Source organism: Gadus macrocephalus, chromosome 17 (genome assembly GCF_031168955.1).
Source record: "Gadus macrocephalus chromosome 17, ASM3116895v1".
Taxonomy (NCBI): Eukaryota; Metazoa; Chordata; class Actinopteri; order Gadiformes; family Gadidae; genus Gadus; species Gadus macrocephalus.
Window position 1 is genome coordinate 5,223,942 of NC_082398.1, and position 69,604 is coordinate 5,293,545.

At 45.6% G+C, this 69,604-nt stretch overlaps 6 protein-coding genes, 2 long non-coding RNA genes and 1 pseudogene across 16 annotated transcripts in view; 6 read left to right on the forward strand and 3 right to left on the reverse strand.

The window, feature by feature from the left end:
* LOC132475863 (uncharacterized) overlaps positions 1–1,833 on the forward strand; it is a 3,202-nt gene extending 1,369 nt beyond the window's left edge. The window contains exons 4-8 of one of the 7 annotated variants that reach the window (XR_009529998.1): positions 358–406; positions 639–711; positions 960–1,005; positions 1,234–1,301; positions 1,752–1,833. This is a non-coding gene — a long non-coding RNA (uncharacterized LOC132475863). Of the gene's footprint in view, positions 1–357; positions 407–638; positions 744–959; positions 1,006–1,233 lie in introns of all 7 variants that reach the window. The other 6 variants (XR_009530003.1, XR_009530004.1, XR_009530000.1 and 3 more) reach the window with 6 other exon arrangements.
* A 513-nt stretch (positions 1,834–2,346) lies between these two features.
* rnf175 (ring finger protein 175) lies at positions 2,347–7,367 on the forward strand. Its single transcript, XM_060077195.1, has 8 exons — positions 2,347–2,712; positions 2,813–2,954; positions 3,384–3,538; positions 4,721–4,828; positions 5,391–5,511; positions 5,603–5,736; positions 6,089–6,190; positions 6,546–7,367. The coding sequence occupies exons 1-8, from the start codon at positions 2,648–2,650 to the stop codon at positions 6,664–6,666; spliced, it is 948 nt and encodes a 315-aa protein (XP_059933178.1). The 5' UTR covers positions 2,347–2,647; the 3' UTR covers positions 6,667–7,367.
* Positions 7,368–12,491: 5,124 nt separating this feature from the next.
* Positions 12,492–18,708, forward strand: fgb (fibrinogen beta chain). Its single transcript, XM_060077169.1, has 13 exons — positions 12,492–12,723; positions 13,012–13,041; positions 13,657–13,757; positions 14,334–14,436; positions 15,330–15,398; positions 15,566–15,680; positions 16,244–16,350; positions 16,654–16,768; positions 17,065–17,184; positions 17,276–17,398; positions 17,488–17,582; positions 17,670–17,860; positions 18,064–18,708. Exons 1-13 carry the CDS (start codon positions 12,640–12,642, stop codon positions 18,293–18,295), a joined length of 1,485 nt encoding a protein of 494 aa, XP_059933152.1. The 5' UTR covers positions 12,492–12,639; the 3' UTR covers positions 18,296–18,708.
* On the reverse strand, positions 18,496–23,343 carry LOC132475853 (fibrinogen alpha chain). The gene is made up of 4 exons (XM_060077229.1): positions 22,978–23,343; positions 22,462–22,645; positions 21,823–21,968; positions 18,496–20,962 (listed from the first exon to the last, which is right to left on the reverse strand). Exons 1-4 carry the CDS (start codon positions 22,996–22,998, stop codon positions 20,699–20,701), a joined length of 615 nt encoding a protein of 204 aa, XP_059933212.1. The 5' UTR covers positions 22,999–23,343; the 3' UTR covers positions 18,496–20,698.
* A 146-nt stretch (positions 23,344–23,489) lies between these two features.
* Positions 23,490–28,689, reverse strand: fga (fibrinogen alpha chain). The gene is made up of 8 exons (XM_060077142.1): positions 28,533–28,689; positions 27,901–27,999; positions 27,148–27,331; positions 26,916–27,061; positions 26,588–26,686; positions 26,213–26,368; positions 25,206–25,872; positions 23,490–24,485 (listed from the first exon to the last, which is right to left on the reverse strand). Exons 1-8 carry the CDS (start codon positions 28,587–28,589, stop codon positions 23,782–23,784), a joined length of 2,112 nt encoding a protein of 703 aa, XP_059933125.1. The 5' UTR covers positions 28,590–28,689; the 3' UTR covers positions 23,490–23,781.
* Positions 28,690–47,500: 18,811 nt separating this feature from the next.
* On the forward strand, positions 47,501–48,956 carry LOC132475864 (uncharacterized). The gene is made up of 2 exons (XR_009530005.1): positions 47,501–48,166; positions 48,358–48,956. It is a non-coding gene; the product is annotated as an uncharacterized LOC132475864 (long non-coding RNA).
* A 2,726-nt stretch (positions 48,957–51,682) lies between these two features.
* Positions 51,683–52,904, reverse strand: LOC132475847 (keratin, type I cytoskeletal 9-like; annotated as a pseudogene).
* A 7,363-nt stretch (positions 52,905–60,267) lies between these two features.
* Positions 60,268–65,527, forward strand: LOC132475826 (hemicentin-1-like). 3 transcript variants are annotated; one of them, XM_060077176.1, is made up of 10 exons: positions 60,268–60,499; positions 60,844–60,891; positions 61,567–61,711; positions 61,794–61,954; positions 62,124–62,369; positions 62,588–62,866; positions 63,535–63,777; positions 64,329–64,367; positions 64,676–64,766; positions 65,079–65,527. In XM_060077176.1, exons 1-10 carry the CDS (start codon positions 60,484–60,486, stop codon positions 65,089–65,091), a joined length of 1,281 nt encoding a protein of 426 aa, XP_059933159.1. In that variant the 5' UTR covers positions 60,268–60,483; the 3' UTR covers positions 65,092–65,527. The 3 variants fall into 3 exon arrangements, with proteins under 3 accessions (XP_059933159.1, XP_059933158.1, XP_059933160.1); XM_060077175.1 differs by having other exon boundaries at positions 64,676–64,789; positions 65,079–65,523; XM_060077177.1 differs by lacking the exons at positions 60,268–60,499; positions 60,844–60,891; positions 61,567–61,711 and having other exon boundaries at positions 61,735–61,954; positions 64,676–64,789.
* A 538-nt stretch (positions 65,528–66,065) lies between these two features.
* Positions 66,066–69,604, forward strand: part of plod3 (procollagen-lysine, 2-oxoglutarate 5-dioxygenase 3) — an 11,140-nt gene continuing 7,601 nt past the window's right edge. Inside the window, exons 1-4 of the mRNA XM_060077140.1 lie at positions 66,066–66,281; positions 68,538–68,629; positions 68,736–68,872; positions 69,579–69,604. The exon at positions 69,579–69,604 is cut by the window's right edge and continues 138 nt beyond it. Of these exons, the coding sequence (XP_059933123.1) occupies positions 66,188–66,281; positions 68,538–68,629; positions 68,736–68,872; positions 69,579–69,604 (349 nt within the window). The 5' untranslated portion in view covers positions 66,066–66,187. The remainder of the gene's footprint in view (positions 66,282–68,537; positions 68,630–68,735; positions 68,873–69,578) is intronic.

Below are 69,604 nucleotides of genomic sequence, written 5' to 3' on the forward strand. Positions count from 1 at the left end.
GAACTCGCCCTTAAATTTAAATTTTCTCCTGCAGGTGAACCCTGACAGGGCTTCCTGATTGGGTGATGCTCTTGCAGGGAGAAGTGAACCAGGCCCCTCCAGAGAAGGTAAAGACCCGAAGTAGTAGCTGGGATGGGTGGTGTTTAGGTCTTTATTGCGCCAGGTGGGGGGGGGGGTGGTGACACGAGTGTTTCGCTGTGATGATGTCTTTCCTACATTCGCAGTTTGCACCTGAGGTCTTCGGACCAGAGAAGGCCCAATACTTCCTTGGATGTCTGAGCGAAACCACATAATGTACTCCATTTTGGCGCCTAGTTTGAAAGGCGGGTCAGTTGACATTGGGTTCTTGTGTTTCAGGTCCGAGCCGTAAGATGGTGGGGGTGGTGACCAGACCATGTCAGTGTTGGTACGTTTTTGTTCAACCATTTTTGCCTGAGTGGACCTCTAGTCTCACCCGTCAGTCCCGGTTTCGCTGTGATGATGTCATTCCTACATTCGCAGTTTGCACCTGAGGTCTTCGGACCAGAGAAGGCCCAATACTTCCTTGGATGTCTGAGCGAAACCAGGCCTAGCTGCCGCCATTTTGTATCACTGATTCCCTGAACTCGACCTAACATGATCTTTATTTTCTGCTGCAGGTGAACAGTGACGGGGCTTCCTGATTGGGTGTTGCCCTGGCAGGAAGAAGTGAACCAGGCCCCTCCAGAGAAGGTAAAGACCCAAAGATGCAGCTGGGATGGGTGGTGTGTAGGTCTTTAATGCGCCAGTTAGGGTGGGGGTTGACGACGAGTGTTTCGCTGTGATGATGTCTTTCCTACATTCGCAGTTTGCACCTGAGGTCTTCGGACCGGAGAAGGCCCAATACTTCCTTGGATGTCTGAGCGAAACCACAATAATGTCCGCCATTTTGGGCTCTGTTTGAAAGGCAGGTCGGTTGACGTTGGATTCTTGTGTTTCAGGACCAAGCCGTAGGGCGTCGGCAGTGACAACAACATGTCAGTGTTGGTACGTATTTGTTCAACCATTTTGGCTGTAGCGGCCTTCATGTCGGCCCCGTTTCGCTGTGATGATGTCATTCCTACATTCGCAGTTTGCACCTGAGGTCTTTGGACCGGAGAAGGCCCAATACTTCCTTGGATGTCTGAGCGAAACGGCAGTCGATTGACTTAAGTTGTGGGATCAAATGACTTGGTTCAGTGCCCTGAGTAACGATGGCTCTGAACTGTGTTCCAGCAGGTCCTGTTGAGCCACCTGTTCCCAGGACCCACCCTGTAGGTCCTCCTGGTACGGGCCGTTTGGAGGTGAGGGCTGACTCTGCTTTAGGTCTTCTGGAACCCCCGGTTCTACTGCATTACAAACTAAAACTTATTTCAGATGACTTATTCTACCACTAAAAACTTCTTCAGGACAATTTTTCCTCTTTAAATCTATTTTCAAATATGGAAAAGTGGTGGTAAGAATTAAAAAGCACAAATTATTGCATTTAAACTTTACGTGTCTGCTTAATAGTCTATAGCTCTACGAGAGACTCTACCCTCTATACTTGACTAGCTGCAAGCCACCTATTGGAGGCATCCTGTGCGCTGTGATGATGTCATTCCTACATTCGCAGTTTGCACCTGAGGTCTTCGGACCAGTGACGGCCCAATACTTCCTTGGATGTCTGAGCGCTCTATTAAATGGTCGTCTGGGTTTAGAGCTTCTGTCTGATGGTCTGCTGCCCAATCCTCAACCGCCTTCTCTTGTTACAGCTCCATGATGTCTAAGCCGGCCCGTGGCGACCTCGGCATCTGAATTGTGAAACTTTTCAATAAAACATGACAAAAAAAACTACTTTTGTTTCCTCATGATGTGGTAATGGTTGAACTACAATTATGGTTCATTTTAATTAAACATCCTGGCTGAATTAAAACGAATGTTAAACTGAACATGGTCTACAGTTCCTTGTCAACTCTAGGTACTAGGGCAGAGCTCTTCAACAGGGGGTCCGGAGGTACTGCAGGGGGCGTGAAGTTTTTGTTAGACTTTTTTTTATTCCGCCCCCGCAATTGTTTCCACAAATCGAAATGTCTTTAAATAAGCATTAACATGAATCCAACACATTAGCCGTGTTTACATGGACACTTGATCCGATGGAGAGATCTTTTCTCTGCCTGCTCCTTCAATTAAGAAGGATAGTATAATATGAAGCACAATTTTATACAATATATAAGTTTGGGGGTCCTTGGCCGGGAAAACATTGAAGACCCCTGTACTAGGGTATTGTAATGGCCTCAAAGGTGAAACTGGATATAAAACCCGTGGTTGATTTAGATGGGGCACTAGTTCGCTTTTCTGGGCCTCTCGGCTTGCCGTATGAGACCCTTTCCAAGCAGGCTGGTCCGGAATTACGTCAGTTCCCGTTAGCCGGTTGTCTTAATATATGTCAGATAAAACGATGCATTCGTGGATTTAATACCCGGTGTACGAATTAACGCAGTCGGCCGGCTATGCGTTGGACTCTGGTCAAAATAAACAATCTGTATCATGAATGTTTTACCCGGACATCTGATGGGGCGACTGGGCAAGACGGCTGAACAGACACACCAGTGTTTTAAGTAGGCTTTTCCATTTACACACCCGATTGACAAGCATCCTCCAAACCCGCATGCTTTATAAACAGACGGGACCTCCGGACGACCTGTTAAAGATGACTCAAAGGGAGAACTGGAAGTGAGTTGGGTCTGTTTACTAATGAATTAAAACCAATCACTTTTTAATAATGTTATGAACACAGTGAATGACACTTGCAGGGTGTCATTTACCTGTGCAGGTTGCAGCATGAGCGGCTCCACGTCAAGCACCGCGGGCATGAGGCCATGCACGCAGAGATGGTGCTTATCCTCATCGCGACCCTGCTAGTGGCGCAGGTGGTGCTCGTGCAGTGGAAACAGCGGCATACGCGCTCCTACAATGTACGTTGACGGTAGTCTGACTCCCGATGAGCAAGGCACTACACTGCCGGGGCTGGAGGTTAATTGATCTGGTAGAGCAAGGCATCACACTGTCAAGTCCAATAGCGTGTGTGTTTCAGATCTGTGGACCTATGAGTGTGTTTTTTTTTTACATGTGACCTGGTTTGTCTAGTTTTTTCTAGGTGAGTTGACCTTTTTGTGTGTGCGTTTGATTACGTTATGTATTCTCCGTGTGTTGACCTAGTGTGTGTAGTTCTACTTGATGTGTAGAGCTTTTGTGTGTGTCCTAGGTTATTCCAGATGTGTTGACGTGTGTGTGGTTATCCAGATGTGTTGAGGTGGTGTGTTGGTGTGGTTCTACCAGATGTGTTGAGCTGGTGTGTGTGTGGTTATTCCAGATGTGTTGAGCTTGTGTGTGTGTGTTCCCAGCTGGTGACTCTGCTCCAGATGTGGGCGGTGCCTCTCTACTTCACCATCAAGCTGTACTGGTGGAGGTTCCTCTCCATGTGGGGGCTCTTCTCCCTAGTCACCAGCTACGTTCTCTTCAGAGCCACGCGGAAACCCCTGTCCTGCCACACCCCCAGGTACATGTAGCCACACCCCCAGGTACATGTAGCCACACCCCCAGGTATACATAGCCACACCCCCAGGTATACATATAGCCACACCCCCAGGTACACATAAAGCCACTCCCCCAGGTACATATAGCCACACCCCCAGGTACATATAGCAACACCCCCAGGTATACATATAGCAACACCCCCAGGTATACATATAGCCACACCCCCAGGTATACATATAGCCACACCCCCAGGTACATATAGCCACACCCCCAGGTACATATAGCAACACCCCCAGGTATACATATAGCCACACCCCCAGGTACATATAGCAACACCCCCAGGTATACATATAGCCACACCCCCAGGTACATATAGCCACACCCCCAGGTATACATATAGCCCAACCCCCAGGTACGCATATAGCCACTCCCCCAGGTATACATATAGCCACACCCCCAGATACATTTCTAGCCACACCACCAGGTACACATATAGCCACAACCCCAGGTTAAAATCTAACAAATGTGTTTGTGTTTGTGTGTGTGTGTGTGTGTCACACCACCAGGTACATGTAGCCACACCCCCAGGTACATGTAGCCACACCCCCAGGTATACATAGCCACACCCCCAGGTATACATATAGCCACACCCCCAGGTACACATAAAGCCACTCCCCCAGGTACATATAGCCACACCCCCAGGTACATATAGCAACACCTCCAGGTATACATATAGCAACACCCCCAGGTATACATATAGCAACACCCCCAGGTATACATATAGCCACACCCCCAGGTATACATATAGCCACACCCCCAGGTACATATAGCCACACCCCCAGGTACATATAGCAACACCCCCAGGTATACATATAGCCACACCCCCAGGTACATATAGCAACACCCCCAGGTATACATATAGCCACACCCCCAGGTACATATAGCCACACCCCCAGGTATACATATAGCCCAACCCCCAGGTACGCATATAGCCACTCCCCCAGGTATACATATAGCCACACCCCCAGATACATTTCTAGCCACACCACCAGGTACACATATAGCCACAACCCCAGGTTAAAATCTAACAAATGTGTTTGTGTTTGTGTGTGTGTGTGTGTGTCACACCACCAGGTACACATATAGCCACAACCCCAGGTTAAAATCTAACAAATGTGTTTGTGTTTGTGTGTGTGTGTCACAGGATGGTGTATAAGTGGTTCCTGCTTATCTACAAGCTGAGCTACGCTGTGGGGGTTCTGGGCTACGTGGCTATCATGCTCACCATGTTCGGCTTCAACGTCTTCCTCAGGTCTTATACACACACAAACAGGCACAAGTACACACACACACACACATGCACACACAAAGCCCTCTGTTGTTTGAGGCAATTTTCTAAAGGAGAACACTCTGATTGACACTTTTCTGATGGTCTCTCTGTTTGTCGGTCTGTGTTGCACTCTCTCTCTGTTGCTTTGTCTCTTTCTCTCTCTCCATCTCTCTGTGTCTGTGTCCATCTCTCTCTCCCTTCATCTCTCTCTCTCCCTTCATCTCTCTCTCTCTCATCATCTCTCTGTGTCTCTATGTCTCTTTCTCTCTCTCTCTTCATCTCTCTGTGTCTCTATGTCTCTCTCTCCCTTCATCTCTCTCTCTCTTCATCTCTCTGTGTCTCTATGTCTCTCTCTCCCTTCATCTCTCTCTCTCTTCATCTCTCTGTGTCTCTATGTCTCTCTCTCTCTCTCTCTTCATCTCTCTGTGTCTCTATGTCTCTCTCTCTCCCTTCATCTCTCTCTCTCTCATCATCATCTCTCTGTGTCTCTATGACTCTCTCTCCCTCCACACCTCTCTGTGTCTCCACACCTCCATCTCCACAGGGTGAAGGCTGAGGACTCCATGGATGTGGGAGTGATCATGTTGTTCTATGGTCTGTACTACGGCGTTATGGGCCGGGACTTTGCAGAGATCTGTTCTGACTACATGGCCTCTACCATTGGGGTACTCCTGTGTACTAAACCTGGTTATTTTAAAACTGAACCTGGTCTGTGTCGCAAGATAGATGGAGTAACCTGTATGCGTGTGTCCCCAGTACTATAACAGGGACGGTATGCCCAGCAGAAGTCTGACGGCCGACATCTGTGCAGTGTGTGGGCAACCCATTCTGGTTGACCTGGATCAGGAGGGAATTATAGAAGATACCTACCAACTGTCCTGCAACCACATGTATCCTTTTACCCGAGGATACCTCTTTAAACCTCTTTCACCTCTGTAAACCTCTTTCCACCTTGTTTAACCTTTTTAACCTTTTATACCTGTTGAATTGATCTCTTACCTCTTTAACCTCTTTTAACCTGTTTAAACCTCTAACCTCTTTAACCTCTAACATCTATAACCTCTTTTTATGTAACCTCTTTTTATTTAACCAGAATCTGTTATAAAGTCTTAAACACAATCACAACTTTTATTGAACCTGTTTTACCATAACACCATACCGTGCTTTCTGTCAATCAACTCATCAACCGACCAATCTTATACAGTGACAGCTGTCATACCTTAATCAAGCCCCGCCCCCTAGATTCCACGAGTTCTGTATCCGCGGCTGGTGCATTGTGGGTAAGAAGCAGACGTGTCCGTACTGCAACGAGAAGGTGGACATGAAGAGGATGATGAACAACCCGTATCCTTTGAGTACTGCTCTCTGAATGGCTGGCACATGATAACACAAGATCACATACATACGAACACTTTGTGAACAAGGCCTTTCTTTGTGAACCTTTCTTTGTGAATTAACACGATATAGTACATTATTTAAGGAACCAGTGTAGGGAGATTTATATAGGTACTTCAGTTGTACACTTATTTAACATTGTACTATGGGTATTAAGTAGTTCCCTATGTAGTGAACCAGATTTGTATCCGTACATTTCAGACAGCACTACTGAATGGTGACCACCTAAATAGTGCACTATATCGGGGATGAGGGGACCAAATGGAACACGGCATCAATCTTTAACTCATCTCCTTCACCACAGCTGGGAGAAGACCCACTTGCTCTATGGCCAGCTGCTTGACTGGCTCAGGTACCTGGTGGCCTGGCAACCCATCATCATTGGAATCGTGCACGGAATCAACTTCTCCCTGGGCCTAGAATAGAGCCTTGGGGAACTCCGTGTTCAACAGCCTTCTGGTATACAGGAGGGTTTCCCCCTTGTATCTGACCACTCGCTGGACTTTGATGAAAAAGCCTTTTGTACGAAGTTTTTCATAGTTTTACTGCTGCGGTGCTTCCATCCATGTTGCTATGGACTCCTTGGCCTGTGCTTTTAGGTTTTCATTTCATCTAAAGCCACGGTTGTTGAAATATGTTGAAGGATATGTAACTGGGATATTTGTGTTATTATCAACAAGCAAAGAGAATGTTTTTCATACCATGCAAACTGTCATGGGAGTCCAGATAAACCCACACAGTGTTAGCCTGCTGTTAGCTTAAATGCCAGCTGTAGACCGAGAGATTAAAAAAACGCCATATTATTTATTAAGTTATCCACCTTTTTCGACCTTTTTTCTTTACAGACTTGCCAAATTGTTTGTTAATGAGTTTTAATGGAGGTTTAAGGCTAGCGGAACAGAGAGTTGTTTTAACTTTCATGATCAATCTTCTAAGAAAGTTAACAAATGCCTTCAAATAAGACCGTAAATGACCAAATAGCATTGGTGTTTTCTCATAATCTTGGTCTGTGATTGGTCAGCGCTTGAAGGTGAAAGCCTTTATTAGCTCAGGAAATAGTTTCTTTCAACATTGCCACGAATGCCAAATTAAAAGCCTTTCAAACTGAATAAAAGCCTTTCAAACATGTATTCATAACCGTTTCTATCCGTTCTAACCAAACCTCTACTATGACATTACAAGTTGAACTCAATGCAGGCTGCTCTATTGCCAAACATTTGAAATAATGAAAATGGATAATAACTTACACAAACAAATCGGATAATCAGAAATCCTTCCAGTGAATATCAACAAGTTACAAAAACCCACGTAATAGTTTTATTTTTAACCACTTTTTTTCATTCTTATTTGATATCCTTGTATTTCAAGATAACTCTTAATAATCCTTATTTGGTGATAATTTATTGGTTGGATCATGAATCTGTTTGGACAACGCCAAAGTAACAACCAAACCATATATATAGCTCCATATATATTTATATCTATAGACTTTAGGGACCCCTGGTGGTGGGTCACAGCAAGGGGACTTGTTTGTAAAGGATGAAAGAACATTTTGTACAATTAATTTGCTAGAAAATAAGACAACACAGGCTGTGAATGGGTTCAGTGCTGCCCCTTACAAATAATGTTCAGACTCCTCCCCTCCTTTCCTACTCTCCTGCTCCTCCTCTCCTCCACATCCCTTGTGTCACCTCTCCTAGTCCTGTTCTCCTCTCCCACAGCATTGCTTGGCTTCCTCTACCAGACTCCTTCTCCCTCTTTATTTCTCCTCTCCTCCCCCACCTCCACCCTCCTCCACCACCTAGTCCTCCATCTCTCCCCCCCTCTCGCTATACGAGACGATGGCGTCGTAGCATTAAAGGGGCTCCAACACCCCTCCCTCGTGGCGACGGCCAGCCCTACCCCGGTCGCCCGCACCGCCACGCAGGTCACCCTACATGGACACACCCTTAAGGAGAGCAGAAGCACCCAGGAGGAGAGATGAGAAAGGAGAAGGAGAGAGAAGGGAATGAGGAGATGGAGAGAGAGGAGAAGGAGGAGGAGAGATGAGATGGAGAGAGAGGAGAAGGAGGAGGAGAGATATGAGAAGGAGAGGGAGAGAGAAGGGAATGAGGAGAGAGAGGAAAAGGAGGAGAAGAGATGAGAAGGAGAGAGAAGGGAATGAGGAGATGGAGAGAGAGGAGAAGAAGAAGGAGAGATGAGAAGGAGATGGAGAGAGAAAGGAATGGCGAGATGGAAAGAGAGAGAAGAAGGAGGAGGATGAAAGAGGAGAAGGAGAAGGATGAAAGAGGAGGAGTAGAAATGGTCAACAGAAGTCCAGTCGGTTTGCCCGAGTGTTTAACATAGGTAGGGGTTAGTTAATACAGGTTGATCAGTATGGCTTGGTAAGGAGTTACCTGTATGGGTTGTTCAGTAGGTTGAGGGTGTGCAGGGAGCCTAGCTTGGTAAACCAGGTGGAGTTCAGCGTGGAGAGGCGGTTCTGGGACAGATCCAACGCCTCTAACATCGCCAGTGTAGCGAAGGCCTGTCAGGAGATGACTTCTATCCTGTTCCCTAAAGAGGAGACATGATAGTATCCTATTGTCTAGAAAGGGGTCACGATAGCGCCTCTATCCTGTTCCCTGGTGAGGAGACATGATGGACCTCTATCCTCCTCCCTAAAGAGAAGATATGATCCCTAAAGAGGGATCATGTCACCATCTTTAACCAGAAAAATCTGGTTAGAGATGGTGCTTCACATACACCCAAGCTCCTTATTAAACTGTATTAAACACCTGACCTCCTTATTAAACTGTATTAAACACCTGACCTCCTTATTAATCTGTATTAAACACCTGACCTCTTCATTAATCTATATTAAACACCTGTCCATGCTATAATAGTTGTATTATTAAACATAAATAAATACACTAGTGTTAATCATTAACAAGAGTTGTTTCATGATTTTATCCCAGCCCCTAGCATGTTACCATGGAGACTGAGGACCCTCAAACGGGCGTGGCCACATAGGTCGTCCTCGGTTACCGCAATGATGACATTCAATGACAGGTCGAGGGTGACGGCCTGCTGGGTTACCATGGTAACGGTGGAGAACCCCCTCAGGGAACATGTCGCAGGACACGCAGAGGTCCCAGAGGTCACAGGATGACCTTTGACCCCTGGAGACGGAGAGCAGGAGAAGGAGAGGATGGAGGCCGGACTCATCCTCACAACGTGGAAAAGGAGAGAGAGGAAGAGAGAGCAAGGGGGAGAGAGAGAGAAAGAGAGAGAGAGAGAGAGAGAGAGAGGGGGGGGGGAAAGAGAGAAAGACGGAGAGTAGGGGAGAGAGAAACAGATACAGTGGATGATCAAATATGTTACTATACTGTTAGAAATGTTACTGTGATAAATTAAACAGTTAAAAATGTTTTCAAATGTTCAAAGGGTTCTACCGACTGATCTGGTCTCACTGGCTGTTTTATAAAAGCCGTAGCTCATGGTCTATCCACTTATTAACCATGTAACCGAATGTATTATAAATGTTACAGTGTAAACAATTTAACCAAATGCTGTTTAATAAAAGCCGTGGCTGATGGCCTATGCACTTGTTAAAAATGTAACTGTGTTATAAATGTGACCAAATATGTTTAGAAATGTAACTCAATGTGTTTGGTACTGCTCATATGCTTCCACCTCGTAGCGATAGAGGAAGTCACACTGAACAAGTAAATATTCTCTAATCTGTGTGTGTGTGTGTGTGTGTGTGTGTGTGTGTGTGTGTGTGTGTGGGGGGGGGGGGGGGGGGGGGGGGGGGGGGGGGTGTGCCTGTGTGCGTGTATGTGTATAACATTACACCTGATGTCATAACATCACACCTGACGTCAAAACATCACACCTGATGTCAAAACATCAGAACTGACCATCCAAACATTAAAAACATGACGTTACATCACGTGTGTGTTGTTATCAGTAGTTATTAACATTAATTATCTACGGTGCCAACATTAGTAGTCAGTAGTATTTCTGGCCAGTTGTTCAGAGGCATGTGTACATCCTCCAGCCTCCAGAGGGCGCTCCTTCTCCGTCTCTGGTAGTCTCTGGTACTCTAATGCCGCTTTTCCACTGCATGGTACCGACTCGACTCGACTCGACTCGACTCGACTCGACTCAGCTCGCATTTTTTGCGTTTCCACCGCGAAAACATGGTATCTGGTACCTGAAGTGGCTCCTTTTTTCAGTACCGCCTCGCTCTAGGTTCCAAGCGGCTGAGCCGATGCTAAAAGGTGACGTCGGCAGACGGCCGGCCACTGATTGGCCAGAGAGTGTGACGAAGTCACGAGAGCGACACGGCAACCATGCTGGTAACAGGCTCAGCCATAGCAGCGCCGCAGCCAACATATTCCACTTCTTCAACTTCTTCAACATGCCAGCTAATAATACTAATGTTATCGATGTCCTCCATTGTTGTTATGTGGGTTCTGTCCGTAGCTGTGTTCGAAATCGTTCCCTATCATGGATGTAGTGCACTAAATAGGGTGCACGCCATTTTGTAGGGTGTTCGAATTCTCAGTGGTCCACCATATAGGGCACTATATAGTGGACTTAAAATAGGGTACATACCTTTATTATGTCCATGGTACATACGATGTACCCTACATGTTACTCCCGTATACCACAATGCAATGCGGTCGTGTTTTCCCGGAGAAGCTGAATAACCGCGAAAACGAATACATTTAATGATGGAGTCTCCGGCTTTTCATGTCAACAATTTATTTGGGATTTAACATAGAATATTTAACATTCAAAATGAATTAAACAAGGAAATGCAACATTCAACATCAATACAACCTCCAGCTTTCGTCGTGAGTGACCGGTTTGTTTACATGATGTTGGCGCATCTGTCTGCGTCACACAAATACCCGGCGCATTTACTGACGCAAATGACGTTTAGAAATCTTAAGCGTAGTGTCCGAATTCTCGTTTGTTCGTTCCCTAAATAGTGCACTATATCATGGACACTATATAGGGAATAGTGAGTGAGTGGATAGGGAACGATTTCGAACACAGCTCATGTGTGGGTTGCGTAGGTGTTGTTTGCGTCGCGTACAAAAATACGTCACGGCCCTTTCGCGCAGCCGACCCCGCCCACGTCCAGGAGGTACTATTTGCGGTGGAAAACGACCCGCGCTGCTACCGTGTCGAGGCGTGTCGAGTCGCGCTACATGTGCGGTGGAAAAGCGGCATAAATCTGCCAAACCCACCTCATGTTGCAATCAGAGTTTATGTTTATTATGAACTTGAGTCATGCCTTGTTATAAGTTCTATACAATGTTTCATAGCATCTGAAATATAGTCATTTCATGCTGTCATTTAGATGTTCATAAGGATGCAGACTTTTAAAGGAGCAAGGGAGACTTCCACTGTCTCTCCAGTGGAAGTCATCGCTACGGACTGTGCTGACGTGTGTGAGTTGGATTCCTCCATACCAGTGTGTTGAAACAGTGGACTGAAACAGGAGTTTAGTATGCAGGACACCCTCATTTATTGATCGGTTATCAGAAAGCAAACAGAAAACAAGGAAGGAACAACAGTACACAGGCCATTGGCCTCAGAGTTGACCCAAAAGAAAGCTCTGGTCAGTCCTTTCTTGAGGTAGTCCTAAGTCACTTAGCACCCTGGGGAGAAAGGAGGGACCAGGAGACAATGAGTAAAGAGAGGAGGAGAGGAGAGGGGAGAGGAGGGGATGGTGAGAGAAGAGAGGAGACTAAAAATGAGAAATGAGTAGAGGGAAGAGGAGAGAGGACGGGATAGGAGGAGAGAGAAGGAGACATTGAGAGAAGTGAGGAAGAGAGAGGAGAAGGGACAAGAGGAGAGAGGAGGGGAGAGAGGGGATAGTGAGAGAAGGAGTAAGAGGAGGAGACAAGGAGTAAGAGGAGGAGACAAGGAAAAGAGGAGAGAAGAGGACAGGAAATCGTTTGCACAAGTGGCCTGGGCCTGTGTGTGTGTGTGTGTGTGTGTGTGTGTGTGTGTGTGTGTGTGTGTGTGTGTGTGTGTGTGTGTGTGTGTGTGTGTGTGTGTGTGTGTGTGTGTGTGTGTGTGTGTGTGTGTGTGTGTGTGTGTGTGGGTGGTGAGGGTGAGTGTCTGTTTGTGTGTTGTTCCTATCAGAAAAGACTTTGAGACCGTGAGTCATTGACCAAACCGTGCTGTTGACTATTGCATCATGGGAGGGGTAAACGGGGCCGAGCATAGCGACTATAAAACCCTGTGATGCCCCGTCGGTTAGAACAGAGACCGACTCCCCACACTTCTAGAGTCAGAAGAACGTCTCCTTTCTGCTGTCGGAACCCCCCGCTCTCCATAGAGGGATAGAGAGATAGAGTGGTTTAAGGAATAAAGTGATAGACAGAGTGATAGCGACCATGAGGATTCTGCCGTTACTCTCTCTGTGTGCCGTCTTGGCCTGGGCTAGCGCAGTGAGCGATTACGATGACGAGGACGACGGGGTAAAACAAATACTACTCAACAACAAAAGACGTTTATTTAGTGTCTTCTTCAATGATGAGGCAATGTAGGCAGGAAAGAAAATAGGACATAGTGGGAGTGCATAACATCCTTCACTTGTTTGGTTGCATTTCGATGCATCAAATGACAGACCTCCTTGTCTTTATTAATATTTCAATTATTTCACAATACAATGTAATCCATGTTTATATAATGTAACATTCAAACATTATATATACCTGGTGGTCTTTAATAACCTTTAACTGATTTGATTTCTGTTTGGTTTTCAGACTCCACTGGTATTCGGTAACAGTACAGAGGTGAGTCTATTTAATGCTCTATCAATACAATGCTTTATCAATACTCTACTCTATCACTATATTCTAAACTTCTCTATCCCTCTGCTCTAGTCTATCAATCTACTCCCTCATTTTATTCTACTCTACTCTACCACTATACTATATCTATCACTCTTCTTGATCACTCTATTATCTCACTATATTCTACTCAACTATATGACTATATCCCACACTAATCTATCCGTATACTATATCATTCTACTCTATCGCTCGTCTCGAACACTCTATTATATCACGCTATTTTATGTCGCTCTATTCTGTTCAGTAGAGTAAATATGAAAGATATGAGATATTGTCCATCATATAACAATGATTTTGTGTTTGTGGGTGTGTGTGCGTGCGTGCGTGTGTGTGTGTGTGTGTGTGTGTGTGTGTGTGTGTGTGTGTGTGCATGCTTGCGTGTGTGTGTGTGTGTGTGTGTGTGCATGCTTGCGTGTGTGTGTGCTTGCGTGCGTGCGTGCGTGCATGCGTGTGGTTGGGTGCGTGCGTGCGTGCGTGTGTGTGTGCTTTCGTGTGTGTTTGGGTGCTTGCGTGCGTGCCTGCGTGCGTGTGCGTGTGTGTGTTTCTCGTGGTCAGGGATCCTCAGTGGACGCCCGGGGTAACCGGCCGGTGTCCAGGGGGAGGGACACTTACTCCCCCAACCGCTACGTCCCGCCTCCCATCAGCACTGGCAGAAGGTCACTGTCAATACCAAATATACTATTTCATATATAAATATACATAATAAGTAAAATATACACATTGTATGGATGTGTATCATAAAATATCCTATTATAAGACTCTTGATATTGGTGAATAGGTGTTTTTCTATGCTCCTGCCCACGTTTTAAAGCTTGAGCTTAAGCCCTTGAGTTTTGAAAGGCTCTATATAATTTGAATGCATTATTATTATTACTATTATTATTATTATTATTATGACTATTACTATTATTATTATTATCATTATTGTTATTATTATTATCATTATCATTGTTATTATTATTATCATTATCATTATTATTATCATTATTATTATTATCATAATTATTATCATTATTATTACTATTAATATTATTATTATTATCATTATTATCATTATGAGTATTATTATCATTATCATTATTATTATCATTATTATTATTATTATTATTAATATTATAATTATCATTATTATTATTATCATTATTATCATTATTATTATTATCATTATCATTATTATCATTATTATTGTTATCATTATCATTGTTATTATTATTATTATTACTATGTCTCAGGTACCGGGGCAGGCCCACCGCTGCCCCAGTGGGAGGGAAGCCGGAGGCGTTGAGGGAGCGCTCCGTGGAGGCCGGGGGGTGTACACACGCCTCTGATCAACTGGTCAGCGTAACGACTCACTACTAATGTTGGCACCGGAGAGATTACTATTATTAACTACTGTTAACAATGCACACGCGAATTGTGTGCACTCATAACATTGTGTGTGTGATTTTATGAGATCACGGTTGATGTTATGAGGTCTTGCGTGATGTCATGACGTCCTGTGTGATGTTATGATGTCCTGTGTGATGTTATGACGTCATGTGTGATGTTATGACGTCATGTGTGATGTCATGACGTCATGTGTGATGTTATGACGTCATATGTGATGTCATGACGTCCTGTGTGATGTTATGACGTCATGTGTGATGTTATGAGGTCTTGCGTGATGTCATGACGTCCTGTGTGATGTTATGACGTCCTGTGTGATGTTATGACGTCATGTGTGATGTCATGACGTCATGTGTGATGTTATGACGTCATATGTGATGTCATGACGTCCTGTGTGATGTTATGACGTCATGTGTGATGTCATGACGTCCTGTGTGATGTTTAGAGGTCCCGTGCAATGTTACGAAGTCATGTATGATGTTCTGACATCATGTGGGATGTGATGAGGTCATGTGTGATGTTATGACGTCATGTGTGATGTTATGACGTCATGTGTGATGTTATGAGCTCATGTGTGATGTTTTGAGGTCATATGTGATGTTATGAGGTCATGTGTGATGTTTTGAGGTCATGTGTGATGTATTGACATCATTAGGGATACTATGAGTTAATGTGTGATGTGATGGGGTCATGTGTCATGGGATGAGGTCATGTGTCATGTGATGAGGTCCCGTGATGTGGTCATGTGTCATGTAATAAGGTCATGTGTGACGTTTTGACATCCTGTGTAATGTGATGAGGTCATTTGTAACGCTATGAGGTATTCTCCTGTGTTCCCTTAGGGCGTTCTCTGTCCCACTGGCTGTGAGCTGAAGACCACCATTTTGAAGCAAGAGACCAACATCAAGCAGGTATTCAGAGGTTCAGCTAACCATTCAGCTTACCATTTAACTAGCTTAACATTTCGTTAACTTAGGCTTCCACGAGGCAGAGAGTGGAGCCAGTTCAGCAGATGAATGTCTCGGCAGGTAAGCTAATGCTAACTTTGTGCTAACTGTACTTTTTTTTTCCCTCCAAGGCCGTGGCTCCCCTAAGCCGGCAGGTTGACGAGCTGTCCCGCTCCTCCAATAACATCTACTCCTACGTGGAACGGATGTCTAATGCCCTCAGGGAGCGGCAGAAGGTCGTTGATGGTGAGAACAGCGGTTATACTTTAGCATGAAGCTAGCCTTTAACATGCAGAAAGGGAGCGTATCTATGTTCCCCGGGTCCTATGTTCTCCGGGTCCTTTGTCCCCCGCCTTGTATTCGACCGGGGAACATAGGACCCTGTGAGCTAATCTTTTTTTCGTAGGATGGTAGGGGCAAGTACCGCCTTTTTCGCCTCTGATTCGCCTGTGATTGGTTAGAATGTCTCTCCTCCGATTGGTTATGGTTAGGGTTAGGTTTAGGGTTAACCCTTACCCTAAACCTGACTCCAACCCTTTGCACCCGGGGAACATAGGACCTGGGGAACTTCAGCATGCAGTTCATGATATTAGGCTACCTGTCTGCACACAGTTAGCGTATAAGCATGTTAGCCTCTAGCATGTCGTTAGCTTTAGCATGCAGTTATTCTTTGGCATAATGTTCGTCTTTAGCATTAACTTAGCCTGTTAGGCCTGTTGACATACCAGATTAGCTTGTGAGCTCAAGGTATTGCCTTCTGTTCTATTTCTTATCCGGGCTACTAACTGATATTTGATGTTGCCCTGCAGACAATGGTCAGGTAGTGAGTCAGTACACGAACACCCTGGAAGAGCAACATGCTTACATCAAGGAGACCATTGACACTTCCTTCCCATCCGACATCAGACTCCTGCAGGTAGGGCCGCCAACGCGAAGACTAGTGTTAGAAGCTAGTCCCAGTGCTAGGAATAGGGCTAGGATTTAGCTGCGAGTCCACTGCTGGTGCTAATACTTGGGGCGGCAGCTAGCGCCACGTGCTAGCGCTAATACTATGGTTGAGGCTGTTCCCAGCCCTCTTACTATGACATAGTGCTATCGCTAAACACTAGCCATAGTATTAGCTTTTCACCCAAACAATGGCAGTATGACTTGGGTTAACTATGATGTATTCAATATCAATGTAGTTTTGGCTCTGATATATTGTATCTTTGGCAATTAGGGAGCCCTTTTAAAGATCAGAGAGAAAATTCAGAAGCTGGAGAAAGCCATACAGACCCAGCAAGTGAACTGTAGAGAACCATGCGTCAGCAGTTGCCCTATCCCAGTCGTCTCTGGTAAGCTGTGCCTGTCTGTCTGTCCAAATGTCTGTCTGCCTGTCTGTCCGTCTCTCTACCTGTCTTAAATATAATGTATGATATAGGATATTGTATCGTATCTAATAATGTATTACATAGGATATTATATCTTATTTAATAATGTGTGATATAAGATATGGTATCTTATATAATAATGTATGACATAGGATATTGTATCTTATATAATAATGCATGATATGGGATTTTGTATCTGATATAATAATATGGGATATATTGTACCCTGTATATATATGTTGTTGTGGTCTATTTTCTAGGTAAGGAGTGTGAGGACATCTTCAGAAAGGGCGGCGTTGACTCCCAGATGTACTTGGTCCAGTCTGGCCCTCTGAGCCCTGGATACAAGGTCTTCTGTGACCAAACCACCAAGGACGGAGGTCTGCACACCTCCCTCTCGTCTGACAGTCTTTCTACCTGCCAGTCTCCCTGTCCACCATCCAGTGTGTTAACCTGTCTCTCTCTCTTCAGGCTGGCTCCTCGTCCAGAACAGGATGGATGGGAGTGTGGGATTCGGCCGTCGCTGGGACGACTATCGCCGTGGTTTCGGCAACGTCGCCTTTGATGTGGGCAAGGGCCACTGCCAGACTCCAGGTAGGGTCCTCTGGAGCGCAATGCATTCTGGGAGTTCTGTTCTGTCGTCAGTAGCCTGTAATTGTAGCTTTTACTTGCTCGTGTGACAGGGGAATACTGGCTGGGTAATGAGCATGTCAGCCAACTGACCAATATGGGCCCCACTGAGGTTCTCTTTGAGATGGAGGACTGGTCCCAGAACAAGGTATAGAACCTCCCTTCCCACCGTAATACATACACACACACCTGCAAAGTGTCCAGGTCAAAGGTGAACAACCCTCTCTGTGTTCAGGTGCACGCCATGTACAGTAAGTTCACCATCCAATCAGAGTCCAGTAACTACCTGATGTCGGTGGACGGCTACTCCGGTACTGCAGGAAACACCCTAGAGCAAGGCGCCACGGAGTTGTATGGAGAGAACAGAACCATGACCATCCACAATGGCATGATGTTCAGCACCTTCGACCGCGACAATGACAAATGGTACGTGTGTGTGTGTTTGTGCTTGTCTGCTAGCTTCAGCTTCAGCAAACTCAAAGCAAGAGGCTTTTAACGAGTGATCTCATGAACCAATAAACTTTCTGAAGGGAGATAGTTACATAGCTAGCATGAACTATCTGGTTAGCTTCTCCAGCTAGTTAGTTATCATATTAAGCTACTTAGCTAAAAGTCCTGCTCTCCTCTAGGATCCCGGGTGACAGCAGTAAGCAATGCTCTATGGAGGACGGAGGCGGTTGGTGGTACAACCGCTGCCACTCGGCCAATCCTAACGGCCGGTACTACATGGGCGGGGCTTATACCAGCAGAATGGCCAAGCATGGCACAGACGACGGCATGGTGTGGATGAATTGGAAGGGCAGCTGGTTCTCCCTGAAGACCATGAGCATGAAGATCAGACCTTTCTTTCAGGGCAAATAGAGGGTCCAACACACACACCGACATTAGGCAAACTCTTTAACACCACCCTGACAAAAGGCTCTGATATCGATTGAGGCTCATACGTTTTCCCACACGGTTCATATCAACTGCTCTAACCATCCCAAAAAGACGACCATGTTATTTTTTATAATTTATATTTTATTTTCAAACTAGAAACTGGGGCCTTTTTAACTCGTGGAATATTTCAACATTGAAGCAGAATTGTTCACCTGAACGGTACACTGAAATGTTACAGCAGAATGCTACAGGTTACGATTAACCTGTGTGTGCTTGGATGTCAGATGTCAATCGTTCTGCCGGGGGCGTGATGTCAGTGTTTCCATGTGTGATGTTGTCAGTGTTGGGTGAGTCAAAGTACTTATTGTCTTAATAAAAACCCATTCACTTCTAAAGTCTCGTGCTGTTTTCAATACTTAAAAACACCCCAGCCCTGAAAGGTTGCATTCTTTCTAGACCTGCATGTCCTTCTTACGACCAAACCACCCCCATATAAACCAGAGACACGTTCAACTGGCACACAGACAAATTACTTGTTTCAAATCAGAAACTAAAGACGATTTCACAGACGGCATCTAAAGACTCTGACACCGTCTTCAGACCAACAGTCTCCATAATAACAGTCTTCCGACTGACAGTATCTCAGAATGACAGCATGTTCAGACTGAAATGGTCTCCAGACTCTGACAGTCTCAAGTCATGCATCAATAGGAGATGGACCATACGATTCTTGTTCTTCAAACTTAACTCTTTATTCCTCACAATTTTCTTCTCATTTGGAACACTGATGGCTTCGTAGGTTGTTAGACTGTACAGGGTTAAGGTCAGGAAATAAAATACCACAGGTTCGATATCTGCTAACATGCCATCATAGCAACTGGCTGTTTGAAATAAGCAGTTAGGTGTTTCTAGCTAATTCATGACCTATGACTACATAAGAGCTATAGTATTGCTTCTCATCATACCAACTAGTATTCCTCTTTGTGGAGTTCTCTCTCTACAGACCAGACACACTATAAGTGATGGCTGTAGGAATATAGAGCTATTCCACACTTATTTTAACAGATAAATATTGCTTTCAGCACTTTCAGTTAAAACACGTTTGTCATAGTACCACCTCCTTTTATATTACAGTAAACCTGTTTCTAATAGTACCACTGCCTTTATTATTACAGTAAAACCTGTTTCTCCTAGTACCACCTCCTTTCATGTTACAGTGAAACCTGTTTCTCTCCGTACCACTTCCTTGATATTATATATATATGTATATCGAATAAAATGAATCAAAGTATGATACAAATAAATGTATTTTCTATAAGACTCCATGACAGTACTCATATTACTGCAATAATACATGGTATTATTTATTCTTCACGATAAAACAGCCTGACTCTTCAGTAGTGTTTCGGGCAGCAGTTTGTAACTACAGCTTCATTTGGAGGTGGGTTGCGGCCCGACATGGCCCCGAACAACAAAAGCATCACAGACTCCGGTGTGCTTGGTGGTTCCTGCTTGACCAGAGGATAGTTGTGATCATGTGACAGCCGTCTCATGTGAGGTGATGGTTGTGATCGTGTGACGGACGTCTAATGTGAGGTGATAGTTGTGATCGTGTGACAGCAGTCTCATGTGAGGTGATAGTTCTGATCGTGTGACAGCAGTCTCATGTGAGGTGATAGTTCTGATCATGTGACAGCCATCTCATGTGAGGTGATAGTTCTGATCGTGTGACAGACGTCTCATGTGAGGTGATAGTTCTGATCATGTGACAGCAGTCTCATGTGAGGTGAGAGTTCTGATCGTGTGACAGCAGTCTCATGTGAGGTGATAGTTCTGATCATGTGACAGCAGTCTCATGTGAGGTGATGGTTGTGATCGTGTGACAGCAGTCTCATGTGAGGTGATAGTTCTGAACATGTGACAGCAGTCTCATGTGAGGTGATAGTTCTGAACATGTGACAGCAGTCTCATGTGAGGTGATAGTTCTGAACATGTGACAGCAGTCTCATGTGAGGTGATAGTTCTGAACATGTGACAGCAGTCTCATGTGAGGTGATAGTTCTGATCATGTGACAGCAGTCTCATGTGAGGTGATAGTTCTGAACATGTGACAGCAGTCTCATGTGAGGTGATAGTTCTGAACATGTGACAGCAGTCTCATGTGAGGTGATAGTTCTGATCATGTGACAGCAGTCTCATGTGAGGTGATAGTTCTGATCATGTGACAGCCATCTCATGTGAGGTGATGGTTGTGATCGTGTGACAGCAGTCTCATGTGAGGTGATAGTTGTGATCATGTGACAGCAGTCTCATGTGAGGTGATAGTTCTGATCAGGTGACAGCCGTCCCATGTGAGGTGATGGTTGTGATCATGTGACAGCCGTCTCAGAGGTCTGGGTGTTCTGGGTGAAGGCGTGGTGGGTGGATCACCAGCTTGTTCTCCTCAATGTCTCCAAAGTGTCGCAGCTGTTCTTCCAGTCCGCCGGGGGCGGAGGTTGCTACGTCTGGGAGCTCCCGCCTGGGTGGAGGAGCAGGAGGAGAGAGGGCCATCTGGTCTAGGAGGTCCGGGTAGTCCTCCTCCTGGAGCCTGAAGGTCAGCCTGGAGGCGCAAGAGCCCTGGCAAGCCCTGATCTTAATGTCCACGTCGACCTGGACACAAAACAACCTCCTCATATATCTGTTATCTATTATCTATATATTATCTATCTAATACATATATTTGTGGATATGTTATTACCACTATTATGATCATATATTTACTGTATTATTATATATTATTATATATCGTGTGTGTGTGTGTGTTTGTGTGTGTGTGTGTGTCTGTGTGGGTGTGTGTCTGTGTGGGTGGGTGTGTGTGTGTGTTTGTGTGCGTGCGTGTGTGTATGTGTGTACAGAGAGAGAGCACACTGTCCCTGACCGATGGACTTCCAGTAAATGTTTGGACAACCATGGACAACAATGTACCAACGACACACACACACACACACACACACACACACACACACACACACACACACACACACACACACACACACACACACACACACGCACAAACACACGCACACCAGCACAAACACACGCACACAACCACACACAATTACACAAACCTATAAACTAAAGGCCGATTTAGGGTCGTTTTAGACGCAGAGACGTAAGCACGTAATTTACACAAGGGACTTGTTTTAGACAAGTTTTGTTTTACGGTTCCTTAAGGATTGCGCGTGTTGCAAGGGGATTCTCCGCCAGAACAGTAGGGGGAGCAACGAACGAATCTGTGGGCGTGGAAGTGGAAATCGCTGGCTGGCCAATCACAGTCTTTGCGAGCTGCGTAGGGCCGTAGTGTTTTAGTCGCATAGTCAGGAATTTTGGGCGACGCACTTAAGCACGTAAGGGGGGATATTTTACCGCGCAAGGGGGGGTTATGTATCTTACGTGCTTACGCGTTACGTCTAAAACAGAGCATATATCGGCCTTAACACTGAAACACCCACTCACTCAGCCCTCCTCACCTCTGTATGATAAAGCTCTTCCATCTGTTTCTGGACCTGTTGCCTCAACTCCTTCAGTCTCTGTGACGACGCAGACGATAGTTTCCGTAGCAACCTCAGCTTCCTCGCCAGTCGGTCGGCCCCGGCAACATACCGGAGCACCGAGTCTGAGGAGGACCGAGTTCGGAACATCATCATCCTCATTCAATATTAACCCCACTTTCCTGCTGTCTGTCTTTCCTCCTGTCTGTCTGTCTGTCTGTCTGTCTGTCTTTCCTCCTGTCTGTCTGTCTGTCTGTCTGTCTGTCTGTCTGTCTGTCTGTCTGTCTGTCTGTCTGTCTGTCTGTCTGTCTGTCTGTCTGTCTGTCTGTCTGTCTGTCTGTCTGTCTGTCTGTCTGTCTGTCTGTCTGTCTGTCTGTCTGTCTGGAGAGACAGAGAGAGAAAAATAGAAAGCCAGGTGACCGGACGGACGGACGGACGTCCGTCCGTCCGTCCATCCGTCCGTCCATCCGGTCACCTGGCTTTCTATTTTTCTCTCTCTGTCTCTCCGTCGACCCGTCTGTCCTCCTCCTGTCTGTCTGGGTCCGAGACCTCTCCTGCTGTCTCTCCCTCTCTCGCTCTGTCCGTTTGCGTGTCTGTGTCGTCGGTCGCCTGTCTCACCACGCTGGGAGCCGAGTGCGTGTCTCTGGGTGTGGTAGAACACCCAGCTGGAGCCCAGGGTGGAGCGGGAGGCGTGGTGGTGTCGCTCCACTCCGTCACACACCTCCAGCATCCTTCTCTCCACCGCCACCTCCTGCTGCAGGAGCAGAGCCTGCACAACACAACCAGAGGGACAGCCAGAGCCCTGGACACCCGCACAGCCAGACACACACACACACACACACACACACACACACACACACACACACACACACACACACACACACACACACACACACACATACACACCTACCCACCGTCACTGAGGGTACTGAGTGTGTGAGTTTGTGCGTGCGTGTGTGAGTGTGTGTGGGTGTGTGTGCCTGTGTATGTGTGTGTCTGTCAGTGTATGTATGTGTGTGTGTGTGTGTGTGTGTGTGTGTATGTGTGTGTGTGTGTGTGTGTGTGTGTGTGTGTGTGTGTGTGCGTGTATGTGTGTGTCTTTCAGCGTTTGTGTGTGTTGGTGTGTGTGTTTACCCAGTCTTCATCAGTGCACATAGGGTACTGATGGGGACACGCTGATCTCTTGTACGTCTGCGAGTCCAACCGGTCGTGCTTCCTCTTCTTCAGCTGCAGACACACTTCAAACACACACACCAATTTATTAGTCACCTCATGATGTCATATACATAGACATATATGTCCCACTTCAAGCACACATACCGGTATGTATTGGTCACCTCTAAATCATACGTAAATCATACCTGATGTAATCATTATAGTTTTGGTTCATTATGAACTTGAGTCATGCCTTGCTATTGGTTCTATGTAATGTTTCATAGCATCTGAACTATGCTCAGTTCATGCTGTCATTCAGATGTTCCTGGGGATGTGAACTTCTACAGAAACAAGGGAGCTAGCATAGGGCCGCTCTGCTTGTGCGCTATGTCAGTCTGTCCAGTGGAAGTCATCACTACGGACAGTGCTGACTGTGTGACTTTGTGGAGTCCTGAATACCAGTGTGTTGAAACAGTGAGACGACACAGGAGTTAAGTATGCAGGGCATCGTTATTTATTGATCGGTTATCAGAAAGCAAACAGAAAGACAAGGATAGAACAACAGCACACAGGTCATCGGCTTCAGAGTTGACCCAAAAAAACAAACGTCTGGACAAACAGACCCTCAATCCTCTGGAACAAACCAACCCATCCCCCCGCCTCCCCTCCTGTGGAACAAACCAACCCACCACCCACCCCTCCTGTGGAACAAACCAACCCATCCCCCGCTCCCCTCCTGTGGAACAAACCAACCCACCTCCCTCCCCTCCTCCTCTGGGGGGGTCAGAAGGCGGCTGGTCTGATGGACATGCGGACCCTCTTTAGGCTGTAGTCGGCGGGCTTGTACGTGGTCCACACCACCCCGTTCTCCACCTCGTAGGGAGAGTTGTTCTCCGGGTCGTACGTCCCGCGGTAGTAGACCCCGTTGAGGTTGGCGGCGAGACAGTTGTTGTACCACCAGCCCCCGCCGTGCAGCTCCGCACAGCTCCCCTCCGCCCAGCCGTCCTGGTCCCGGTCCGGCGTGCTGAACCTCATCCCGCTGTGGGACCGCAGGGGGGCCCCGGCGCCTCCCAGGGCGTCCCCGGCCTCTCCCTCGTAGCGGGACACCTCCAGACGGAAGCCCTCCTCCTCTGAGCCCACCCTGACGCCGTACTGGGCCGTGGCCACGCCCCCCTCCCAGTCCTCTAGCTCCACCCTCAGCAGGCTCTCGCTCCGGCTGGTCAACAGGTGCAGGTTGTGGTTCCCCAGCCACACCTCGCCCCGGCCCTGTGCGTCCACCGAACCAAAGCCCTGACGGTACTCGGCCCACGACCGGTTAAAGTTCTGGAGGCCGGTCTCCCTCTGCTGGACCAGGAGCCAGCCCCCCATAAAGCCCGACTGGTCACAGTAAACCTCAACTACCCGGGTGTCCTGACCCTGACCCACGTTGACCTCAAACAAACCGCTCGCCTTCCCCCTCGTGTGGTGCTTCATGATGTCGGCACAATCTGAGAAGAGAGTCACCGGTTAGCTTGTTCTCCTGGGTAGTCTGTGCTGTAACGCAATCCTGTAGTCTGTGCTGTAACCCTTATCCTGTAGTCTGTGCTGTAACGCAATCCTGTAGTCTGTGCTGCAACCCTTATCCTTTAGTCTGTGCTGTTACCCTAACACTGTAGTCTGTGCTGTTACCCTAACTCTGTAGTCTGTGCTGTAACCCTAACTCTGTAGTCTGTACTGTGACCCTAACTCGGTAGTCTGTACTGTTACCCTAGCCCTGTAGTCTGTACTTTCACGCTAACACTGCAGTACTGCATTCCTAACCTTAACTTCTAGGTAGTCTAGTCTGGACTTCTGTAGATAATGCTCTCTGAATAATGTTGTCTTTAAGATTTAGGTTTTGGATTTTTTTATTATTTGAAACCTGTGGCACCATGCATTATTTTAATCTTAAGGAACATTGTCGAAGAACCTTGCATGATATTATTAAGGAACCCTCGTGATATTGTTAAGGAACCTTTCATTATTCTGTTTAGGAACCTTGCATGATATTGTTAAGGAATGTGATATTCCACGTTATCCATGTGTCCTCAATAGTAATGATAACCCTGCCTATTTAATATTTTGGTACATAAGGCTAGCTGAGGAGCTAGCTGGGGAGCTAGCTTGGGCTGAAGCCAGCTAGCTAATTGAGGGTGGGGGGAGGGGGGTGTTTCACTCCTAGCCTGTACCTTTTCCTGCATGATCTGACTGGACGACAGAGCTGCTCATTATGCTGCGCGCGTGGACATCCGGGAAGTCTTCCTCAACAGCACCCATTCCGAAGGTTCCCAGGTCAAAACCGGAGTTCCCAAAGTCCCCAAAACCAGTTTTTGAGTCCATGAGACTGCCCTTAGCTCCGCCAGTGAGTGATGTCAAGGAGTGGGTGGATGAGGAGGAGGAGGAGGAGGAGGAGGAGGAGGAGGAGGTGGAGCCGCCGCCGCCGCCGCCGCCGCCGCCGCCGCCGCCACCGCCACCGCCGCCGCCGCCGCCGCCGCCCAGAGAAGGGAAGATGGTCCCCATTCCTCCCCTACTGGCCTCCAGAATGGCCCTGCACTCCGGTCCGCCTTCGATGACCTCCTCCCTGGTCTTCTTTGGCCCTGTGGGCGTTTGCGTCACCACCGTGCGGACGCTCCTGGTGCAGGAGCTGGTGGAGGTGGAGTACGCGCCCGTCCCTCCGCTTATCTCAGTGATGCCCTTACTGCCTGTGCCTGAGGAGGAGGAGGAGGAGGCGGAGGAGGAGGAGGTGGAGGAGGAGGAGGAGCCGGAGGAGGAGGAGGATGTACCTGGGACCTTGGATACGGTTGCTGGGGAAGTTAAGGACCCCTCCGTCTCCAGGGTCAGCTGCATGGCTTGGACCTGAAGAACAACATATTACCATTACAACTAGCAGTACTACTAGTCACATTCTAATACTAATACTATGTGCTCTATGGTTTGGACCTGAATGCACTCTACTACTCCTACTTCTACTTCTACTATTGTACTACCGACACTATTTCTAATACTATTACCCATACTACTACTACTATTACTACTGCTACTACTGTTACTACTACTACTACTACTACTACTGCTAATACTAATACTGCCACCACTTCTATATACTACTTCTATATTATGATCTCTGAGGATATTTCATTCTGCATCATTCTACATTATGATTGTCGTGTCAGAAGCAGGAGTTGAGGGCGCTGACCTCGGAGAACAAGGCCCTGGTCTGCTCGCCGCCGGCCGGGTTGGACTTGTACTTCTCGTCCACCGCCGTCAGTTCCTTCAGCGGCCGGCTCTTCATGACGGACAGCGGCCGGGACGGGCCCCTGCTCTGGGAGGCATCCGTGTCCATCTGGTCCATCTGCGGAGCACACACACACACACACCATACACACCATACACACGCCGGTGAACGGAGAGAGAGACAAACCGACAGGCGGGAACAGGTGGACAGACCGACAAACAGGGCAGCTAGCTTGGTAGTTGGTGGGTGAGTCGGGCCGGTCCGTCGGTTGGCTAACTCGTAAGTTACTTGACTTGGCGGTGAGTGAGTGAGATCGCTGGTTGAGTGAGGTCTCACCTGTTTGTCCAGCGTCACGTAGCTCGCCCGATCCACCGAGAACTCCGTGTAGGTCTTACAAGAACCTTTGCATGCACGCAGCTTCATGTCTATATCCACCTGGAGAGAGAGAGAGAGAGAGAGAGAGAGAGAGAGAGAGAGAGAGAGTATTTTGACGAGCTTGTAGGCCTGTGGCTCTCAACAGCTTGACTCTCAAAGGGCTTCACAGGCCACATGATAAGACCACGCCCGTCTCTAACCAAACCCAGAGGGAAGAAGCCTAGGGAAGGAAAATCCTCCTCCAGGGCCGGCTAGGAGGGAAGTAGGCCTGCCAGCAGATGGCGCTCACCTCCATCCTCTGGATGTCAGTGACCTGGGCCCTGATCTGGTTCTTCATGGTGGACATTCGTATCAGCTGCCGGTCGATCTTGACCTTCATGTCCACGATGCGCCGCCTCAGCGTCTGGGTCAAATCGAAGTAGCTGCTGTCACCTCCTGGTGTGGGAGGGAGAAGACCGAAAGCATGAGGGAGGGAGAGGGGAGAGAAGGCGAGGGACGAAGGAGTGTGAGCAGCTGCTGACCAGAGGTGGAGGTCAGTCCTTCCTTGAGGTAGTCGTAGGTCTGCTTGGTGATGCGGTCGGTGGAGCTGGACTGCGCCTGGTGCTTCTCCAGCAGCGTGCGGATGCGGTCGATCTTCTTCATCATGTCGTGGTCGTGTTTGTCCATCAGACCCAGGATTTTGCAACCAGACGGACACTTGACGCCCTGGGGAGAGAGGAGAGAGGTTGGGAGACGAGGAGAAAAGAGAGTAGGAGAGGAGAAGAAAGTGGAGGAGATGATGAGAGAAGGGGGGAGAACAAGAAAGAGGAGCGAAGAGACAAGAGGTGAGAGGAGAAAGGAGAAAAGAGGACAGGAAAATGTACATTTGAGCAAGTGGCTGGGGTTTGTGTGTGTGTGTGTGTGTGTGTGTGTGTGTGTGTGTGTGTGTGTGTGTGTGTGTGTGTGTGTGTGTGTGTGTGTGTCTGGGTGTGTGTGGCTGTTTGTGTGTGTGTGGCTGTGAGTTTGAGTGGGAGCGTGCATGTGGACATGTGTTCATGTGTTCAGTTAAAAACGTATATATATATATCTATGTGTGTGTGTGTGTGTGTGTGTGTGTGTGTGTGAGTGTGCCTGTGCATGTGTGTGTGTGTGTGTGTGTGTGTGTGTGTGTGTGTGTGTGTGTGAGTGTGCCTGTGCATGTGTGTGTGTGTGTGTGTGTGTGTGTGTGTGTGTGTGTGTGTGTGTGTGTGTGTGTGTGTGTGTGTGTGTGTGTGTGTGTGTGTGTGTGTGTGTACCCAGTCTTCATCAGAGCAGAAGCCCCACTCCTTCTGAGTAGCACATTTATCAGCCGAATAGCCAGCCTCCACAGGTCTTGGGCCTCTGGGGTCTAATCCCTGATGTCAGAAAGCAAAGAGATCACTTCAACAACATTCATTTGTCACATTCAGCTAGTAAGATAACATTGTCTGCTGAGAGGTGGATTTTAAGAGTTAGGCGAGCCACTATCAAAACCAAACTCTATTGAAGCTTTAGCCATTTCTGTCAGATGAAGGTTTCTGCTTAACGTCTCAATGGAAATTTTAGACTTGGTGCTTTCAAAATAAAAGCTCTGACAAAATGTTCTTCTGTCACCGACAGAAGAACATAGTCCTACAAGTTGAATGCAAATACAATTCAACTTTACTTTGAGTTATTTGTTGAGCTATTTTTCAATAGAGTAATTATTTTTGTGCGTTTCTGGATATTAAAGATTCAAGTAATTATTTTTGTGCGTTTCTGGATATTAAAGATTCAAGTAATTAAAGATTCAAATATTCATTTATTAGGTTTGATTATTTGTAGTTGATATCATGTTGTACCCCTGGATGTATTCTGTAGTATTATAATGTTACGGAGTATATCAGTGTTAAGAGGGGCTTTTACTCACCTGGGCTGAACAGCACACCAGACCTGTGAGCAGTAAAATAACAGTCTGTAGCTCCATTCTCTTGTCTTGTTTCCCTCCTCAGTGGAATTGGTGAGTGCGCTCTCGGCTCCGTTCAGCTCCTTTAACCTCTGAATTCTGACTCACCGCAAACACTGACTCAGAGTTTGGTTAACCATCTCTCTCTCTCTGGCTCTATTGATCGAGCTGTTCCTATTGATCGGTTTGCTCACAGGCCGAACTTCATCCCTCTGAACAGGCTGATGGCAGCGGCCCTGACGGGAAATCAGACACTGACAACACAAGATGAGTCAGCACCACAAGCACAACAATAACACGTTCTACTGGTTATACTGGGAGCTGACAAGAACCATTACAATCTTCTACTGGTTAGACATGGGGCCGTCCATTACAACCAGTCTTCTACTAGTGGGAGCTGCCCATTACAACCAGTCTTCTACTGATTATAGTGGGAGCTTCCCATTACAACCAGTCTTCTACTGATTATAGTGGGAGCTGCCCAGTCTTCTACTGGTTATAATGGGAGCTGTCCGGTACAACCACAGTCTTCTACTGGTTATACTGGGAACTGCTTAGTACAAAAACAGTTTTCTTCTGGTAAGGACCCTGCAGTACTGATTTTGCAGGAGTCCCGGCAGCAGGTCGGTCAGTGTTATGATGATGTCACATGATTGTCAAGTTGAAAAATTATGAAAAATTATCCTTTAAATCCACAAACAACATATGTGTAAGCCAGGGCATCTAAAGACTGGGACCAGAAAATAATAATTTTCTCTCCATTGACACCCATTCATATTTTTCGATCTCATAGGTCCCATGAACTCTACCGGAAGGGGCGTGACTTCGCCACTCTATTAAAAAGCGGAAGCGGAAGCGCTTCCACACTACCAAGTCGTTACAAAGTCTGAACGTTACAAACGCTAGGAAGCACTCGAGCTAGCACTCTATTCTCATCTCCATAGGACGTGACTAGCAAGGACGCGTCCTAGCAAGGCTGCAGCCTTCACTTTGGGAAACAGCCAAACAGCCCATGGAGTCGAACGTCACCGCTGGCGGCCATCTTACCACAGTAAGCTGCTCACCAATAACTTTTTCTGTTGGTAGTGATTCATGTACTTTTTAAATAACCATAACTTGCTAAATTTTCAACCGATTTTCAAACGGGTTTGGTTTGTTATAAACGTCAGAGATGTAGGTATGACAGTACATACTTATAAATAATTCAAAAATAGGTACAAGATTTCCCTTTGCCTTTACAAATATACATCAAGAAAGGCTGCATGTTGAAATCCCCACCCTGTACAGAGATGTATTTAGTAATTGTATATAACCATGTGTTTTCATATGAAATGAACATTAAACAGAACAGATGGGTGCAATAAATACAAACATGCACAAGGTATTCGTGTTATTTATGTTAAATCAATATGGTCTACTAAAACTCAGAAAAAGCAAAAGTTTGTAAGAAATGTAAATCCGTCAAGATTTCAGCGAGATAAGAGTATTAGCGTTGGTGCAGATCACTGGTTTACGTCCGCTACAACAGATTCCACCAGAAAGCTTTACTGTGGTAAGATGGCGGCCTATGGTGACGTTATAGACGCCGCCGTAGGGCATCTAGTTAATATATATATCTATGGCCGAACACATCTCTGCCGTATCTGTTTCCCAATTTCAAGGAAGCATGCTCAACGGCCGCCTTTTTAGGGACGCTACGTCATAGAATTCCGGTGTTCCAATATCCATACTATCCGTACTTACTTACCTAAGTTTGAGTACGTAGGGCGTTCCGATTCAGATCGGGCGAAAATAAGTGTACTGAAAGGACCCGGATGGTGTACTCAAAACGGTCAAATCGCGAAGTGTGTGGCGATGTACACTTTTCGTACTCAACAGCAGCCGTCTTAGCTACGTAGCGGAAGAGGGCAGAGCCAGGCTGAGCCAAAGTCGGCGCATTTTCCACATAGCCTGCATTAATTTTGTAGTTTTTATAGCTGCTAGGCGTAAAGAGTTCACTGTTCAAAGCGGGATGTTTATTGCGGGGGAGGAGCCGCGGCGGCAGTCGTGATCGTAATTTCCGGTTAGTGCACCACGGAGTATTCGATTTGGAACAACACTGACATCTGAAAATTTGCGTGCTTAGCGAGTGCGGATAACGTACTTCCTTTAAGTGTAGGCCTACTCATGGAAGTATGGATATCGGAACACGGCACAGATGTTCTCGTGTGGTAACATCGCCCTCTGCTGTCCACATCCGCTCACTACATACCCAGGGACGCAAGATCACACGTGACTTCCTTTTTATCAACTTGACATCAAACAGTAGTCATATATATATATATATATATATATATATATATATATATATTTATTAGCTCGCCTGCCAAGTGTTTTTCTTAATAAGTTAATTGGTTGCATCTGGTGCGTTTCACTTAAGAGGGAACCTGACAGTACGTTGTTGTCCTCCACTGTTTTGCAATGTAGCGTCTCCGAAAGGAGGTATGTTGTTTTGTACCAGAAACCAGAACGTCTGTGTACTGTTTTGTTGAGGTCTGTTGTGACTTATTTGACATCTCTTCCTGTTTCACAGGTTAAAGACTTTTTGAAGTAAAGAGCAGCATCTCACCTGAACCCCGATTCCTTCCTTCAAAGGTCTATCATGTATATTTAACTGCAGTTCTGTGAGTATCCCAACTTAACCATGAAGATGAACTGCAAACTGTAAGTCATAAGTTTCTCATTACTCTTGGGCACATTGATTTATTTTGGCTTCCTGGTGAGTTAACCCGTTACCTGAAGGTTGATCTGAGTAGAAAGGATGTTTTATTGGTTCATGGGTTACTTAAGTGTTTGGTTTTAATGATTTGAGTTAAAATGGTTACAGGCTCAAAGTTATTGTTGTAAGCTGGAGTAATGGGTTGTGTTCTTATATCTTCAGTCTTCTTTCCAGCTACTCTCCTGAGCTCTGTATCTTCATCACATGCGTGTTGCTTTACTGATGAGGGTGTGGTCTGAGTGAGCCGAGGTGCATACTGGGTTACAGAGCTGTCTGAATTCTACAGGTCTGTAGACACACCCCCTCAGGGGAAACCGAGTGTTTGAGAAACCGTGGTGATGTCAGTTACATGGACTAGAATGTTCTTTAAGATGGAGACAGGGATTCAGAAGGAGAAACACCAGGTGGAGATGAGGGGGCTCCTCACCTCAATGACTAAAGCACAACTTCAGTCTGACACAGAGAACCATGGAACACATTCAACAGTCCCCTCCAGGCATCGTTACTCCTCAGGAACAGTTTCATTTCCAAGAAGGTCCTATTTGGGGCCATCCCCAGATGGATCCTGCTCCTCAAGAGCCACCCCCCTCCACTGGGTGGTCTTCTGAACAGATGACCTCCTTCCTGTCCTCAGGCTGACTAAAGCTCCATCGTTTGCATCTGTGAAGGCCCCTCATTCGGGAAACCACTGGACAACAAATACATGACTTCAGAGACGTTGAATCAACCTGGGACATGAAAACGCCAAGCATAATCCATCACCAATGTGGGACGCCACTGAAGAATGTTATACATAATTTACGTCTCTGGAGACATTGGTTGTTCTGTTCTGGGTGCCCTGGCAGGAGAGCTGGGGGTGGATGATGGAATGTTATTTGGCATGAGGTTTTTTACCCTGCATGATAGTTTGGCCTTTTATGGCTCAGTGTTGTGTGTGTGTGTGTGTGTGTGTGTGTGTGCGTTTGGCTTTGACATGAGATGGATGGTTTTTGAGCATCGCTAGGGTTCTACTGTGTGTGTCTCCCACTCACACCTGGCATTGGGTTCTACGTGTGTGTCCTGGGTTCTGTGTGTGTTTCCGGCTTGCTTTGACAGTGATAATGTTCATACAGGGGTCTGTGTGTGTGATTGGCTTGGGATATTGGAATGGTCAAATAAATCATACCTGATGGACGGTCACACGTTTACTTAAGGGCCTCCAGTAGACATGAAGAGCCCGGAGCGACGCTGCAGAGCGATATCCAACACACTGGGCAGGAAGGAGAGTATCCAACTGAAGTGTAAAAGGATGCAAGCGGCGTGTTCAGATCAGTGACTTCAAACTAGGACTACACCAATCAGGATCAATGGAGGATGGACACCTAAAGGCATTCCACAAGAAGAGTCTGTGGTTGGAAAGGGACCTAAATGGATCTTCAAGATGACCTTCAGACCTGTAATGAGACGGCTCTTCCTACCTGGCTGGATTGATGGAGAGCCCTGTGGATCTTGCTCTCAGTTTCACGTCTTCTCAGGCTGAACTGTATTTGTTTCGGACAGGGCTAGCTGAACGATCGGGTTTCCTTAAATCAGAACCAATCTGGGAACTCAAACTAGTGCACTCTTCGAGCTGAAGTTGTGCTCTTCAGCTGAGGAGGTAAGGAAACCTTCACTGGGGCTTCAAGGTGTAAAGAGGAGAATGTTTCAAAGTGTTCCATGGTACTCTGAAGACCGTTGTTGTGTTCCACTGGCTTAGAGGAAGAACCCTCACATCTTCCTCTTGGCCTTTCTCCCCTGAGAATCCTGGCGCCATCTTGAAGAATATTGCAGCTCATGTAACTGATGTCACGACAGATTCTCAAACCCTTGGTTTCTCCTGAGGGAGTGTCTATAGAACTGAAGACTTCAGACAGCACTGTAACCCAGCATGCATCTCTGCTCACTCAGACCACACCTCCATGAGTAGGATGCAACACTCTAGCGATGGAGATGTAGAGTTTTATAAGTAACGAAGGAGCAGACAAAGATGATTAGAACACAATGGCATGTCAAGTCTGTAAATCTTTAAACCATGAAGATGATTGGATAGTTCAGGAATTGGGCTTCTTTTATTATGGGCAGTCCTTTCAATCAGATGCCAACTTCTCACTGGACCTGTACATGTGTTGGCTGGCTGGCATGATTTGCTGTTGGTGATGAGGCGGTCTGGGTGACGTTGCAGGGCTATGGTCGGCTCTCTGTGAGCTCAACGTTTAGAGTAGCTCTGTATGGTTTGTACACTGAATAAACTAGATAATTGTAAAATGTAGACAGGGTTTTGTAGTAGGGATGGGCGTGAGGAATCGATTACTCGAGTACTACTCGTTACAAATGAACTCGGTTGGTGGACAGGCAAACTCGAGTTTGCATATACACACACAAAGTTTTCTGAAGCAAATGTATCAATTTTCTGTCGGCGCCACTAACGCATGACGTGGGCACAAAGAAAATTAAATGCATCCATTTCCATGGCGCGTTCCGTGGCGTGTGCAGGCACGCCAGAATTCAAAAAGTTAAGAGATGGCGGTTAAAGCAAACCGCAGCGAAGAATTGAAATACTTTAAAGAAATAGGAGATCATAAGGTGAAATGTAAAATATGCCAAGCGAAATCGAGCTACCAGAAAGTACTATGCGGCAACATATGCTCCTGAAACACAACAGTGAGTTCGGGAAAGCAGACCCGCAGCAACTGTGAAAGTCGCCGGCTATATTTTCACCGCCGCAAGACGCAGCTGTAATCCCGGGCGTGTAGAGAAGATCACAACGCTGAGTATTTCCATAGTCCATTTGCTGCCGTTTTATTTGCAGCTTTAAGCATTTATTTGCAATGGTTAGGCTACTTGTTTCGTTTTTTTTTAAACTTACAGGCCTTGGTTCGACGTGATTTAAATTGTGAGACGCATATTTATTTTTGTAAGGGAAATGTGTTTTGAACGTTTGCAAAAATAAATAATGAATACTCTGATAACTCTGACTGTTTTGATGGAGAATAAGCATTAGGCCTACATGTTTGGTTGGTAATATTGCCGTTCATCATCAGGCCTATTCCTGCTGCAGATGCGTTGCATTCTAAAAATAGATTTGATTTAACGAGTACTCGATTGATCCTCGAGGAATTCCTTCGATCACTCGAGTTTGGAATTTACTACTCGTGCCCATCCCTATTTTGTAGTGAATGATTTTAGGTTTAAAGTTGTTGTGGGACGTACATGGTAGTTTGGTTTTTGTACGGTTTTGAGTGATATAACTTGTACACACTGGGTGCATAATAATGTAAAGGTACACTGAATAGTAGTATTGACCAACAGCAACAAACAGATCTCCTCAAGGTAAGTCTGTTGGCTGTGTTTTAATGAAGACCATCGCTGGACTTCAGGATCTTCCTCCTTTCAGCTCAAGGTGAGGCGCTGGTTCTGTTTTTTCTTTGGTTGGTTCCGGCCGGGAATGTTCGGATTCCAGTCGGACAGTTTGTGCTTCCCGCCGTGGAAGGTTCTGAGTGAGGTCACTTGATTTAGTCCCAATGGTTAGCATAGAACATTGTAGTCTTGACAACCATAAGAAACCACCTGGCAGTTAGTTGGACGGGAGTCCCCTGAGGGCATCTGGCGGAACGTTCTGGATTGTATTTGCGTAACCTCGAGCCGTTGCCAACGGAATCTATTTTTCAGTCGTTTCCATTGGGAATTGTTGTTCCTTATCTTATACAACTTAGGTTTGATATTAAATACATACTGACATGTACGTCGTACAATATGTTGATAATTTACGATGGTTGCGCCATACTTTTAACCACGATGACGTGACGGGACTCTCGATGCGTACAAAACAGCGTTCTACTTGCGGGCCCATTTTTGACAACAGTGAAGGCTGAAAATCATTTCAAGGTGGAAGACAATTTGACATTTCTTCAACGGAACCCAGCTCCTGAATATGGCTGAGTATATTTGATTTAATATCGATACTGCTTAGTGTTCTTTGTTACTTCAGCTTTTGTACGTTCTAAATATCTGCTGTCATTAATTGCCACAGAAGTTAAACCCTACCCAATGGAATGACGTTAAACAACGACTTTGGTACAGAGTTACCAACTGCATAATATCAAAGCTAAAATAATGGCCGTCCTTCCCACTTTTTACAGTAGAAGATACTCTAGAACTGTACAAGGTTGAAACTGACATTTAATTTGTCCCAAACTGTCTCCCGCCTCACCCAGAGCAAGACCTCCACCTCCTCACCCAGAGCCAGACCTTCACCTCCTGTCAGAAGTCCTCCAGAACAGGTCAGTGCTCGGGTGTGTTAATAGTCTTCTCAGGTCAGTTTCAATGCATGGCCTGAACCACTTCTTAAAACTTGTGGACTGCTCTGTCTTCATTCCCAAAAACGGGATGCTCATGTCTGGTCTCAAGTCTTTTCTAGCCTCGAGTTATAAAATATTAGTTCAATTAATTGTAACTCGGTTTCGGATGAGTCAATTAAGTTTATTGTTGGGCAAATGCTGATGTAAACCTGCTACTTTAGCTGAAAGGCGAGGCTGAGAGGCTGGGGACCGTATGCTTGTGGTGCCAGGGTGGACCGGAGACGGAGGCTGGAGACCAGGGGCCTGCAGCACCGGACCAGGGGGTAACCATCACCAAGCTCATCTGAAACACTAAAATCCACTGTAGTTTAGGTCTGGTTTTGATCATCTTATGACTTTAAATCTGTGCCAAGCTGTAATTTGAGTTAATTCATACCGGGGGTTATGTAAGAGTCATATGAGCCATTATTGTTACTAGTGCTGCTACGACCGTAGTGGATGAATTGCTGAACGCGACAATCTGCAGACGTTGTCTAATTTAAGTGTTTAAATTTGTCTTCCATATTACAAGTGAACCTGAGATGCAGGAGGTGGGTTGTGTTGCGTCCCCAGGGGATTTATGGCTGAGACCAACTGTGTTTGTAACCAGACCAGGAATCCATGGCTGAAGGAGCTGATGGAGGAGCCGTGCTGAAGGAGCTGATGGAGGAGCCGAGCTGATGGAGCCGTGCTGAAGGAGCTGATGGAGGAGTCGTGCTGAAGACTCTGCCTGTTGGAGGAGCTGATGGAGGCCCTGCCTGGTGAAGGACGTCTGTCGTGGGGTAGATGGAGCCTGACTCTGAAGTCATCATCACACTCACTGCCACTTCTCGTAGAATACTGCTACCACAAACTACCAGCGTTTGTACCATATATACCAGACGACTACATCGGTTTTACCACATGTTGAAGCAAGACTTACGCTGTTTGTTCCAGACCAGGACTCTGTCTGAGGAGAGCTGCTGGAGGAGCTGAGACGCTGGAGGACGACAAGGAATCGACCAACAAGGAATCCTCGTAAGTTTGTAATTGCTTAACCTAGTTGACTTAAAGGGCAACATACAGCTGTTACTTTGACATAGGTTAACCAACTACCGCTGTGTTTTCTTACTAGAAGGTGTTTCTGGAGTAGAGGCGAGCTGGTAGGGGAGCCGCAAATCTGGAGGATGACCATCACTCTATCTACAAGGATTGTAAGTTTGTATTAACCTAACAAAGTGGAAATAAAGGGCTTAAAAATAAGATAAACTACATGTTTGTTACCAGACGTTGGGGCCAGACTTGCGCTGTTTGTTCCAGACCAGGACTCAAGAGTCTGGAGGACAACATCACTCTACCAACCAGGATCCTCGTAAGTTTGCATAAAATAAAGAGTGGACTTGTTGTAACGCAGGATTAGTTTGCCCAGTACAAGTTACGGCATACTACTGTGGTTGGTTACCAGACAAACTACAGATTCAGCTACTTTGTTACGCGCTATTAGAGCCCAAATACTCCTGTGTTTGGGACCTTACATTGGAGACAAACTACTACTGTGTTTGTTACCTTACATTAGAGACAAGCTACTACTGTTCGTTACCTTACATTAGAGACAAACTACTACTGTGTTTGTTACCTTACATTAGAGGTAAATTACGTTTGTAACCAGACCAGGAATCTGGAGGACTGATGGAGAAGCCGTACATCTGGAAGGCAAATCCTGAGGACAACCAGGACTCGACCATCAGGATTCCTCGTAAGTTTGCATTATCTGGACATAGTGGACTAGGTAGGGGGTTGGGGGTTCAACTCTCAAACCAATGGTGCCGGGTTCAAGTTCTCAGAATACAGTGATGCGTCCTTGAGCAAGGCGCCCTGAAGCCTGCCTGCTCCTTAATGACTTATCTTTGGGTCAGATAATGTTGCATCTTTTGAATATTGAACCTAATCAATGTCCTTGTTTTGTCCAGCCAGAGACACCTGAGCTGAACCTCACCTGATCCTGTTTGGTCGGGGGTAGACACACCTGAGCTGAAACCGCCCTGATCCTGACATCCTGCTAGTCCCGTCTCCTCAGTTCATCTGCGCCTTGTCCTCCAGAAGACCTGTTGAGCTCAGCAGTCTGATGACCTCCAGTGGGAGTGATCTTCTTGACCCTACATGTAACCGTGTGCTTCCACACGCCTTTTACCCTCACGTCTGTCACTAACTTCACTACTCTCTACTGCTTCCTCTTCTTCTTCCTTCTCTGTGGTTCGAACCTTTACACGGAAGGCGCGTCTTCCTGCCCTCAGAGGGTTCAGCGTTAGGGTTGAGAGTCAGGGTTTAGAGTCAGGGACAGAGCTGGTCAGGGAGGACTGCTTTTACACAAACCTCTTCACTTGCTATCGGATTGGTGGTAACATTTTGAAAAGATTCATTTGGGAAAATGTTTTCCTCTGCTTTCCTTTACAAAATTGTATTAAACTTCTGTCAAGTGTTTTTGTTTATATATTAAAATCCCACATTGACTTTTACATGTTTGGTGCGGTTCATTTAATAGTCCTTTGACTTGGTTAAAGCTAAACTCCTGCAATACATTTAATATTCATGATTGTTATTCAGCAATGTTCACATGATCCATTCTGTAAAAATATAAAACCTCCATATTCCTACTAAATTCAAGCCTATTCATGTATTTAACAACGTACATACTTCCCCGCAGGCCATTCTCTGCTACTACAACACGTTCAATCCACCAACCCGTCTCTATAGCCAGTGGCGACTGGTCATTAGGGGCAAGTGGGGCTCGGCCCCACCTACTCTCACAAGAAAAAAAGAACAGAAAATGAAAATGATATAATTTTATATATATTTAAAAAATAATCTCCCCAGAAAGTACTGAAAAATAATAAGTTTGGCGCTTTTATTTCATTTTTAGTCGACCCTGGCTTGCTTCATCCGTCTGAGTTTGTGTGGAGGGGCTAGCCCCAACAGCCCAATATAATGTGTATTGGACTTGAAAAACTGAAATGCGCATGCTCAGCGTGTTTCTCTGTTGAAGTGAACGGAGATTATGTTACTTCCGGTGGGGCTAGCCCCACCGGAAGGTGATTATGAAACCTAGAAACACCCCTTGGTGTATGTGTGCTGCTGTTGCTGTTAATGTTGTGTTCATTGTTTCCGCCACCATTACTGTCATATTAAAGGTGAAATATTATACCACCTGGTGTGTGTGATTAGCCGGTAAAATCGGCCTCGTCTGACATCGCAAGTGGACGTGTCCACCTAGATGTGTGGCGGATAGATGAGCAACGTTTGCTACAGTCCACTGGGTAGGCTGGTAGACGGATCAATCCAGCACACATCTAGGTGGACACGCCCACTTGTGATGGCAGAAGAGGCCGATTTCTTTAAATGGCTTGTAACGGCTAATGATGAGACCGGGCACATTCATGATGATTCATGAATGTGTTCATATTAGATATTCATCCTATTCCTTGAAAATAGATTTTTTTTTTATGATTTTCCAGATGTTCAATGAATTGCAGAGCTGCCAACTCTCACGGTTTCACCGTGTGACACACTCTTTTTCCTGTTTACACACGCCACACATCCAATTCTCATATTTCACACAGGAGCTTGTGAAGGAGATGAAAAAAGCCCCCTTGTTACAGATGGGTCAAATGACACTGGTATTTCCAAAACTATTTGAGATTTTTCTCCTCTGCAAAATATTTGCTTTGTGTAATTTTAATTATCTAAAAACATGAACATCTGTATGATTCTAACTTGTCATTATAGGAGTGGCAAAGATGACCCCGCTTACTGTCCGGGTCTTCATGGGCAGCAAAGTTGTCCACAAGATTTTGATTATGTGCACAACAACTGGGACGAGATGTGGGACAGCAAGTGAGATCTTCACCAAAATGAACACCGCCTTAGAGGAGCATGGCATCCCTTGGGAGAACGGCATTGGTCTCTCAGTCGATAATGAAGCTGTGAACGTTGGATCACGTAATTCCATTGCCTCTAGGGTCCTCCAGAAGCATCCCAACACCTATATTCATGGTTGTCCTTGTCATGTGGCAAATAACACCGCCAAAGCTACAGGAGTGGGATATTTTAAAGTGAGTTAAGGTCTTTACATGTAACTTTTTATTTGAATCCTAATAACAGGCATTGACTGATTATGTTATGATATGATTAATGCATTGCAGGTGTCCCATTTTGATTTGGAGGACATGATAGTGGACATCGGTTACTGGTTCAAGGGTAGCACAAATCGGAAAGGATACCTGATAGGTAGGCCTATGCATGTTTGATACTATTAAGTGTAATATTGAAATGCTGAGCTGTAGAAAAGATATGATATGGAATTAAATGTCTGGAACAGAGTTTTGTGAGCTCCATGAAGCAGAGTACATGGAGGTCCTCCTCCATGTCTCGGTTCGTTGGCTAAGCCTTGAACATTGGCTATGTGATACATAACATGTGATATTTAGCCTTTTACCTAGCATTTTGTCACTTCATGAGTAGAAACCTTGTAAGGTGTGTGGTAGTCCTTCCATTAACAGTGGGCTTCTGGTTGGATTTCTTGCCCTATGTGTCTAGCTGATATTGCAGCATCAGCATCATTTATGTTAACAAGGTATGCTGTATCTCTAACAGGAAGAAAGTTGAACATTGGGTTCACAACCCGGGCTAAACTCAACAGACTACTTGACAAGGGTGACATCAAACCACAGCAGGTGGATTAATTCCATGAAGCTGTGTTATGTTTCCTGACAAGTGCTGTGGACTACACTAAAGAAGCTGCCACTGAAAGAGCCACTACAACATTCAAAATTTGTAGATGTACGGCAGAGGGCTGAAAGTGACATCGGAGATGCCCTGTACTTGGTTTTCTTTTTTCCTCCAAATATTGTCTATCATCTTAGCTAAAAAATACCCTGCTTTTTATGATGATATATGTTCACTCCTAAACTGCACATGAGCTATTCTTATATGGCTTCTCCTCAAAGATGCGTATGAACTGCTGCTGGTTGATGACAATATACCTAAAACGTAACAACATGTAACTCTACTTTCTTAAATAGGTTTCGCCATCTCCTCCCATACCATGGTCCAGAGGAGCATAACCTTCTGGGTGAGGAGTTTCTTAGTTATCCTAACCCATGCCAATGATATCCCTGTAGGACGAAACTGAAATGGAAAGCTTCTGGGCTGAAATGGCAACCCGGAAACATAAGGTAAACTATTTATTTTTTGTGTTTCCATTTGGCAGGTGTGGCTTGGCTGTGTTGCTATAAAATTGTTGCATGCACACATTGTCATGCATTTTGCAAATTTTGCATATTTTATCTGAACTGTGTTAATGGTATACCTACAGTATACGTACAGTTTTAATCAATAAAAAATCAAGGTATGTTTTTCCATTGTGTTCTTGATGCATTTTCCATAGGTGACAGGAGCCAACGAATTAGAGAGGCTTGCTGCCGTCGCCAAGCTGGTCCTGGTGTTGCCCCATTCCAACGCAGACGCTGAGAGGGTGTTTTCAGTTGTGGGACTGAACAAAACCAAGACCAGAAACAGCCTAGCATTGGATGGCACCCTGTCCTCAATAATCACCATAAAGATGATTCAAGATTCAAATGGAAGCCCCCCTCAGATGTCATCAAGGCCTTCAAGAAGGCCACAGGCCAGTATAACCGTGCCCATCAGACCCAGGATTTGCAGCCAGACGGACACTTGACGCCCTGGGGAGAGAGGAGAGAGGTTGGGAGACGAGGAGAAAAGAGAGGAGGAGAGGAGAAGAAAGTGAAGGTGATGATGAGAGAACGGGGGAGAATAAAAAGAAGAGCGAAGAGACAAGAGGTGAGAGGAGAAAGGAGAAAAGAGGACAGGAAAATGTACGTTTGAGCAACGTTGTGTGTGTGTGTGTGTGTGTGTGTGTGTGTGTGTGTGTGTGTGTGTGTGTGTGTGTGTGTGTGTGTGTGTGTGTGTGTGTGTGTGTGTGTGTGTGTGTGTGTGTGTGAGTTTCAGTGGGAGCGTGCATGTGGACATGTGTTCATTTAAAAAAGTATATATATCTGTGTGTGTGTTTGGGTGTGTATGTACCCAGTCATCATCAGAGCAAAATCCCCACTCCTTCTGAGTGGCACATTTCGTGGCAATTTCTCTATCAGAGTTAGCGTCTAAGAGAGATGAGATATTTAGATGCAAAAAGCACACAATACTTACAATCAGAGATACATCACAACATGCATCAACATATAATATAACAGGCGTACACTACAATAATCGGAGGCCTCAGATGGAAGTTCCGCCCTGCGTCTTACTTCATACTCTAAAAGGTACGCCAGGAGAAGTCCACCGAGTGTTCCAAGTCATGGGTTCTTATTCACTTGGGTTGGGTTCTGGAGGGGGTCTGTCGCCCAATTAACCAAAAGCCTTTGTTTACCAGATGGTAATATTTACAATTTAAGCTTCCCACGATGTCATAAAAGGGGGTAACGGCCGTGCCATGTAACCCTTTGCTTTCTTCTGTCGCTGACAGAAGAACATAATCCTACAAGTTGAATGCAAATACAATTCAACTTTACTTTGGGTTATTTGTTGAGCTATTTTTCCATAGAGTTCAGTAATAACTATCCTTTAACCTCTGAATTCTGACTCACCGCAAACACTGACTCAGAGTTTGGTTAACCATCTCTCTCTCTGGCTCTATTGATCGAGCTGTTCCGATTGATCGGTTTGCTCACAGGCCGAACTTCATCCCTCTGAACAGGCTGATGGCAGCGGCCCTGACGGGAAATCAGACACTGACAACACAAGATGAGTCAGCACCACAAGCACAACAATAACACCTTCTACTGGTTATACTGGGAGCTGACAAGAACCATTACAATCTTCTACTGGTTAGACATGGGGCCGTCCATTACAACCAGTCTTCTACTGATTATACTGGGAGCTTCCCATTACAACCAGTCTTCTACTGATTATAGTGGGAGCTGCCCATTACAACCAGTCTTCTACTGATTATAGTGGGAGCTGCCCAGTATTCTACTTGTTATGCTGGGAGTTGCACAGTACAACTAAAGTCTTCTACTGGTTATAATGGGAGCTGTCCTGTACAAAACAGTACTGGGAACAAAAACAGTTCTCTTCTGGTAAGGACCCTGCAGTACTGATTTTGCAGGAGTCCCGGCAGCAGGTCGGTCAGTGTTATGATGATGTCACTAAGTTTAAGTTTAAGTTTCAATTTTCAACTGCTATTTTTCCGAACTGAAAACAGGAAGCGTGTGTTATGCTGATCGTCTTCATGGTGGCCTGTTACCAAGGGGATACGTGGTTAAAAGGTAAGTAAAGCAGGCAGGGAAGTGCGATTCTGTGGTTAGCACCATCACATTCATCTCTTGAACCATGTACAATCCGTCAAACACAGGATGTCTGCTCTTCACGGTGAGTCCAGCTCGAAGTCTGTCCTATACGGTCCCTCTGAAACACTTAAACACTGTGTTAGGGTTAAAGGAGATAAAGAGGGTTAGGTCTAGCGTTAAGGTTATAGGGTTAAAGGGAAAGAACCTTAAATGTTAGAAGGGTTAGAGGTTTGAGACTTAAAGGTTTGAGAGTTAATGGTTTGAGAATCAAGGGTTAGAGAGTTAAGGGAAAGAGACGTAAAGGACAGAGGGGACAGGTTTGAGATTTAAAAGGTTATAGAGTTTAGGAAATAAAGGGTTAGAGAGTTACTGGTTAGAGGGTTAAAGGTAAGAGTTTAGAAATTAAATATCTTAAGGGTTAGAGAGTTAAATGTAATTAAGTTAAACGTTACAGAGTTAAAGGATGAGGGTTATATAACTTAGCCTACCACTATCTCTTGGTTTTGCTGCTGTAGTTTCAGGTCTGCTGTTGGTTCTTCTGCTCGCCTCACCACAGACTTACGGTAAATACCTATCAACGCAAGTTATGACTGTTTCTAAAACCAGGATGTGCTCTGACTGCTTCTATAGCAGGGTTGTGCCCTGGCTGTTTCTATAGTCAGGAATGTTTTCTGTTGCTACAGCCATGTTTGGCTCTGACTGTTTCGATAGTCGGGCTGTGTTCTGTTTCTATAACCAGAGATGTTCACACTGTTTCTATAAACAGGTTCTGATTGTTTCTCATGTCCTGTCTGGCCTGTCTCTCTCTCTCTCTCTCTCTCTCTCTCTCTCTCTCTCTCTCTCTCTCTCTCTCTCTCTCTCTCTCTCTCTCTCTCTCTCTCTCTCTCTGTGTCCAAGTCTGTGTCTCTCGCCGGGTCTCCCTGACTGTCTCTCTCTCTTCTTTGTCTCTCGCCCGGAACCCTGACTGTCTCCCTCTCTCTCTCAGTGTCCCAGTCTATGTCTCTGGCCCGGTCTCTCTGACTGTCTCCCTCTCTCTCTCTCTCTGTCTGTCCCAGTCTATGTCTCTCGCCCGGTCTCTCTGACTGTCTCCCTCTCTCTCTCTCTGTCTGTCCAAGGCTATGTCTCTGGCCCGGTCTCTCTGACTGTCTCTCCCAGTGGAGGGCAGGTGTTCGAGTATGAATCTTTGTCTCTGGGATGCGATCCAGCAGACAGTCCCAAAGGATCTTCCACGTGGATCGTCTGGAGATTTACTCACGAAAGGTTGTGTTCATGGCGATGACGATAATGGATCATGTATTTACGATCACCTGATCATGATGTTGATGCTGTTCTGGGTCTGCAGCCCTTTGCTAAACGGAGGTTTGTCTTGGTGTGGGAGTCACTGGGGGGGAATCATCTTCCACCAACTGACAGCGGCCTGTACTGGTGTCAGTCCTCCCAGGGAGAAAGCAGTTCTGCCCTCACATCAATGTCACAGGTCACACGACCATCATCACCACTGTTCCCATCGCTGCACTCATCAGCACCACTGTTCCCATGCCAACATCCCATCAACACCACTGTTCAAATGACTACAGCCACTAGCACCACTGTTTCAATTACTACACGCATCCGCCAGTATACATGATGCATACGCATCAGTTCCCATGAAAGTACCATCATCACTATAAAGGCCATACTTATTATCCAATGGTTCAGATGCTATAAGGTGTACTATTAGTGTGCTGTGTGTTCCAGGTGGTCATGTGATCCTTGAGAGTGCAGTCCTTCCTGTGATGGAGGGACATAATGGGTGTGTTCGAAACCACCTACTTGCTTACTACGCTTACTAACTATGACGTCAAATTGAGTAAGCAGAACGTAGTAAGCGAGCTTTAGGTAAGCGAGTAGTATCCGAATGTCTTCTACTTCCGGAAAGATTTTGTGTAAGCATCGCTAGCTTACTAGACGTACTCAACCGCCCCAGAATGCACTGCGTCTATTCAAAAGAACAATGGAAGCAATGGCGCTAAACGGGGAGCCGCAGCAGCAGTGCTTTTAATAATTGTTTAATAATTGTTTTTAACATATCACCGCAAATCCTTAGGTTGAAGATGTACTGTGACGTTAAATGTGACGTTTATATATTTATTTCTAATATTTATTAACGGCGCCCGGCCGGTAGGTTATTGACACGTCATTTGATTCACGTCATCTGAGGTGGTTAAGTAAGAACGGTCTTCCGAACGTTGATTACTCAAAATGGATTACTCAATCATTATTTAAGGATTCGAGAAGTAAGCCAAGTATTGAGTAGGTAGTAAGCAGTAAGCAAGTAGGTGGTTTCGAACACACCCAATGTGACTGTGAGCTGCGTAGACAACTGGGGCAGCCCCAGCGAGAAGCCCCTGACTGCAGCCCGCAGACGGAGCCCACATGGAGGGGGCGGGCACTCAGTCCACATGGAGGGGGCGGGCACTCAGTCCACATGGAGGGGGCTGGCACTCCGCCCACATGGAGGGGGCGGGCACTCAGTCCACATGGAGGGGGCGGCCACTCAGTTCACATTGAGGACTGGTCAAACAGCATTTCTGATCCCGTTTCTGACCTGAAATTAGCGGAAATGTACCTGAAATTACCTGAAATTAGAGTGTGCCCGCCCGAGCGAGTGAGTGAGACTGTCAAAATGCTTAATATATTTAGTAATATTCATGCAATTGTGTATTATGTCTTGTTAACTACTTAATCGTCAAATCCCGCCGGCGAGAAAGTTTTAGTTACACCTAGCATGTTTCCCCCAACATGCTAGGTCAATTTTCAGCATCATAAGGTTGAGTGATATAGTCATGTCATACACCGTTTGAAAGCTTAGAATCTCAGGAATGTCAACCAATGTCAACCATTCGGTGTAATAAATATGTTTAGTGAATATAAATATATCCTAGTGTCTTAGGTCAAAATAGCCCCCCTCACCCTCCCCCACCCTTGGTGCATTCTTACTTTATCGTCGTTGTGGATATCCTTAGCAATGAGTTGATACTTCATGAAGAGAAGGGATTTTCCACGTTTGAAGAGCACCCTTTGTCACACCCCTCACGCACAAAAGGTTTTCCCTCATCACCCATCCCCCTCCCCCCACCTGCACTAACTATCTGCGAGAAGGATGTGTGCCGGCTCTTTCAGAAGCAGAAGATCAAGAAGGCTCCAGGACCTGATGGTGTGTCCCCCTCTTGTCTGCAAGTCTGTGCTGAACAGCTGGCGCCAATCTTCACGCGGATCTTTAACTGGTCCCTGGAGCTGTGTGAAGTGCCCTCTTGCTTTAAATGCTCCTCCATCATCCCAGTCCCCAAAAAAACCTCCATCACAGGACTAAATGACTACAGGCCTGTCGCCCTGACGTCTGTGGTCATGAAATCCTTTGAGAGACTGGTGTTGAGCCACCTGAAAGACATTATAGGTCCCCTGCTGGACCCCCTGCAGTTTGCCTACAGGGCAAACAGGTCGGCGGATGATGCTGTCAACATGGGACTACAATACATACTGCACCACCTCGACTACCCAGGGACGTATGCCAGGATCCTGTTGGTGGACTTCTGCTCGGCGTTCAACACCATCGTCCCTGAAATCCTTCATCAGAAGCTCACCCAGTTCGAAGTGCCTGTCACCACCTGTCAGTGGATCATCAGCTTCCTGATTGACAGGCAGCAGCATGTCAGACTGGGGAGCATCTCTTCCAAAACCCGGTCCATCAGCACTGGCGCCCCACAGGGGTGTGTCCTCTCCCCGCTGCTCTTCTCCATCTACACCAATGACTGCACCTCAAAGAACCCGTGTGTAAAACTCCTGAAGTTTGCAGATGACACCACCATCATTGGTTTGATCCAGGATGGTGATGAGTCTGCTTACAGACAGGAGGTGGAACAGCTGGTCCAATGGTGCAGTCAGCACCACCTGGTGTTAAACCACAACAAGACTGTGGAGATGACAGTGGACTTTCGGAGAAGTCCCCCCCCCACTCCCCCCCCTCACCATCCAGAACGACACAGTGTCCACTGTCGATTCCTTTAGGTTCCTAGGTACAACCATTTCACAGGACCTAAAATGGTGTCCCCACATTTACTCTGTCCAGAAAAAGGCCCAGCAGAGGTTATACTTCCTGCGACAACTAAGGAAGTTTAATCTGCCTAAAGAGCTGCTGACCACCTTCTACTCAGCCATCATCCAGTCTGTCATCTGCACCTCGATCACTGTCTGGTTTGGGTCAGCCACCAAACGTGACAGGGCCAGACTGCAACGGACAATACGGGCTGCGGAGAAGATCATTGCAGCTGACCTTCCCACCATTGAGGACCTGTACCAGTCCAGGGTCAGGAAAAGGGCAACAAGAATCGCCCTAGATCCCTCACATCCTGGTCACAAAATGTTCAACCTCCTACCCTCGGGCAGGCGATACAGGGCACTGTTTGCCAAAACCAGCCGACACAAAGTCAGCTTCTTTCCCCAAGCGGTCTCTCTGTTGAACGCTCAGAATTAGCCCCCACCCTCTATTTTATTATATTATTATAATTATTGTTATTTATTGTATTGTATTGTTATTCTGTATACTTAACCGTTTATTTATATTTATTTATTTTTTTGTACTGTTTTCTGTTTTCTGTTTTGTGTTTTTCTCTTTTTTAGATATTAACAATAGGTTAAATGTTGTGTGTTGTGTAGGTTAAGTGTTGTACATAGAGAGCTAAGGGACCGAAGTCAAATTCCTCGTTTGTTCGCAAACCTGGCCAATAAAGCTGAATCTGAATCTGAATCTGAATGTTGGGTCTTGAAATGTTCATAAGAGTCCACAGAAATCGAATATCAATATTATTTTAGTCTAATTACATTGTGTATATGCACAAGCCATCTTATACAAAGCAGCCGAAAAATAGAAAACCGAAACGCTGCAATGTTTTTTTGTAGAAAACTGCTTTTATGTTTATATTGGTTTTCTTTGACTTTTAGAGACACCATCAATATACAAGTTATAGCCTACTCCATGGCTGATCTATTGCACTACTAGGGCCTACTTTTATTATTTCATTATATTAGCCTACTCAACATTACAGACAACAATCTGTTTTATTTCCAGACAAAACTGAAGACCAGGAACTGGAACCTGGGAACCTGGTATGTAATATGTGTGTAATGCTGGAGGTTGTATGTATAGCCAGATGAAATTGTCTGATGACTAGTCGAATAGTGTTTTTTATTACTGAAAACTCATCAGTAGTAGTAGCCTTTGTTTGCATACCATTTTGTGGTTTTGGGAGAGTAGGGTGTCAAGTACAGACACAAATCATTTTTCTTTCTTCTTCAAGGAAGATGATGTTGTCCTGAAGGACACAATTCAGGCAGCAGCATGGTGCCAGTTACAGTCTTTCAAGGACAGCGTTTCTCTCCCAGAGGTCATTGGGATGGAAGGTTGGGAGCAGATGGCAGCATCAACACAGCGCAAATCCCATGACGGCGGGGATGAGGAAGAAACGTGGAAACCATTCCAATTCTCATTCAGATTACATACTGACTATGAACTGTTCTGTGTGGAGATGATGGACAGGAGAAACCTGAAGGTGTTTGCCTCTTTTGAGTCAAACACCTCTCCCCCTCCCCGTCCCCCTCCCCGTGATGCCTGCGCCACACGACGCCAATGTAGTCTGATGATGCAGCATAATGGCGGCGCTTGGCAGCTATGGCGGCGGTGACGGCGATGTCGGGCGACAGAGCGTGAAGCAAGAGTGGCGTTCCACCTCACTGAGGAAGGCGTCAGTGTGTTTCCCCCCCCCCCCCCGTTGCGACTTTGTTTGTTCTACTCTTTATTGATTTATCTTTTATGTTAATAGTTTACAATCTATTTTTTGTAGTTGTTATTTTTTAATTGTTTTGTTGAATAAAAAGACTGTTGTTAGTGCTCCTGTGATTGGTGTAACTTAATGTGCTTCACACATGTAGCTTTTCATTATGTCTATTGAGGTACATTTTTTGCCCTTAGATGTGGTCACTTCGTTATTCCTCACATTACATCTGTTAAAGGCACCCAGTGCAACTTTATGTAAACATTCAATGAAAAATAAACATTCAATTTCTAGTCTTTTTTACACGTAGTAAGTTTCAATAACTCCATACCATTACATATCGACATTCAAGGAGCCAAGATGAGACGTCGTCGTGTGGTGAGAACTGATAGAAAATCGTAAACAACAACAATCGCCGGTGGGGAGAAGCCATTTTTCCATTGACTGGAAGCCTGCTTTATTTATTGTAGGTTACAAAAAATAAAGAAAATGGCGGCATTGTTGTTGTTATCGATTTTGTATCAGTTCTCACCACACAACGACGTCTCATCTTTGCTGCTTAAATGTCGGTATGTAATGGTATGGAGTTATTGAAACTTACTACGTGTAAAAAAGACTAGAAATTGAATGTTTATTTTTAAGCCTCGAAAGTTGCACTGGGTGCCTTTAAGGTCATACCTTTGGGTCCCAGTCTTCATAGTTCCCCCAATCTTATTTGGGCTCTTACTGGGCCTGTAACTCCCACAGACAGACGGGTACAGGAGTTCGCACACGTTGCATTGTTTACAGGCAAGGGTGGATTACCGCACGGGCACACCGGGCACATGCCCAGGGGCCCAAGGGCGGTGGGGGGCCCTAAGCCAGAGCTTCTGTGTGAAGTCGCTGTTAGTAACTTTTAATGTTGCATTGTCGAAGCAATCAGTAGAGAAATACAAAAAATCAAGCGAAAACAGCAATAGTAGGCCTATTAATACTGAGTAAAAAAAATAAAAGATCACTAGGGGGCACTATTTCAGTTAGTGAATTTGAGACTGGTCACGAACAAGGCACTGTGATTTAAACATGGAGCAACGGCGAACGGTTGTAACGTGAACTCTTAAGTGGAACCTAAATAGGTCCATGAGTGGAACAGCTAAGCGAGAAAAAAAACAAAAAACAAGAGTAAATGTATTTGCAAGTCGTTTAGGCTATGCTTAACTTTATAATAGTTCCATGGTACGCAGCAAGAAAGATACCCAGTCACAATACTCCCGTACCATCTGTATAATTTAATTAACAGCATGGGCTCCCGCTAGCTTAACATAGTATTACCGTTTACTCTTGCATTAACAAGAGCAGCGGAAATCTGCTCAATCGTCAATGTGGTCGGAGTGCCCGCCCCCTCGATGTGGACTGAGTGCCCGCCCCCTCCATGTGGGCGGAGTGCCGGCCCCCTCCATGTGGACTGAGTGCCCGCCCCCTCCATGTGGGCTCCGTCTGCGGGCTGCAGTCAGGGGTACTTGGCCCCAGCCCGGGACTCTCTCATCTCAACTTCACCAAGAAGTACGACACCGCCACCTACTGGTGCCGGTCTTATACTGGACAACACAGCAACATGGTCAATATAACAGTCCACGGTACGATAACCTTTTGCTCCACTCTAACCCTCACCTAACTGACCTCATCTTAACCTAACCCTAAACCTCTTTTATCTTAACATTCCGTGCATGAGCTACTTTCTGACTGAAAGTGGGTGAATATCAATACATGATAGAAACATTTTGTTAAACCACTTACAAGTGGTTTGGTTTACAAAAAAATACCTTTTGATATATTAGTTAAAATGTATGCTCAGTGCATTCTGTGCTCATCAACATTTCCACATCAAAAATATTTAATCCAAAAACCACTTACAAATGTTATGTTGACAACACTATTGAAACAATTACTTTTTATTGCAACTGTACATGAATAAATAGGCCATTTGACCCTGGACTAATACGGTATTCTATTTGTCCATTTTATTGGCTCCATTCTATTTTGAAGACGTCTAATTTAAGGCTCTCTACCGAATAAATAGTATTGGTATATTGTACATTTTCCTGAGTGCCTTGAGTATTGAAGTTGTTGAGTTTTGAGTCCCTGGTGTTCTTTCATGTTACAGGGATAAAAGAAAGCATACAGTTTAGGAGGATATTGTGAGAAAATGTGTGTTATTTCTGGTGTAAAGAAGTCATGTGACCTCTGTGTTGGTCAGACAGATTCAGCACTGGGCTTAAATGATGAGATTAAGTAAAGCCTAAAAGGTCCCCCTTTCCAACGATACCAAGCACCATATTATAGAATATCGACAATATCCCTACCATGAGCCTAAGGCAGTTAGTGACTTCATGAGCTGAAAAAAGTAATTTAGCTACGACTTCTGCACTGCCATCATGATTGTTCTAGTTCTAGGGATGTATACCTTGCCAAAAACCATCCTTGTCTTGTTTTGGTGTGTATACTGTTTTACTTTGGTTTTACTTGGGTATCTCTGTCTACTTTCTCCCCATGTCCGGTCAAGTTTCCCTCCTGTGTGATTACTGCTCCCTCCCCTAATGTATTTCAGCTGTTCCTTGTTGCGTGCCCTGTGTTTGGCATTTAAGCCCTTGTCTTTCTCTTTTGTTCCTTGTCGGATCATTGTGTTTTGTGGTGAGTTGTGTCCTGTGTGTTCCCTGTGTTACCCATGTTACCTGCGTCACCTGTGTTCTCGGTGTTCCTTGCCTTTTTGCGTTAATGAATTACCCTTTACCTGCCTGCCTGCCACCCGCTAACCGTGCGGCAATCCACTTGTTAAACATGTAACTGAATGTTATAAATGTAACCCAATATGTTTCTAAATTGATGAATTTTTTATTATTTGAAACCTGTGGCACCATGCATTATTTTAATCTTAAGGAACATTGTCGAAGAACCTTGCATGATATTATTAAGGAACCCTCGTGATATTGTTAAGGAACCTTTCATTATTCTGTTTAGGAACCTTGCATGATATTGTTAAGGAATCTGATATTCCACGTTATCCATGTGTCCTCAATAGTAATGATAACCCTGCCTATTTAATATTTTGGTACATAAGGCTAGCTGAGGAGCTAGCTGGGGAGCTAGCTTGGGCTGAAGCCAGCTAGCTAATTGAGGGTGGGGGGTGGGGGGAGGGGGGTGTTTCACTCCTAGCCTGTACCTTTTCCTGCATGATCTGACTGGACGACAGAGCTGCTCATTATGCTGCGCGCGTGGACATCCGGGAAGTCTTCCTCAACAGCACCCATTCCGAAGGTTCCCAGGTCAAAACCAAAGTCCCCAAAACCAGTTTAAGCTCCGCCAGTGAGTGATGTCAAGGAGTGGGTGGATGAGGAGGAGGATGTGGAGCCACCGCCGCCGCCGCCGCCGCCCAGAGAAGGGTAGATGGTCCCCATTCCTCCCCTACTGGACTCCAGAATGGCCCTGCACTCCGGTCCGCCTTCGATGACCTCCTCCCTGGTCTCCTTTGGCCCTGTGGGCGTGTGCGTCACCACCGTGCGGATCCTCCTGGTGCAGGAGCTGGTGGAGGTGGAGTACGCGCCCGTCCCTCCGCTTATCTCAGTGATGCCCTTACTGCCTGTGCCTGAGGAGGAGGAGGAGGAGCCGGAGCCGGAGGAGAAGGAGGAGAAGGAGGAGGAGGAGCCGGAGCCGGAGGAGGAGGAGGAGGAGGAGGAGGAGGAGGTGGAGCCGCCACCGCCGCCGCCGCCGCCGCCCAGAGAAGGGAAGATGATCCCCATTCCTCCCCTACTGGACTCCAGAATGGCCATGCACTCCGGTCCGCCTTTGATGACCTCCTCCCTGGTCTCCTTTGGCCCTGTGGGCGTGTGCGTCACCACCGTGTGGATGCTCCTGGTGCAGGAGGTGGAGTACGCGCCCGTCCCTCCGCTTATCTCAGTGATGCCCTTACTGCCTGTGCCTGAGGAGGAGGAGGAGGAGGAGAATGTACCTGGGACCTTGGATACGGTTGCTGGGGAAGTTAAGGACACCTCCGTCTCCAGGGTCAGCTGCATGGTTTGGACCTGAAGAACAACATATTATCAAATATTCATTTATTAGGTTTGATTATTTGTAGTTGATATCATGTTGTACCCCTGGATGTATTCTGTAGTATTATAATGTTACGGAGTATATCAGTGTTAAGAGGGGCTTTTACTCACCTGGGCTGAACAGCACACCAGACCTGTGAGCAGTAAAATAACAGTCTGTAGCTCCATTCTCTTGTCTTGTTTCCCTCCTCAGTGGAATTGGTGAGTGCGCTCTCGGCTCCGTTCAGCTCCTTTAACCTCTGAATTCTGACTCACCGCAAACACTGACTCAGAGTTTGGTTAACCATCTCTCTCTCTCGCTCTATTGATCGAGCTGTTCCTATTGATCGGTTTGCTCACAGGCCGAACTTCATCCCTCTGAACTCAAAATCAGACACTGACAACACAAGATGAGTCAGCACCACAAGCACAACAATAACACGTTCTACTGGTTATACTGGGAGCTGACAAGAACCATTACAATCTTCTACTGGTTAGACATGGGGCCGTCCATTACAACCAGTCTTCTACTGATTATACTGGGAGCTTCCCATTACAACCAGTCTTCTACTGATTATAGTGGGAGCTTCCCATTACAACCAGTCTTCTACTGATTATAGTGGGAGCTTCCCATTACAACCAGTCTTCTACTGATTATAGTGGGAGCTTCCCATTACAACCAGTCTTCTACTGATTATAGTGGGAGCTGCCCAGTCTTCTACTGGTTATAATGGGAGCTGTCCGGTACAACCACAGTCTTCTACTGGTTATACTGGGAACTGCTTAGTACAAAAACAGTTCTCTTCTGGTAAGGACCCTGCAGTACTGATTTTGCAGGAGTCCCGGCAGCAGGTCGGTCAGTGTTATGATGATGTCACTAAGTTTAAGTTTAAGTTTCAATTTTCAACTGCTATTTTCCGAACTAGAAACAGGAAGCGTGTGTTATGCTGATAGTCTTCATGGTGGCCTGTTACCAAGGGGGTAAGTGGTTAAAAATTTTGTTAAACCCCTTACAAGTGGTTTGGTTTACAAAAAAAAAGAACAATTGATATATTAGTTAAAATGTATGCTCAGTGCATTCTGTGCTCATCAACATTTCCACATCAAAAATATTTAATCCAAAAACCACCTACAAATGTTATGTTGACAACACTATTGAAACAATTACTTTTCATTGCAACTGTACATGAATAAATAGGCCATTTGACCCTGGACTAATACGGTATTCTATTTGTCCATTTTATTGGCTCCATTCTATTTTGAAGACGTCTAATTTAAGGCTCTACCGAATAAATAGTATTGGTATATTGTACATTTTCCTGAGTGCCTTGAGTATTGAAGTTGTTGAGTTTTGAGTCCCTGGTGTTCTTTCATGTTACAGGGATAAAAGAAAGCATACAGTTTAGGAGGATATGTCATGGTGTGTGTGTTTCCCTGTGTTTCCCTCCTGTGTTGATTACTGTTCCCTCCCCTAATGTGTCTCAGCTGTTCCTCGTTGTGTTTGTTATTTAAGCCCTCGTCTTTCCTTTGTTCCTGGTGCTGTCATTGTGGTTGTTTGTGGTTGTTAGTCCTGTCGTCTCCCGAGTTCCCTGTCGTCTCCCGAGTTCCCTGTCGTCTCCCGAGTTCCCTGTCGTCTCCCGAGTTCCGAGTTGTCTCCCGAGTTCCCTGATTCCTGTGCCTTAGCCTTTAGGCCTGAATAAAGTGCCGTTTCCTGAAACCGTCTGCGTTTGGGTCCTACCTGCCTGCCTGCACCGTCAACCCTAACAGGATATTGTGAGAAAATGTGTGTTATTTCTGGTGTAAAGAAGTCATGTGACCTCTATGTTGGTCAGACAGATTCAGCACTGGTCTTAAATGATGAGATTCAGTAAAGCCTAAAAGGTCCCCTTTTCCAACGATACCAATATTATAGAATATCGACAATATCCCTACCATGAGCCTAAGGCAGTTAGTGACTTCATGAGCTGAAAAAAGTAATTTAGCTATGACTTCTGCACTGCCATCATGATTGTTCTAGTTCTAGGGGTGTATACCTTGCCAAAAACCAGTATGAGACTTTGTCCCCCCAGATGATACCGATGGCCCAAATTTGGGGCCCTGGACTATATACTGTTAGAAATGTTACTGTGATAAATTAAACAATTATAAATGTTTTCAAATGTGTTTTCAAAGAGTTATACTGACTGACAGGGGTGGACTGGTCATCTGGCCCACCGGGCATCGTCCCGGTGGGCCGTTGACCCAATGTGGGCCGGTCCGGTCCGCTATGTTCTGTTTTTTTCTCTCTCTAAATTCCCTCCAATTGGGCCGGCCAATGGGCTACAGAGGGCTAGCAGTGTGTTGCCAGCATCGACACATATTATTGGTCTATGTTTTTGATTGTCAATCAATCATGGGCTGACAGGCTAAGGCCCCCGTTCACACGAAGCCGATTTCATGGCGAAACCGCAAAGGTCTTGTACGGTTCGGCCTTCCGTCCACACGAAACCGGTGAATCCGCTGACCGAAACCGTATAGGCCTACTTCTGAAACCACCCTCGGAGGTGGTTTCAAATCTACCCGGTTTCGTTTTGGATTCGTGTGGACGCCTGAAACCGTAAACCATGACGCTCTTATTAACTCCATTAACTTCCAAAGTCTGAGATTTGTCCTTTTACTTAACATGAATGGCGTTGAACACGGATATATAACACACATATCATTGAAATAGCTGTAACAGGCACGGACGTATTGATTACCTGAATGATTATGGGAGACCTACGTAATTTTCATAATATTGTTAATTGTCTAATATTAACATTTCAGTTGCGTTGGTAGGTAGGCCTATTTCATTTTCATTTGCTTGTTTAGCTATGTATGACAGGGTTATGGTTAGCTATGTATGACAGTTGACAATGTTGGTGTATTACAATTCATTATTTGGGTAGGCTACTCCAACTTCGTTGCTGGTCGATATGTAAACATTTACTTTTATATAAATTATTGATTGCATTTTTCGTAAATAGTTAGTTGGAAGGAATCTGTTTCTTAAGCAATAACATTGAGACCTACACACGTTTACTATGTTACTATGGTATTATATGGAGCAATCTTACATATTTATGAAGTTTCCAGATCAATAAAGTTCTATCTCTTTTTATTTGAACTGCCTGTATGTCCTCTTGATTATAGTATTACAGTGTGTATGTCACGTCGCGTCCTGCTACGCGGTCCAATGCCGCCATCTAGTGGCTATGGGACGCTGGTGGGCCTCCTTCTCCCGCACCTGGACGTAATTATCCTTGATGATCGTCCCTACATCAGCCGGGGATTTCCTATCAGCCGGCGCCAGTTCGTCGCTACGTCTTTACAGTTAGTATCGGTCCTACCAGCGTTCTCAAGTATTACAGCAGCCTGTCCCCGTAGTAACTCTCTCCTTCCCTTTCGAGTATTCCCCGGTCGCCGAACCCCTGCCTGCCTGACTACCCGCCTGCCGTCGCTCCCTTGCTTGCCTGTCATCGAACCCCTGCCTGTCTGACTCTCCTGCCGGTTCCTGATCCCTGCCTGTCTGACTTTCCTTCTGGTTCCTGATCCTCGCCTGTCTGACTCTCCTGCCGGTTCCTGATCCTGCCTGTCTGACTCTCCTTCTGGTTCCTGATCCTCGCCTGTCTGACTCTCCTGCCGGTTCCTGATCCCTGCTTGTCTGACTACTCGCCTGTCTACGGAATAAACCCCTTTCCTTTATTCTGTCTCCCTGTGTCCAGCATTTGGGTCCCCTCGTATGTTCCGTGACGGTGTACCTTGGTTATCAGCTTTCATAGAATGGTGTCTAAATGGCTGCATGTGTAAGAAATAGGATTTGAAGTGTTACAATAAAAAAAGCTTTTATTACAAGACCCCCCCCCACCCCAAATTTTAACAAAACACTTTTTTTGGCTGTTTGGCTGGGGCAGAAGAGTGGAAGGGGAAACAAAGACAGGTAGCCTGAAGTAAGGAAAGGAATGAGAGGAAGAACAGTGAAATGAATGACCAGTGTGATAAACGCAAATTTTTACCAAAAGTTATAATTACTGATTTATCAAATACGCAGAGAAGATCTGTGCAGGATAGATCCGTCTACCAGCCTTCCCAGTGGACTGAAGGAAACGATGCTCATCTATCCAGCACAGATCTAGGTGGACACGCACACGAGTGATGTCATATGGGGCAGATTTTCGAAACGGCTTGTAAGGCTAATCACACTCACACCTGGTGGTATAATATGTCCCCTTTAAGGTCTTTACATGTAACTTTTTATTTGAATCCTAATAACAGGCATTGACTGATTATGTTATGATATGATTAATGCATTGCAGGTGTCCCATTTTGATTTGGAGGACATGATAGTGGACATCGGTTACTGGTTCAAGGGTAGCACAAATCGGAAAGGATACCTGATAGGTAGGCCTATGCATGTTTGATACTATTAAGTGTAATATTGAAATGCTGAGCTGTAGAAAAGATATGATATGGAATTAAATGTCTGGAACAGAGTTTTGTGAGCTCCATGAAGCAGAGTACATGGAGGTCCTCCTCCATGTCTCGGTTCGTTGGCTAAGCCTTGAACATTGGCTATGTGATACATAACATGTGATATTTAGCCTTTTACCTAGCATTTTGTCACTTCATGAGTAGAAACCTTGTAAGGTGTGTGGTAGTCCTTCCATTAACAGTGGGCTTCTGGTTGGATTTCTTGCCCTATGTGTCTAGCTGATATTGCAGCATCAGCATCATTTATGTTAACAAGGTATGCTGTATCTCTAACAGGAAGAAAGTTGAACATTGGGTTCACAACCCGGGCTAAACTCAACAGACTACTTGACAAGGGTGACATCAAACCACAGCAGGTGGATTAATTCCATGAAGCTGTGTTATGTTTCCTGACAAGTGCTGTGGACTACACTAAAGAAGCTGCCACTGAAGAGCCACTACAACATTCAAAATTTGTAGATGTACGGCAGAGGGCTGAAAGTGACATCGGAGATGCCCTGTACTTGGTTTTCTTTTTTCCTCCAAATATTGTCTATCATCTTAGCTAAAATACCCTGCTTTTTATGATGATATATGTTCACTCCTAAACTGCACATGAGCTATTCTTATATGGCTTCTCCTCAAAGATGCGTATGAACTGCTGCTGGTTGATGACAATATACCTAAAACGTAACAACATGTAACTCTACTTTCTTAAATAGGTTTCCCCATCTCCTCCCATACCATGGTCCAGAGGAGCATAACCTTCTGGGTGAGGAGTTTCTTAGTTATCCTAACCCATGCCAATGATATCCCTGTAGGACGAAACTGAAATGGAAAGCTTCTGGGCTGAAATGGCAACCCGGAAACATAAGGTAAACAATTTATTTTTTGTGTTTCCATTTGGCAGGTGTGGCTTGGCTGTGTTGCTATAAAATTGTTGCATGCACATATTGTCATGCATTTTGCAAATTTTGCATATTTTATCTGAACTGTGTTAATGGTATACCTACAGTATACGTACAGTTTTAATCAATAAAAAATCAAGGTATGTTTTTCCATTGTGTTCTTGATGCATTTTCCATAGGTGACAGGAGCCAACGAATTAGAGAGGCTTGCTGCCGTCGCCAAGCTGGTCCTGGTGTTGCCCCATTCCAACGCAGACGCTGAGAGGGTGTTTTCAGTTGTGGGACTGAACAAAACCAAGACCAGAAACAGCCTAGCATTGGATGGCACCCTGTCCTCAATAATGACCATAAAGATGGCCGACCTGAAGCCCGGTTTCAAATGGAAGCCCCCCTCAGATGTCATCAAGGCCTTCAAGAAGGCCACAGGCCAGTATAACCGTGCCCATCAGACCCAGGATTTGCAGCCAGACGGACACTTGACGCCCTGGGGAGAGAGGAGAGAGGTTGGGAGACGAGGAGAAAAGAGAGGAGGAGAGGAGAAGAAAGTGAAGGTGATGATGAGAGAACGGGGGAGAATAAAAAGAAGAGCGAAGAGACGAGGTGAGAGGAGAAAGGAGAAAAGAGGACAGGAAAATGTACGTTTGAGCAAGTGGCTGGGGTTTGTGTGTGTGTGTGTGTGTGTGTGTGTGTGTGTGTGTGTGTGTGTGTGTGTGTGTGTGTGTGTGTGTGTGTGTGTGTGTGTGTGTGTGTGTGTGTGTGTGTGTGTGTGTGTGTGTGTGTGTGTGTGTGTGTGTGAGTTTCAGTGGGAGCGTGCATGTGGACATGTGTTCATTTAAAAAAGTATATATATCTGTGTGTGTGTTTGGGTGTGTATGTACCCAGTCATCATCAGAGCAAAATCCCCACTCCTTCTGAGTGGCACATTTCGTGGCAATTTCTCTATCAGAGTTAGCGTCTAAGAGAGATGAGATATTTAGATGCAAAAAGCACACAATACTTACAATCAGAGATACATCACAACATGCATCAACATATAATATAACAGGCGTACACTACAATAATCGGAGGCCTCAGATGGAAGTTCCGCCCTGCGTCTTACTTCATACTCTAAAAGGTACGCCAGGAGAAGTCCACCGAGTGTTCCAAGTCATGGGTTCTTATTCACTTGGGTTGGGTTCTGGAGGGGGTCTGTCGCCCAATTAACCAAAAGCCTTTGTTTACCAGATGGTAATATTTACAATTTAAGCTTCCCACGATGTCATAAAAGGGGGTAACGGCCGTGCCATGTAACCCTTTGCTTTCTTCTGTCGCTGACAGAAGAACATAATCCTACAAGTTGAATGCAAATACAATTCAACTTTACTTTGGGTTATTTGTTGAGCTATTTTTCCATAGAGTTCAGTAATAACTATCCTTTAACCTCTGAATTCTGACTCACCGCAAACACTGACTCAGAGTTTGGTTAACCATCTCTCTCTCTGCTCTATTGATCGAGCTGTTCCGATTGATCGGTTTGCTCACAGGCCGAACTTCATCCCTCTGAACAGGCTGATGGCAGCGGCCCTGACGGGAAATCAGACACTGACAACACAAGATGAGTCAGCACCACAAGCACAACAATAACACCTTCTACTGGTTATACTGGGAGCTGACAAGAACCATTACAATCTTCTACTGGTTAGACATGGGGCCGTCCATTACAACCAGTCTTCTACTGATTATACTGGGAGCTTCCCATTACAACCAGTCTTCTACTGATTATAGTGGGAGCTGCCCATTACAACCAGTCTTCTACTGATTATAGTGGGAGCTGCCCAGTATTCTACTTGTTATGCTGGGAGTTGCACAGTACAACTAAAGTCTTCTACTGGTTATAATGGGAGCTGTCCTGTACAAAACAGTACTGGGAACAAAAACAGTTCTCTTCTGGTAAGGACCCTGCAGTACTGATTTTGCAGGAGTCCCGGCAGCAGGTCGGTCAGTGTTATGATGATGTCACTAAGTTTAATTTTCAACTGCTATTTTTCCGAACTGAAAACAGGAAGCGTGTGTTATGCTGATCGTCTTCATGGTGGCCTGTTACCAAGGGGGTATGTGGTTAAAAGGTAAGTAGAGCAGGCGGGGAAGTGCGATTCTGTGGTTTGCACCATCACATTCATCTCTTGAACCATGTACAATCCGTCAAACACAGGATGTCTGCTCTTCATGGTGAGTCCAGCTCGAAGTCTGTCCTATACGGTCCCTCTGAAACACTTAAACACTGTGTTAGGGTTAAAGGAGATAAAGAGGGTTAGGTCTAGCGTTAAGGTTATAGGGTTAAAGGGAAAGAACCTTAAATGTTAGAAGGGTTAGAGGTTTGAGACTTAAAGGTTTGAGAGTTAATGGTTTGAGAATCAAGGGTTAGAGAGTTAAAGGAAAGAGACGTAAAGGTTAGAGTTTAGAAATTAAATATTTAAAGGGTTAGAGGGTTAAATGTTATTAAGTCAAACGTTACAGAGTTAAAGGATGAGGGTTATATAACTTACCACTATCTCTTGGTTTTGCTGCTGTAGTTTCAGTTCTGCTGTTGGTTCTTCTGCTCGCCTCACCACAGACTTACGGTAAATACCTATCAACGCAAGTTATGACTGTTTCTAAAACCAGGATGTGCTCTGACTGTTTCTATAGCAGGGTTGTGCCCTGGCTGTTTGTATAGCCAGGTTCTGCCCTGGCTGTTTCTATAGTCAGGATGTTTTCTGTTGTTACAGCCATGGTGTGCTCTGACTGTTAGGCTGTGTTCTGTTTCTATAACCAGAGATGTTCACACTGTTTCTATAAACAGGTTCTGATTGTTTCTCATGTCCTGTCCTGTCTGGCCTGTCTCTCTCTCTCTCTCTCTCTCTCTCTCTCTCTCTCTCTGTCCCAGTCTGTGTCTCTCGCCGGGTCTCCCTGACTGTCTCTCTCTCTCCTTTGTCTCTCGCCGGGTCTCCCTGACTGTCTCTCTCTCCTTTGTCTCTCGACTGGTCCCCCTGACGGTCTCTCTCTCTCTGTCCCAGTCTTTGTCTCTCGCCAGGTCTCCCTGACTGTCTCTCTCTCTCCCTCTGTCCCAGTCTATGTTTCTCGCCCGGTCTCTCTGACTGTCTCCCTCTCTCTCTCTCTGTCTGTCCAAGGCTATGTCTCTGGCCCGGTCTCTCTGACTGTCTCCCTCTCTCTCTCTCTCTCTGTCTGTCCCAGTCTATGTCTCTCTCCCGGTCTCTCTGACTGTCTCCCTCTCTCTCTCTCTCTGTCTGTCCAAGGCTATGTCTCTGGCCCGGTCTCTCTGACTGTCTCTCCCAGTGGAGGGCAGGTGTTTGAGTATGAATCTTTGTCTCTGGGATGCGATCCAGCAGACAGTCCCGAAGGATCTTCCACGTGGATCGTCTGGAGATTTACTCACGAAAGGTTGTGTTCATGGCGATGACGATAATGGATCATGTATTTACGATCACTTGATCATGATGTTGATGCTGTTTTGGGTCTGCAGCCCTTTGCTAAGCGGAGGTTTGTCTTGGTGTGGGAGTCACTGGGGGGAATCATCTTCCACCAACTGCCTCATAGCCACGAGCAAGCAGTCTGACAGCGGCCTGTACTGGTGTCAGTCCTCCCAGGGAGAAAGCAGTGCCGCCCTTCACATCAATGTCACAGGTCACACCATCATCACCACTGTTCCCATCACTGCACTCATCAGCGCCTCCGTGTTTCCATGCTGCAACCTGTGTTAATCAGTTTCCATGAAAGTCACTATACGGGCCATACTTTTTGTCCAATGGTTTAGATGCTATAAGGTGTACTATTAGTGTGCTGTGTGTTCCAGGTGGTCATGTGATCCTTGAGAGTCCAGTCCTTCCCGTGATGGAGGGACATAATGTGACTGTGAGCTGCCGAACAAGAACTCTATCCCCACATTCCTCCGCTGATTTCTATAAAGACGGGTTACTCGTCATGACCGCGCCGACAGCACGGATGACCATCTACAACGTGTCCAAGTCTGATGAAGGCCTGTACAAGTGTAGTGTGTCTGGCCTGGGACACTCCCCTGAGAGCTGGCTGAACACACAAGGTAGTCAAAGAACATGTTCCTGTATCAATCATCCAACCTACCCGTCCATATATCCGTTTACCATCCATATCCATCCCACTATCCATCCTCTCTCTCTCTCTCTCTCTCTCTCTCTCTCTCTCTCTCTCTCTCTCTCTCTCTCTCTCTCTCTCTCTCTCTCTCTCTCTCTCTCTCTCTCTCTCTCTCTCTCTCTCTCTCTCTCTCTCTCTCTCTCTCAGGGGCCTATGTCCCTGCCACCCTTTGGGTGTCCAACGGGAGCCAGCAGGTCTTTGAGTACCAGCAGGTGACGGTTTTCTGCGGGGGGTCGGGTGGGGGGTGGAGGGTGTGGAGGGTGCCGCTGCCCGCTGCCTCCAGCCTGTCAGCATGCGGAGACAACTGGGGCAGCCCCAGCCCGGGGCTCTGCCATCTCAACTTCACCAAGAAGTACGACACCGCCACCTACTGGTGCCGGTCTGCTACTGGCCAACACAGCAACATGGTCAATATAACAGTCCACGGTACGATAACCTTTTGCTCCACTCTAACCCTCACCTAAACCTCTTTTATCTTAACCCTAACCTAACCCTAACCCTCCCATATCTTTTCCAAACCCTCACCCTAACCCTAAGCATAATCCACCCTTATCTTAACCCTAACCTACCCCTTCTTTATCTTAACACTAACACTAACCTTACCCTAACATTATTTTATCTTAACCCTTACCTAACCCTAACACAACCTTAACCCTAATACCTCTTTATCACAAACCTAACCCTCACTTATGTTAACAAAACCCTCAGCCTCCCCTACGTTATCCCGAACCTAACCCTCTATTATCTTAACCGTAACCTTATCCTACTCTATCTTAACCCTAACCAAACATTCAATTGTCTTAAGGAAACTCTCAACCTAATCATAACCCTCCCTTATCTTAACCATAACCTAAGTCTCCTTTATGTTTAACATAACCTTACCATCCATTATCTTAAAGGAGAAATCTGGTGTACACCATTTTACACCGGATTTCTCCTTTAACCCTTCCATAACCTTAACACCCCTTTATCTTAACCCTAACCTATTCCTAACCATCCCCAATCTTAACAACACTTTATCTATAACTTTTACCTTAACCAAACCCTTGACTTAACCTTGTGCAATGTAGGAAAGGATCTGTTATGTGTTTCAGATGGTCCTGTTATCCTGGAGAGTCCAGTCCTTTCTGTGATGGACGGACAGATTGTGACTCTGAGCTGTAGAACCAAGACCCCTTCCTCAAGTTTCTCAACTTTCTATAAAGACGGCTCCATCATCATGACTCCGCCTACAGCAAGGATGACCATATATAATGTCTCCAAGTCCGATGAAGGCCTGTACAAGTGTAGCATGTCTGGCCTTGGAGAGTCCCCTGAGAGCTGGCTGGCTGTCAGAGGTGAGAACTCAGGAGGACCTTTGAAATTAAATGCTAACGCTTATCGTATCTTGCTCATCAACACCTCAACCCTTGGCTAGAAGAAGCCGCTGTATATCGGTCTAGTAGCTGTATAGCCGTATGCTCCCTGGGTAGCTGTATAGCAATATGCTATCTGTATAGTAGTATGCTAGCTCTGTAGCTGTGTAGCGGAATGTTAGCTCTGATGCGGTACGATAGCTGTGTAGCTGGGTAACAGTATTCTATCTGTGTAGCACTATGCGGGGTCATCCCTATGTTCCCCGGGTGCAAAGGGTTAGGGTCAGGGTTAGGGTTAGGGTGAGGGTTAACCCTAAACCTAACCCTAACCATAACCAATCGGAGGAGAGACATTCTAACCAATCACAGGCGAATCAGTGGCGAAAAAGGCGGTACTTGCCCCTACCATCCTACGAAAAAAAGATTTGCTCACAGGGTCCTATGTTCCCCGGTCGAATACAAAGCGGGGACCCGGGGAACATAGGTACGCTCCCCACTATGCTAGCTGTGCTAACATGTGGTAATTTCTACAGGGGGACTCCAGGCTTCTCCGTCTGAGCCTGAGGAGAAAGGTGAGATGTCGACAGGAAAGCAGTCCCTATGACATCACTTCCTCAAACCCAAACAATTCAATTATATCACTCCAATGATCTCCCTAAATTGGATGATAAAGAGAGAAAGATGACACAATATCGTTGGGTTATATATTGATTAACTGTATAGATGTGAGTCAAAATGAGAGATGAAAAATAGATCAATATTAAATATTCAATACACATAGTAATTAAATATTAAATAAAGACAATGCAATATGAAATATGCACAGACAGTAAATATGAGACACAAGGTATAGATAGAAAGTAATGTTTTTGTGCTCTAGCTGAAGCAGCTTGGCTCCGCACCCTGGTTTGGAGAGCAGCCTTCTACCTGGTGGTGATGCTCCTGCACGGCATCTCTACTATGCTGCTGATGTCAGTAGACTGCTCCCCTGCTGGTACACGCACATACTAAAAAATACACACACACACACACACACACACACACACACACACACACACACACACACACACACACACACACACACACACACACACACACACACACACACACACACACACACACACACACACACACACACTACTGCAACCAGTCTTCACAGATACATACACTACTATACCACCACCCTGCAGTACACACACACATACTCACACCAACACACACACGCACAAACACACACTACTATACACCCACACACTCTAATGTGTTGACTTCTAATATAACAGCAGTCTCAGTTGACCGAGTCAATGCGGCTGACCAGGGATTGGATGAAGAATATGATGATGTCACACAGGATGTCACCACCCAGCATCTGAAATAATTGCTATCTATGCTTTCTAAACGTTGTATTTATGAATAAGACTTTTCTTTAAGGACCTTGTTAAACACAAGCCCACCCATATGCATGCTCTCACACACACACACACACACACACACACACACACACACACACACACACACACACACACACACACACACACACACACACAGCAGGCCTCTTGGCACTAAAGGCAGTAATTAGTAATCCTGTTAAACCAACATGAGTATATATAATAACCTTGTAATAAAGACAATATAGCCTACTATGTCTATAAATCTCCCTATTCTCGTATTTACCACCAATGAAGCCTACAAGCTCAAATATTCACAGCGTTACTTATTATTATTATTATTAACTAAGTTGGGATTAATATTAGTTATTGTTAGATTCGTAATATTTAAGTTAAAAGTAGCCTACTAAATTATTTTATTACGTGTGTGTGTGTGTGTGTGTGTGTGTGTGTGTGTGTGTGTGTGTGTGTGTGTGTGTGTGTGTGTGTGTGTGTGTGTGTGTGTGTGTGTGTGTGTGTGTGTGTGTGTGTGTGTGTGTGTGTGTGTGTGTGTGTGTGTGTGCGTGCGCGCTTGTGCCTGTGCGTGCGTGTAGTGGGTATGTGTGTGTGGGTGTGTGTGCGTGTGTGTGGGTGTGTGTGTTTGTCTCCACGGGCTAAGGAATTTAAAGGACGTGGCATAGGATTCACTTTCACGCATTCGCGAACTTTCTGCAGCCCACGGGCAAAGAAAAACTCCTGTGATTCCTCGTTTCCATTTGTCCACAGCTGATTGGTCCGCTGTCTGCCTCTGTCACGTCCCATTGGTCCTTCTCTGCGTCACTCTGGCATTGCTTGGGTTTGATTGGTCAAAATGCTGAAAGGGGCGGGACTATTATTTGTTATGACAATTTTTGTGAAGAACGGTCTGAGATTCCTGGAGAATTTGGGACGTGGGGAGAGGGGCTGGCGGAGTGCAGATTTACAAGCGGACAGAGAGAATAACATCCAAGCTGTTCTACACCAACATGGCGTCTTGTGGTCCTTTTCTCCTCCTGGCTCTCCTCATGGGTCTCCTCCTCGTCCTCCAGAGCTCCGCAGCGGAGCCGAGCGCCTACCCAGGTGAGCCCGGCCACAGCGACCCCTCGCCGGCTTCGTGGAGCCACCCAGTCCCAAGCGAGGACGTTTCCACCACGACCTCTTAGTTGCAGTTCCATGGAATACCTTATTCATGAGATATAAGTGTTATATATCATTATTCACGAGATATATAAGTGTTATCTCAATGTATATAATGGTACATAGATATGAGCAACTTTCTGACAATAATTCTGTGACGCGTTTATTTTTCCATTGAACGCGTCAAAGACTTCACAGAAAGTTCCTCATTCATGATAAACGTTGATTTGTGTGAAACCAAATGCATGCCGATACAAAGAGAATGACCCAAGCTGTCCTTAGATAGGCAATATTAGTGAGTGATCACCATTATTAATAAATCAGATAAGACTTATAATTTTAGGAGTTGGACTCTCCATTTGGGAACTGCGACTGAGGGGTCGAAATGTCCCCTTCTTCGCTTGGGACTAGGCCACCCCTGCAGCTGCTTCTCCTTATTCTACCCCTTACTTGCTCACTCCATTAACTCTGGGTTTCTATTCTGACCTCAGATAAATATAACTCATAGTAATACCACAAGTGTTACCATCAGTGGATCTGAAGCTTTCTGAGAGCTAGAAGGGAGCTAACGTGCTAACGGAGAATAAGAGGACAGCTTTACTAACGCAACACAATCTTTTTCTGGGAATGACATGGCAGCGTTACTAACAATATACAACGTTTATCTAGACATGTCGTGGGAGCGTTATTACTAACACTACACATCCTTTATCTAGACATGTCGTGGCAGCGTTACTAACACAACACATCCTTTATCCAGACATGTCCTCGGACTGTTAGTGTTACTAACACAACACATCCTTTATCTAGACATGTCGTGGGAGCGTTACTAACACAACTACAAACTTTGTCAGGACATGTCGTGGGAGCGTTACTTACACACAACTTCAATATTTATAGACATGTCCTGAGAGCGTTACTGACCATACACAACGTTTATTTAGACATTTCATGGCAGAAGTATTATATATCTACATACTTAACCGCATAACCTTTTTTTTCATTGTCTACATATTTGTACGTTGGTCTTTAATATTATCACTATTCTGTGAGTATTAACATGTTTAACTAACTTTACCTTGAATATTCTGCCTGTTAAAAAATGTTATATAGGTCGTTCAACAAGATAGCTATCTAGAATAAATTATATAAAGATAAAACTACCAACAAGTTATACCTATACTTTTCTGTCTAGAACTAAAATTTAGAAAACTATTTTTTAATTTTTCTAAAACTCATCCCTATAACTATCTAGACAGATAGTCTAGATAGTTATAGGGACTAGAACAATCTAGAACCTATCATCAGGCTAAACCTATCCGGAAAACATCATAACTGAATCTATCTAGAACATAGCATCAGTATAACTACAACATATCTTATGTGGAACATAGCAATAGAACTATCTGTCTATGTGGCTAACCATCTCTAAAAGCAAAGCGGCCCGGGAATCAATATGACACAAGGCAGTATCACTCAAAGAGATTCAAAGTTTATTCAGATGTTTAAAGCATTTATACAGTGGGAATGAGATAATCAAGCCCTGTATGTTAAAAAAATAAGTAGTTACACAAACTGTCCAGGACCAGATATATGCAACCAACATAGGTTGGGATTACCAGTCTTTGAAAAGCAGTCTATGTTGGCTGCATCCTAGGAGCAGGGAAGGCGATTAGAATACCTGAGACGAGTAATCTGTTGAACACAGATAGTAAGTTTTGAGTGATCAGGGATACAAAGTATTATGAAAGGACAAACTTACATCTCTCCTCCTCCACTCTCCTCCCTTCTTTCCTCTCCCCTCCTCTCTGCTCTCTCTTCCTGCTCACCTCTCTCCTCTCCTCTCCTCTCCTCACCTCAATACTCTCCTCACCCCTCTCCTCTCCCCTCATCACTCCTCTCCTCAACTCAGCTCAGCTCTCTCCTTACTCCTCTTCTCCCCTCTCTCTTTCTCTCCTCCTCACTCCTCTCCTCTCTCCTCTCCAACCTCCTCCTTTTTCTCTTTCATCTCCTCTCCCCTCTCCTCTGAGGCACAATGGGAGGCTCACTGAAAATGTTTGTCCCAGTTTCATGCGGAACAAGAGCAATTCATTGAGTGTGTGTGTGTGTGTGTGTGTGTGTGTGTGTGTGTGTGTGTGTGTGTGTGTGTGTGTGTGTGTGTGTGTGTGTGTGTGTGTGTGTGTGTGTGTGTGTGTGTAGAGAGCTTGCTAGTTATCACAGCAGCTACAGAGGAGACCGATGGCTACAAACGGTTTATGAGGACCGCCAAAGAGTTCAACTACACTGTCAAGGTAACACACACACACACACACACACACACACACACACACTGTGAATTGAAACTGTGATCGCTGAACATTAGTGTGTTTATTTCTTATTGTGTGTGTGTGTGTGTAGGTGCTGGGTCTGGGGGAGGAGTGGAAGGGGGGGGACGTGGCCAATACGGTTGGGGGGGGGCAGAAGGTTCGCTGGCTGAAGAAAGAGCTTCTGAAACACGGTGACCAGCGGCACCTGGTCATCCTCTTCGTAGACAGGTAACGCTGTGTGGGTGTGTATGAGTGTGTGCGTCTGGGCGTGTGTGTGTGTGTGTGTGTGGGTGTGGGTGTGGGTGTGGGTGTGTCTGGGCGTGGTTGAACAGCTCTGTGGATATTAAAGCAGAACGAAACACATGATATGGGAGCCTAGATATCCATGTATCTCTGACCTGCTACCTGATAGCCTGCCCTGTGTCTCTCTCTGAAGAGAACCCAACGTTTACAAAGTCACGCATTGTCACAACAATAATGATGACAATGTCGGCCTGTCCTGTTTCCCTTTGGTCACCTGACCTCCTACAGGTTCACCAGAAGGCCAGGAAAACATGACACATCTCTGTTAAATTGTTACAGTGGCGTTCTTCTTTTACTAAGCCACTGTTTGGGTGGGGTTTGATGACCAACAGTCCTAAAAATAAGGACACGTGCATCCACAGTCAAGAAAGTGACTTTATTATCAAAACACAGCAAAGATAATCTTCATTGACTTTCAAAGGAGATCAAACGTAATCAATAATTTGCAGCTGTATTAAATAATTTCCATTGTCCAATCATCATTGGAAAACGGAGCAAACACAAATGTTACTATTTTTTACATCTTAATGCAAATGCGTTTAAATACCAATTATTCATGCTGTGTCTATCACCTCTCTCGCTCATTATGCTGTGTCTCTCTCTCTGTCTCTCTCTCTCTCTCTCTCTCTAGTTATGATGTCATCTTTGCGTCGGGAC

Coding starts and splice junctions, on each gene's coding strand:
- fgb (XM_060077169.1), top strand. CDS start 12,640: ATGAGGATTCTGCCGTTACTCTCTCTGTGTGCCGTCTTGGCCTGGGCT. Junction 13,758..14,333: donor CCCATCAGCACTGGCAGAAG/GTCACTGTCAAT, acceptor ACTATGTCTCAG/GTACCGGGGCAGGCCCACCG. Junction 17,399..17,487: donor GGGCCACTGCCAGACTCCAG/GTAGGGTCCTCT, acceptor CTCGTGTGACAG/GGGAATACTGGCTGGGTAAT.
- LOC132475853 (XM_060077229.1), bottom strand. CDS start 22,998: ATGTGCACTGATGAAGACTGG. Junction 21,969..22,461: donor CGCACTCGGCTCCCAGCGTG/GTGAGACAGGCG, acceptor GGTCCTCCTCAG/ACTCGGTGCTCCGGTATGTT. Junction 20,963..21,822: donor AAGAGCTTTATCATACAGAG/GTGAGGAGGGCT, acceptor TTTTGTGTCCAG/GTCGACGTGGACATTAAGAT.
- rnf175 (XM_060077195.1), top strand. CDS start 2,648: ATGCTTTATAAACAGACGGGACCTCCGGACGACCTGTTAAAGATGACT. Junction 5,737..6,088: donor CAACTGTCCTGCAACCACAT/GTATCCTTTTAC, acceptor CCCGCCCCCTAG/ATTCCACGAGTTCTGTATCC. Junction 6,191..6,545: donor AAGAGGATGATGAACAACCC/GTATCCTTTGAG, acceptor CCTTCACCACAG/CTGGGAGAAGACCCACTTGC.
- fga (XM_060077142.1), bottom strand. CDS start 28,589: ATGGAGCTACAGACTGTTATTTTACTGCTCACAGGTCTGGTGTGCTGT. Junction 27,332..27,900: donor TCTGCTCTGATGAAGACTGG/GTACACACACAC, acceptor CTCTCTCCCCAG/GGCGTCAAGTGTCCGTCTGG. Junction 27,062..27,147: donor AGGACTGACCTCCACCTCTG/GTCAGCAGCTGC, acceptor CTCCCACACCAG/GAGGTGACAGCAGCTACTTC.
- LOC132475826 (XM_060077175.1), top strand. Junction 60,892..61,566: donor CGCCTCACCACAGACTTACG/GTAAATACCTAT, acceptor TGTCTGTCCAAG/GCTATGTCTCTGGCCCGGTC. Junction 62,867..63,534: donor GGTCAATATAACAGTCCACG/GTACGATAACCT, acceptor TATGTGTTTCAG/ATGGTCCTGTTATCCTGGAG.